This window comes from Aristolochia californica, unplaced genomic scaffold, assembly GCF_029961685.1.
Source record: "Aristolochia californica isolate CCGP_79_NKW_82.1479 unplaced genomic scaffold, dmAriCali1.0.hap1 SCAF_1, whole genome shotgun sequence".
Lineage (NCBI taxonomy): Eukaryota > Viridiplantae > Streptophyta > Magnoliopsida > Piperales > Aristolochiaceae > Aristolochia > Aristolochia californica.
Genome location: NW_027181770.1, coordinates 50381881 through 50453969, shown reverse-complemented (window position 1 = coordinate 50453969; position 72089 = coordinate 50381881). Strand labels below are relative to the sequence as shown.

At 38.0% G+C, this 72089-nt stretch overlaps 2 protein-coding genes across 4 annotated transcripts; both read right to left on the bottom strand.

Annotated features, from left to right (window-relative positions):
• Positions 1–22540: 22540 nt before the first annotated feature.
• Positions 22541–30315, bottom strand: LOC137959601 (phosphate transporter PHO1-like). The gene is made up of 15 exons (XM_068806961.1): positions 30010–30315; positions 29333–29407; positions 28963–29197; positions 28132–28471; positions 27907–27955; positions 27338–27409; positions 26235–26364; positions 25540–25660; positions 24432–24681; positions 24231–24335; positions 24090–24134; positions 23797–23949; positions 23286–23564; positions 23062–23198; positions 22541–22953 (listed from the first exon to the last, which is right to left on the bottom strand). Exons 1-15 carry the CDS (start codon positions 30241–30243, stop codon positions 22863–22865), a joined length of 2316 nt encoding a protein of 771 aa, XP_068663062.1. The 5' UTR covers positions 30244–30315; the 3' UTR covers positions 22541–22862.
• Positions 30316–37768: 7453 nt separating this feature from the next.
• LOC137950033 (uncharacterized) lies at positions 37769–65633 on the bottom strand. Of its 3 annotated transcripts, none has more exons than XM_068796379.1 (9): positions 65474–65633; positions 64674–65158; positions 63958–64250; positions 63564–63813; positions 63282–63447; positions 63104–63206; positions 47425–47553; positions 38362–38595; positions 37769–38285 (listed from the first exon to the last, which is right to left on the bottom strand). In XM_068796379.1, exons 2-9 carry the CDS (start codon positions 64897–64899, stop codon positions 38007–38009), a joined length of 1680 nt encoding a protein of 559 aa, XP_068652480.1. In that variant the 5' UTR covers positions 64900–65158; positions 65474–65633; the 3' UTR covers positions 37769–38006. The 3 variants fall into 3 exon arrangements, with proteins under 3 accessions (XP_068652480.1, XP_068652488.1, XP_068652497.1); XM_068796387.1 differs by having other exon boundaries at positions 63958–64247; XM_068796396.1 differs by having other exon boundaries at positions 38362–38577; positions 65474–65632.
• Between the last annotated feature and the right edge of the window lie 6456 nt (positions 65634–72089).

The window sequence follows — 72089 nt, the reverse complement described above, 5'->3', positions numbered from 1 at the left end:
CCAAGCAGCAAAGTGAGGATTTTTATCCTCAAATCTGAGCAAATTCTGGTGCAACGTGGGAGCTGATCATAGCATCAAAGAAGAGGTATTAATCTATCCCAAATTGTGTTTCAAGTTATTTAAGAAAGAAGGATTGCATTCTTAGCTAGAGCAACAACAAAGAGGGTCAAACCCTCTTTGCCGTGACCGAAAAATGAGAGCACCTTGCTCTAGCAAGGTCAGCATTGTTGTGGGATCTTCTACCTAGCAGCATTGTTGTGGAATCTTCTACCTAGCACAACAACTCGGTAGGACCCTCAAAAGAGGATCTTTCCTCCTGGCTAAGCACTGGTTAAGGAGAAATACTCATACACAGACCCTTGACGTGAAGTGAGTAAATTCTGAGTGTTGGATTCACAAATCCCACGCCGTGTTACTCGATCCATGACCCGGGACTGTAACATCAGACTGCTATGAATGGGTGGTATAGGGAGCAAGGAGGGTTCCTCAAAGACATGTAGTGGTTGTGCATGAATGTGTTTGAGGTAGAGAGGTTCAAGGTACTCTAAATTTGTACATTTTTTTAAATTAATTATTTTTATTAATGTCTATTTTTCTTTTGCAGAGACCTTCCTGAGTAAATGTTGAAATTGGTAGAAAGCAAAATGTTCAACTTGCCATGGGATCAAAGTCTTTATGTGTATCAAATAGAAGATGGTATGTAAGTTTAATTTGAGTATGTTTTTTATTTCAAATGTACTTTTATTCTAATATATTTACATTCATGTGTCCTTAGAAATATATATTGTACAAATTCCTCTACTATTAATCAATTTTGGCATACTCATCAATCCAATGAAGATGGTTGGACTGACGGATCTGAAGAAAAATATGTAAGTTTGTTTTTCCTATAAATATTGCATTTTATTTTATGCTTGAATAATTAAAATAAATTATCTCTTGTTATTTTTCACAGGAGGAGATGTTGGGTAGGTACAAGAGATACATGAGGTTGGTGAGGTAGTTGATGAGAGAGTCATTGTAAGATGGGTTCGTGGATATCGATCTGGCTACATTAAGGGGTTGGGTTGGTCTCAACCCCCTCTACCCAAGATGGCCTAACCATATTTGTTCTAGCCGCCTACATAGTTAAAGTAGTAGTTGTTAGAAACTCGTGAGGAGTTGAAAAATGTCGTGCTAAGGAGCAAGAGAGTAAGATGAAGAACTTCAGATTTAGATGTTGATTCTCTCAGCAAATGCAAACTTAGAGCTACCAGCCACTAGATTCTTCTTCCGTTGATGGACTTCAGTTTTGTTAAACTTTTGAATAATTTTTTAATTTTTTAAATAATTTTGTATATTTTGTGAATTTTATATTTGTAATAATATAGTTCTATACAAAAATAATATTTATTTACCCTTTTATTTTTTATTTTTATGAATTATTAAAATGGAATAAATAAAAATATATTTTTCGTAAATTAATTATTTTTACCGATGATATTAAAATTCACTAGTAGAAATTTCTACCAACAAATTTTGAATTTTGGAAGAAATGTTTGGTAGTGAAATTAAATTTTACTGGTAGACGTTTATGCCAACAAAAAATTTTCACTACCAAAAATTTTGTTGGCAAAATTTTTAATATAAAATATGTCACCAACGAAAAATAATTTCTCTGGCAAACAGCAAAAACAAAATTCTTAGTTTTTCGCTAGCAAGTCTTTCCCAACGAATTTTGATTTTCATTGGGAAAGGTTTATGCCAACAAAAATTAAAATTCGTTGGCAGAACCCTCTACCAATGAAAATTGGTGCACCAAGGAGAGGGAAAGGGGTACAAGCTCGACGTTATTTTGAGAGCCCTTTACCAATAGAATTGTAATGTTGTCAATAGAAGTGTTGATGAAAATAAAATTTTATTGATCAAACTTTTTCCAATAAACATTTTATAGGAAAACTAACAATTCCATCACTAAAAGAAATTTAAAAAACCTTGCATATTTATGAATTTATAAATTCATTGGGAAAAACTTAAGGAAAAAAGTTTTAATGACAAATGATTTTTCATCGTTAATAATACATTCATCATAAAAAAATTTCTTAGGATGTCAAATGTTCAAGCAAAATATCTTTCTCGATGAAATACAATTTTACAGAAAAAAATCATTTTCATTGGTAACGACTATACTCTATGATGACATCAATAGTAAAAATCTCTTTTAACTATGAAAATGAATTTGTCTTTAAAAAGTTCGTCATTTTTGTTGTAGTAGGGCTTAACGAGAATAAGTTACCATCATAGAACAAGGAGATCAACTTATTTCAAATATACAGCACAGTTAATATGAGTATTGTATATCACTAAATTGTCAGTTATTCTGTTGAAGAATAGATATGAGATAGTCTTACATGACACTTATAGCAAGAAGTCTTTTGGAGCCTAAATTAATATGGTGGAGTCTAAAACGAGTCACATGAGAAGTTTCACAGAAGAGTCTCAATTTAAATGTATTGTTGAACCTTTGGACATTGTCTCGATTTAATTCTAGAATTTTGGTGAACAACAGCTTTTGGAGTTGCTGAAATTCCAACTGAGTTGCTAAACCACTTGAATCCCTCTCAAATACTTCACCTCAAACCCGCTTCCGTCTGTAACTGGTTCTTCTCCTATCTGAAGAAGCTGGCGCGTTGCCTGGATGCAAGTTGAGGCAGATGAGATGTGTACCTTGGCCAACCTGGTTAAGGGTCTATCATCACAGTCGTCTGACTCCTAATCCCAATAGGACTTTCATTGTTCTGTTCTGTTCGATGTAGAGTTCATTGTTCCTAGGAGGAACCCTAGAGTCGACTGGAACTCTGGTCTCTAATTGGAGAGTTTTTAGGTCTCCTAGTTTCATTAAAACTAGTCTTCTTCCAGAAAGTGGATCTTGTAAGCAGCTGTTGTTGGTACCATATAGTCTACTTGCATCATTGTCTACCACTGTCAGTACTTTGTTTGCATCTGTCATTACTTGTTTGAGTGTCCTTCTAGGTTTTTTGTAGATACGCCCAGGCAATCTATAGAGCATCCCAGAAAATTTATTTCAAGAAGGCAACCAAATTCACTCAAATTCAAGATTAAACCAGGTATCTCGAAATGTTGATCATCATCCTGCCTTTTTTTCTTGTACACAACATAGAGACAACAAAGATTATTGCTTTCTATCAGAGTTCTGCAGAAGACCTTTATTACTTGTTTAAGAATTTCTGTGATCGTGTCTTTTTTCTTAGTTTCTGAATTATTAGTCTGTATTCTCTGTGTGCAAAGGCATGTTAGTGATTGATAAGTTCAGATTGTTTAGCAATCTAACAGCATCTTACTACTCTCGGGTTCAACACAGTCGAGACCTTGCATCTTGAATTTTTGAGTTCTTGAGTTGTTGAGCTCGTAAGTTCCAGAAATTTGAGCCTGCCATTGAATTTGCTGAAGCACATTGCTCTCTGAGAGGCTGGTGGTATTCTGCTGCTGATTTATTGATTCTTGCTTGTATTTGTTTGCATCCTCTTGGAGAAGATACAAGAAAGCTTCACCCAGATAGCTGGATGTGCATCTTCTTCTTTAATGTTCGACCTCTTGAGGCTCGTTGATATTATTGAAGTAGCATATCTCATATGCAGCAGCTATTGAAGGTGCACGTGATAAACCTTGTCACCTACCTACCTTGCATGAAGATGTTGAAGGAAGGATGAGTTGGCAGCAAGAGGCAACGGTGTTGGCAGCATGAGCTATTTTAGCATGAGACAGATGAGATCAGGTCTGTGAGAAGTTTAATCAGAATTCATGGAACTGTTTTATGGGTTCTTCATGGTCTCCAGACCATTAAAAAAAGGAAATAGAAGGTCAGATGGTAGTGATTTTGCAATGGATGAATTGAAGAAATCAGAGATGTTTTTCTAGAAGACGTTGAACATGTAAAAGTTGCACAAAATCTTCTAGCAGAATTGACCAAAATTGCATTGAGAATCCTGGTGAAGCTCAAAATTTGGCATAAATTGATAGTGTTGATGAGAGTTCTTTGCTCAAAGCTTGTGGTGGAGTGGGCGGTGATTAAAATTTAAATGCACAAGAATGTGTGGGTCACCAAGAACCATGTTCTAATTCCTCAAGACACCTCTCTTGGAATGGAATTGATATGACAAAAGAGGGTTACAGAGACAAGGTTGCTTTCTTCTTCTTGGGAAATTTTAAGGGACTGGAATAGAATTAGTTGGTCTACAAGTTGCTATGTTATTATTAATAATGTTATTATTTGGTTTTGAGGGGAGATGGCATGAGATGATGGAACTCGGGGTCTCTTCTCTAGTGTTGGCTTGCTTGTCTGATTGATTGCCTATCTTTCGTATTTTTTAACTCCGAAAATTTTTGGTCACCATTAGAAGTTCCCTTGAGGTCATACCTAGTCAAATTGGTTTATTAAGTTATTTTTACAATTCTACAGTTACAATATCCCCTTTTTTTTAAAAAAATGTCACATTCTAGATTCATTTGGAATTATGAGTGCTGCATAGTCATCTCTTTCCAATGTCAGTTATTTTCCTCTAGTATTTCTTCTATTTATCACCTTGTGTTTTCATCAATTTAGAATAATACTTAGATCCACTACCTAAATAATATAGGAGTGTACCCAACATCTAACTTGAGTCAAGTCTTTTTATTCTTCACCCAAGTAGTGTTTTTTTGTTTGAGTTACCCTTAAAAAGTGAGTAGTCCCTTTCTTGTGTTGTAAAATTGGGCCATTTTTTTGCCTTTGGTATTAAGTGGAGTATGTTTCAAACTAATCATTTTGACTAGTGTATGGAGCTTTGTTATAGGGCAAGGAGTGATTTTCTTCTCCAATATTGTATTTTGACCAATCAGGGTCTCTATGTCCTTTCTATCCCCAGCTTGAGGGGAAGAAGAAGAAATAAGTACAAGAACGAGGTATTTTATTCTACATATTATGGTAATTTTTCATGTGATCAAAATATTCAAGAAGTGGGGAAAACATAAGATGAAGAATTGACATCTACGAAAAAGTTTTAGCCAATGAAGATTAAAGACCAATAATCTTTTTCATTGCAAGCTGAAGTCATACACTCTAACTTGAGGGGGGTGTTGAAGAACAGGTACGAGAGAGTCTTACATGACTTTCACAACAAGAAGTCTCACAATGTCATAATTAATATGGTGGAGTCTAAAAGGAGTCTCAAGGAAACAAGGTTTCATAGAAGAGTCTTAATTCAAAGGTGTTTTAGTTATATTAGTCTTCTATTTATATTCAGTTGTTTAATTGTTCTATAACTTACGTTTTAGTGTTTGATTTTGAGTGTAATTGGGACAATGATAGTTTAATTATAATTTGATCTACTTTTTTCCTCTATTATAAATAGAGACTCATTGTACTCGGTTATAATCAAGTCAATAAATTATTTCTCTTTTTCAAACTTTAACATATTCATTTTGAAATCATCTCCTACTAGCATAGTGGTAGGAAGAGTACATTCTCATGAAGAATAATATAAAATAAAGGCATCGAATAAATTTTTGTGAAGAATTTATTTTGATAAGCTCAAATAGCCATACACAACCAAGAATCTTGTTGAATAATTGTTTTGAGGCAGGATAAAAGTGATATCTAGTTAGTCTTTTTCATGGCAGAATCAGCTAGCAAATGAATTTTCCAAGGCTTTAGCATAGGCTCCATTATCAACCATTTGATTATAGTAAGTTGTCACTATAATCTAAAATCTCCATCTTGAAGAATGTTGAAATGTGAAACATGAACAAGTAGAGGAACATCCTTATAAAAATAAATCTTTTAGATATGGAGCTCATCAAAATTGAAACTATTAGAGTTCTACTGTAAATAGGAAAGCACTATAGTTAATGTTTATAAATTCATGATATGGGGTCGGCAAGGATCAAGTTCGACCAACTATTTCTCTTCCAAAATCTCAGGGTCTCTTTTACTTCTTTTTTTCGTTAGACCTCTAACACATTTTATATTTGTAATTAGTAACTTAACATTGAGTAAAACCAAAATGATGAATTATTTCTATAATTTTTTATTTTGAATATTTTTCATAAATTATTCGATGTCCTTAATTACCATGGTAATGATAGTGTGTTCTTGTTTGCACTACGAGTATATTTTGAGGAAAAGCAAATTACCTGCAAAATCTGTGCATAGCCAAAGACGATTTCACTCAACCAATTCAACAAAAACCTAGTGGACAGCCATTGAAAATCAATTCAAATGAGGCAAACCAGCCAAGAACAAAGCACACATACAACACTTATTTTCAAGTTTTGCCTAAACTTGAGATTACAAAGTAATGGGAAAAGGAGCATTCAATTGCAAAGAATAAGGTTAATCAAACTTCATTAAGAAAACCCATTTACAAATAACATGTGAGATAATCAAAATAAAATATTCTATAGGCTGGAGATCACTGGACTTGCCAATTTCAGCAAAGAAGGATAAAGGACACTTCAATCTCTTCTCTTAACTTTGAAATCTTTATGAGAATTTCTCACTCTACGTTTTCCTTCTCTTTCTCCAATTTTCTTCTCTTTTCTTTTTTCTCCTCCTCTCCTCTTCTTTTTTGTTTTTTTTATTCTTTTCTACTTCTCTTTACCCCCAAATTTCTCTTTCTCGTTTTTTTCACTTTTGTTTCACTTCACTCCCCCTCTCTCACGTGAGAGATTGAGAGAGAGGATTAATTGGTAGGGTCCACATCATGGGTTGAACCGTACACAATACATACAAGAATCTCCCCCTCCAGACTATGTAGAGGGTTTACCAAATATTCCATGCTAGAAAGAATTGTGTTGAATTTATGGAAAATGAAATACTTCATTGACATCAATAACTTATTGTATTCAGAGTACATGAACCTCTATTTATAATAGAGGAAGGTAGTAGAGTCCAATTACAATAAAACTACCCTTGTCCCAATTACACCCAAACTCTAACACTTAAAGATAAGTCCTAACATAATTAAATAACTCAATATAGATAAAAGACAAACATAACTCAAACTAAAACTCTTCTTTGACGTGACCATAACATAAGATACTTTTGTGAGTCTTTCTTGATCTTCCAACTGATGTGATAAGGATGACAACTCATGGTAATCATTGTGGGTCATACTTCTTATGGGCTTGGGACCATCTTGTGGACCTTCCTTGGTCGTGTGGCCCATCTAATAATAATCTTAGATATGTGGGCCTTCCTTGGTCGTGTGGGCTCGAGCTTATCTTCCAATACTCCCCCTCAAGCTGGAGGTCAGAGAACAACATGAACTCCTAGCTTGCTGCAAATGATGTATATAATATTTTTGTATAAAATGACACATCTTCCAATATGCCTTCATCTTCCAACATTCCCCCTCTTGCTGTTGCATCCTTCCATGAGGCCCTGCTGGCATAATATAAGTGAGAGTAAAAATCACTCCTAGCCAGTAAGTCATTGCTTCATACTCCAGTCCTAATGCTGGATGTAGGGCACACTCCGTCTTCTATCGATAGTGTGTCCATCGGCATTGCTCTGAAGTGTCCACCACCTTGTCCCTCCACAAGACAACGACTCTCAAGTGGTAGGAGTCATAAAAGCCATTACAGGGGGGGTATAACATAGATGTAATAATAAGTTCCTCCGTCATGGTTTTCCAACCGCGATATTTTTTTGACAGGACCTATCATGGTTTCCCAACTATGATATTTTTTGACTGGGTATCCTCCGTCATGGTTTCCCAACTGTGATATTTTTTTGTTTTATAGGGCCCATCATGGTTTCCCAACCGTGATATTGTTTGATAGGGTATCCTCCATCATGGTTTCCCAACCGTGATATTTTTTTACGGGGTAAAATTAATGATGATATGAAGCCACCTCTTCTTCAATAATAATGTCCCCAAAGAGACATAATAGCAGCAGTTATATATAACACGACCGTCTTCCAACACATATAACACGAACCAAATAATAAACTTTGTAAAAGAACCCATGAAATAATCCGATATAAAAATTTCTTCTTAGATGCACAAGCTTCATCTTTTGTGCTCCCCCTTTCTTGAATATTTTGGTCACATAAACTTATTCACAACATATGAAATAAAATACCTCTTTCTTGTATTTCTTTTACTTCTCCCCCTCAAACTGGGAGGTATTGACAGTGATCCCATCTTGAATCAAATATCATAGATGTAGCAATAAGTCCAAATAATAGAGATGTATAAATAAGCCCTTAAACCAGGAAGAAGTGAGATATTTTCCTGATCTATCAACTCAAAAAGTGACACACAACAATTGGCTTAAATTTAGATTTTCAATGTAACAGAATACCAGCATGACCTTTGATTCTTCCATTACGAATATTTCTTTAAATATAGATCAGATTAACATGAAATTTTCTCATTATGAAAGTATACTTAAATAAATTTCATCCAAGTATAGCTTCTCTTCATAAAATATAATTATCAGAAGATAAATAGTCTGATAGATTTCGGTCTCTGTCATCTAACCGAACTAAGTATTGTTTCTCCTTTTTTTGAGAATGACCATCGACTCTTCCAAAAATAATTTCTCCTTATAAAAAACTCATACCGAGAATTGGTTGAATAGGTAAGAAAATATACTTACGTATATTTCTTTTGATATATAATTCTCTATATAAAGTCTCTTTCTTGATAGCATAAAATACCTCGTAAGTTGAGGCTTTCTGCTGCCGCTTGAACCTCTTTTTCAATCTGGCCTTTGCTTCTTCAAATATCGATTTCTCTTTGTAGATAACTAAGATAAAAAATTGGTTGAATAGGTAAAATAATAGACTTATAGATATTCTTTTGATTTATATTTAACCATATAAATTCTAGTTCTTGATAGCAAAAAATACCTCGAAATCTGAAGATTGCTACTGCTGCTTGAACCTTTTTGCAATCTGACTTTCGCTCATTCAAATATCAATATTTCTCTGTAGAAAACTCAGATTGGAACAAATCATTTTGATTTGGAAAGTAGACTCAAATATATTTTCATAAATATATAAATTGAAATATAAAAAAACTCATTATAGAGGTGAAGAAATGCAAAGAAAACTACGGGTGTAAGGGCTGAAAAAAATAACTACGAACCTAGACCTAGGGTTTAGGGTTTAAAGAAAATAATCACATTACCTCCGTGAGTTGACCAAGTCAACTCACAAAACCTGCTCTGATACCATGTTGAATTTATTGAAAAGTGAAACACTTCATTGACATCAATAACTTGTTGTAATCAGAGTACATGAACCTCTATTTATAATAGAGGAAGGTAGTAGAGTCCAATTACAATAAAACTACCCTTGTCCCAATTACACCAAAACTCTAGCACTTAAAGATAAGTCCTAAAATAATTAAATAACTCAATATAGATAAAAGACAAACATAACTCAAAATAAAACTCTTCTTTGACGTGACCATAAGATAAGATACTTTTGTGAGTCCTTCTTGATCTTCCAACTGATGTGATAAGGATGTCAGCTCATGGTAATCATTGTGGGTCATACTTCTTATGGGTTTGGGACCATCTTGTGGGTCTTCCTTGGTCGTGTGGTTCATCTTATAATAATCTTAGATATGTGGGCCTTCTTTGGTCATGTGGGCTTGAATTTATCTTCCAACAAATTGTACACTGCTCAAGTTTTGACCTTGACACAAGGGGTAACAAATCATTTTCTAACACATCTATAATCTAATGGTACCTCAAATCAATTTGTTTTATCTTATAGTGATAGGTAACCTTGTTACTCAAATCTAATGCACTTTAACTATAACAATGAAACACATAGTTCGTTCACTTGAAACCTAACTCATTAATAAACTTCTTTAACTACAACATATCTTTATTGGTCTTAGTTGCTACAACAGACTCAACATTTATTGTAGAAAGAGCAACACATTTTTGTAGCTTGGATGGCCAAGAAATAGCTCCTCCTACAAAAGTAAACAAGTAGCCTAAAGTGGACTTTCTTATATCCTTATAAAAGGGTCTACCTAAAAGGGTCTACTAGGTTTAAACCTTCAAAACACAAACACAACCTAATATACCCTTTTAGGTACATAAGGATCCACTTAATTGCAACCCAATATTCTTTGTAGGGATCTAACAACAAAGGCAATATAGGTCTACCAAAACCATTGCATGCATCCAACCATAAGCTATAGGGAATCTTCTCCTTTTCACTGGAAGGACATAGTTGAGTGCTTAACTTGAAATGATTTGCAATTAGTATACTTATTGACTTTGCATCTTTCAAATTTGAACCTTTTAAGCACTTTTTCAATGTAACTTTACTGTGACACCAGATCTTCTTAGTTTTTATATCATAGGAAATCCTCATCTCCAAAATTTGCTTGGTTAAACCTAAGTCCTTAATCAAAGGATTTGTCCAGATCCTTTCTCAACTTATCAATCAAATTCAAATTTTCCCCAATAATTAGGATATCATCAATATATAGCAAATGAATTATGAAAAATCCATTAGAAATTTTTGTAAAGGAACACTGATATATAGATGTTCTCTTATAACCTTGTCCTATTATGAAGGTGTCGAAGTTCTTATATCATTATCTTGGGACTTGTTTTAAATAATGTATTTTTCTTCAACTTACAAACTATATGTTCTTTCCCTTTTACTTTGAACTCCTCCAATTGCTCTATATATATTTTCTCTTCTAAATCACTATGTAGAAGCTTTGCTTTAACATCTTTATGTTAAACCTCTATTTGGAAGTATTATTAGAGTTTATTTAATTTACTTTGTTTTATGAGAAAATATTTTTCTATTGTATTAAGAGACACCCATGTGTTTAGGGGTGGCATGACTAGTAAATAAGGAGAACTTTCATAGAAATGGCATACAATTGTAATTGTGCAAGTTGTTGTATGTCCTCTTTTTTTTTTTCCTTTTGAAGCATGTAGCCCTAAGAGAATTATAGTCACTATAAACACATTCACATAACTATAAATACAACCTCAAGGAATGGGGTAGAGCATTCAATGCTCTTCCTCTTGGGTCAAATTCGTCCATACACTCTCTCTTTTCCTCTTCCTTCTCTCCCTTGGTTCTTCTCTCCTCTCTCCGAAGAGCTAGAATTCCTCTCTGCTCTCCTTCCCTTGAGATCTCTTATGTTTATGTCTTGTCCCTAGAAATCAACATGGTATCAGAGTAGGCAATGATCTGAGATGGGAAAGGAGAAGAAGATCGAGAATAAAGGGAGGAAGAAGAAGAATAAAAAGAAAAAGAAAAAAGAGGAGTTTCTCATTTTTCCTTTAGTCTTTCTTTCCCAATTCCTATTTTTATTAGATTTTTAACTCTCTTACCGTATGTTTCATAGACAAATTATATACCATTGAAAATATATTTGAGTCTAGTTTCCAACTCAAATAGTATCATTTAAATCAGATTTTTCTAGACAGAGAAATCAACATCTGAAGCAGCAAATGTCAAGTATCAGAAAAGTTTCGTGTAGTACCAAAAAGCCTCAACATCTGAAGCAGCAAATGTCAAGTATCAGAAAAGTTTCGTGTAGTACCAGAAAGCCTCAACTTCTTGAATGGTTTATACCAATACTACTAAGGATTTATATTAAGAAATATATCTCACAAGAAAGCCATGTGAGTCTACTTTATATCCTAATAAAATGATTCTCGTTCTAATCTTTCTAGAGATATTTATATCCATATTAGAATAATCAAAGGTCATGCTGGTATCTTGTTGCATGAAAAGATTCGAATTTAAGCCAAATTTTTTGCTTCACTGTTTTGAGTTGCTAATGTTGGTTAAGCTTCCTAATTGTTTTCAAATTTTAGTCATGATTTTACCAACTTGAGTGTTTTTCTTTCATTAAAAGGTTATTTTGTTTGATTTCATACTATATTGGTTTCTGTAAGAGAAGACATTCCTATTATGCGTTTAGTTTCATTTTTTGACAAAGTTTGAAGTTTTTGAATTAGAAAGTTTTGTTTGCTCATTCTAAAATCCAAATCATAGAGTCCTAAACCTCTCTCATTCCAGAAATTATCTCTTGAATATTTTCTTTGTAAATTGGTCAAGTTGTGTTAAAAAGTAATTACCTTATATGAGAAGTCTATGTTTAGAAAGTTTTCATTACTATGTTCCATCTCACAACTATCTTATTGGGGGGTTTTTTAAATTTTCTAAATCATCATGTTCATAAAGGAATTCTTTTTTATTTTCCTCTTGAGCCAAACTTGTTTACTTTTTATCCATCTATTAGTCTAAACGTGCTTCCTTCTTACTTGGAAGTATGAAAGGCTACATTGTTCTTCTTCTTCCATTTGAAGTATGAGACTTGTTATCTTTTTATTCATTCCCTTAATTCCTCAAAGTATTTTCTTCAATTTGTATTTGTTAAAATCACTTTAGAAGCCCCACTACCTAAAAGTATAGGAGTGTGTCCAATATCTAGCTTAAGTCAAGTCTTTTATTCTCATCCAAGAGGTGATTTTTGTTTGAGCTACCCTTAAAAAGTGAGTAGTCTCTTTTTTGTGCACTAAAGTTGGGCTATTTTCCGCATTTGAAATTGAGCAGAATAGTGTTTCAGCTTATGACCATTTTAACTGGTGTATCGAGCTTTGTCGTACGGTTAGGAGTGATTTTTCTTCTCTCACCATTATGTTACGCAAGTTGGGTCTCTTGGTAAAGAACAAGACTTGAGGGGGAGAAATAGAAGAAGAAGAACAAGACAAAGGTAACCAAAAATGAAGAATTCTACATATTGTGTGTTAGGAATTAGACGCCCTAATTCCAAACTAACGATAACAATAATAATAATAGCTGAAGAAGAAAAACAAGAATGAAAAATGACAACAAGATTTATACAGGTTCGCCTCAAGGTGAGACTACATCTTGTCTTCCGCCGCTGTAGTAATCCACTATGAAGATGAAATAGTTTACAAGAAAAATCGCACACACTTACAGGTGTTTTTCTCTAACCTCTCTCAGGCCACAACTCAAGATCTTTCTTCATGATGATCTTACTCCAGGTAATAGCAGCGCCCCCAAATATTAAGGAAAAATTAGGGCAACCGTAATACAACAGTGAAATCCTCAAATTGCCCTTAATAAAATAATAGTCAATATATTGTGGAGGTTGATCCGTGTACCGACTTAGCGTAAGGTGTTGATTAGGCTCCACAACTTAACAATATCCCACTTGGAGACTAATCCATCATCAATATCTCCTTTGCAGCGGCAACAACTTCTCAATCCTCATAAAGAAGTCCAACTGAAGTTACACACAACTTCAGTTTCTCAATTGTAATAGTCTTTGTCAACATATCAGTCGTATTTTGACTCCCTTGAATCTTCTCAAGTGCTAAGACTCCATCCTCTAGAACCGATCTGATGAAGTGATAACGCACCTATATGTGCTTTGTTCTAGCATGATAAACATGATTCTTTGCTAAATGAATAGCACTCTTACTGTCACAATACAACACATTCTTCCCATGTTTGAGAGCTAATTCTTCCAAGAAAGACTACAACCATACCATCTCTTTGATGGCTTCGATCATGGCGACATATTCTACCTCAATAGTGGAAAGAACAACTATCTTCTACAACTTAGAGACCCAGCTAACTGCTGTACCACCCAATGTGTATACATATCCAACGGTACTCTTCCTGCCATCAATGTCTCCAACCATGTCTGCATCTACATAACCCTATAATCCCAAGTCTGACTTTCTGAAATATAGGTTGAGTCTGCAGTGCCTCTCAAATACCTAAGAATCCATTCTCAACTCCCATTGCATGAGCTAAGTCTAGTCTGGAGCACACCATGGCATACATGAGACTACCAATAGTAGAAGCATAAGGCACATTGGCCATGTTGGCTCACTCCTTCTCTGTAGAAGGTGACTACTCCTTAGATTGCCTAAAGTGACTAGCCAAAGGAGTACTCACTAGTTTTGCATCATTCGTGTTGAATCTACTCAACACCTTTTTTCACATATTCTTCTTGTGATAGTTTCAAGACATCAGTATCCATAGTAATCCTCATCCCAAGGATTTGTTTTGCAGCACTCAAATCCTTCATTGCAAATTTCTTGGACAACTCCCTTTTCAACTTATCTATTACCTGTTTGCAAACACCTACTTTCAACATGTGATCAACATATAGCAGTAGAATGATGTAGGATTCATCAAACTTCTTCACATAACAGTAATGATCCGCCTGGCACCTCAAGAAACCAATACTACTCATGAAGATGTCAAACTTTTTATACCACTGTCTTGGAGCCTGTTTAAGACCATACAAGATCATTTGAAGTTTGCACTCCATTTTCTCTTTTCATTGTGCTTCGAAACCCTGTGGCTTCATCATGTAAATTTCTTCCTCCAAATCACCATGAAGGAAAGTCGTTTTTACATCCAACTACTCTAAGTGCAAGTCTTCATTTGCTACTAGTCCAAGCATTGTTCTAATAGTAGTCAATTTCACTACTGGACTATAGTCAATGTCTTTTTTTTTGTTGAAAGCCCTTTACTATCAGTCTTGCTTTGTACCGCTTGTTGCCATCATGTTCGTCTTTTATTTGGTAAAAGGTTTACCTCTTTGACACTCCAAACCTCTTCTGGTATTTTGCAATCCAATGGTGTTGAAGGACCTTTGTTGATCAAATAGGCAGTAGTGCTAATAACCTCAGATTAGAACATATTTGGCAATCCTGCATGTAATCTCATGCTCCTATCATGCTCTTTCAAAGTTCTGTTCATCCTTTCAGCCACATCATTTCGTAGAGGTTTTCTAGGAATGGTCTTCTTCATCTTGATTCCATTATCAATACAGTACCACTTGAAATTATCATATATGTATTCTCCCCCATTATCTAATTGCCGGCACTTCACCTTCAAATTCGTCTCATTCTCAACCATTGTTCTCCATCTCTTGACGATATAAAAAATATCAGATTTCTGTTTTAGGAAATAAACTCATACCTTTCTGCTTACATCATCAATAAATGTTACGTAATAGTTAGAACCACCAAGAGAAGTAACAGTTCAAGGCCCCCCACATCTATGTGAACCAACTCCAATTTTGTTGTCTTTTGCTCTTTTTCAACCTTAGAAAAGCTAACCCTTTTTTGCTTGCTAAAAATACAGCCTTCACACAAACTGTTGTTTATAGTTTTCAACCCTGGTAGTTTCCCTTTATATTGAAGCACTTTTATTCCCTTCTCACTCATGTGACTGAGCTTATAATGACACAAATCATAATAAAAAACAACATCAGCAACTGCAACCGTGTCTTTGCAACTGGAAGTGATATAAAGAGTTCCAGTTTTAACTCCTCGTGCAATAATCATGGCTCCCTTAGTGACTTTCCAGGTAGTACCATTAAAAGTCACATTATGACCTTCATCATCAAGCTACCCCACTGAGATCAGATTACGCATAAGTTTTGGCACATGTCTTACCTTGTGAATTTTCCACATTGTCCCGTTTGACATCCTCAAACTGACATTACCAATACCGACAATATCCAAAGTTTCTCCATCAAGAAGATATACCTTCTCGTAATCTCCAACAACATAATTCTCTATGATCTTGCAGTGTGCAATGGTGTGAAAAGGAGCTCCTAAGTCTAACACCCAAGAGTCAATAGGGCTATCAATTGACAAAAGTAAAGCATCTCGTACTTCTTCACTCATAACATTTGCAGCATTGTTTTTATTTTCATCTTCTTCGGTGCTCTGGCGTTTTTCTTTATGTGATAAGACTTGCCACAATTTTTGTATTCCATATTCCTTATGAATTTGGACTTGCTTCTTCCATTCATTGACTTCCCTCTACCATTGCCCTTGTTGGAATTTCCCTTGAAGTTCCTGCCTCTAGTATCAAAATTTAGGGCAAAATTAGATGTCAACGACTCTCCAAAGTCATTTCTACGAACTTCCTTCGCGAGAATGGTATCATGAACATCATTAAAGATCAACTTTTCATTGCCTACAGAGTTGCTCACCGCAGCCCTGATAGGCTTCCAACAATTTGGCAGAGACACCAAATGAATTAAAACACGAACCTCATCATCAAATTTAATCTGAACCGAGGTCAATTGATTGACAATTATGCTACACTCATTCAAATGCATTGGCACTGATGTATTTTCTGTCATCTTTAAATTGAAGAGTTTTTTCATGAGATGTACCTTATTATTTGTGGAAGGTTTCTTGTACATATCAGATAGAATCTACATCATCCCCGTTGTGGTTTTCTTCGTCGCCATGTTATGAGCGACGTTCTTCGATAGTGTTAATCGGATTACTCTCAACATATGTCTATCAAAGAGATTCCACTCATCATCTTTCATACCTTATGATTTCATATCCAGAAGTGGTGATTGCAGCTTTTTATTGTATAGATAATCTTCGATCTGCATCCTCTTGAACGCAAAATCCATACCATCAAACATGTTGATCCTTCTCCACCAGCCATTGCTCTCAATCACGAACCAAAACTCTTATACCACTTGTTAGGAATTAGACGGCCAAACTCCAAACTAATGAGAGCAATAATAATAATCGTGAAAGAAGAAAAAAAAGCACAAAGAAAGACAACAAGATTTATACAGGTTCACCTCAAGGTGAGACTACGTCCTGTCTTCTACCACTGCAGTAATCCACTATGAAGATGAAATAGTTTACAAGAGAAATCATACACACCTACAGGTGTTTTTCTCTAACCTCTCTCGAGCCGCAACTCAAGATCTTTCTTTGTGACGATCTTACTCCAGGTAATAGCGTCGCCCCCAAATATAAAGGAAAAATTAGGGCAGCTGCAATACAAGAGTGAAATTTCCAAACTACCCTTAGTGAAACACTAGTCAATATATCATGGAGGTTGATCCGTGTACCGACTTAGCATAAGGCATTGATTAGGCTCCATAACTTAACATTGTCGTAATCAAATTTTATGTGGCTAGAATATCCAAGTAAGGGGGGGACAAGATGAGAACAAGATGAAGATTACAAACAAGATGTGAACAAGAACAAGATGAGTCAAAGTAAGGCAATCAAAATTTCTTTTCAAGCACACAAGTTTCTTGACCAAGATTATTTTCATGTGAAGTTACAAACACCAACTTGAGGGAGAGTGTTAAGAGACACGCACGTGTGTAGGGGTGGCATAGCTAGTAAATAAGGAAAACTTTCATAAAAATGGCGTAGAATTATAATTATGCAAGTTGGTGTATACCCACTTATGTCTTTTTCCTTTTAAAGCATGTATTCCTAAGGGCATTATAGTCATTGTAAACACCTTCACACAACTATAAATACAACCTCAAGGCATGGGGTAGAGTGTTCAAGCATCTTCCTCTTGGCTCAAATTTGCCCATACACCTCTCTATCTTTTCATCTTCCTCCTCTCCCTTAGTTTCTTTTCTCCTGTCTCCCAAGACCTAGGTTTTCTCTCTTATCTCATTCCCTTGAGATCTCTTGTGTTTATGTCTTGCCTGTAAAAATCAACATGAAAGTAGTTTCCTAGGGTTTTTAAGCTGCAAACATGGATGTAAGTGTTGCCTATTAATTTTCATGAAATTAATTTTGATGATAAAAAATACTTAAAAACTAATTGTAAAATTTGGATGTGCAATTTTAACAGAAAAAGCTTTAGGTAGAAATTATTTTTTGTACTCATCCAATAGCGGAATGGTGAGGCAAATGAAAGATAAGAAGAGAAAAGACACTACCAAAGGTCGCTTGACCACCTAACAATTTCCAACCGAATTGGAGAGAGAAAATGTACAATTGACTCTAGTGATTGCGTTGTCTAAGGGTTGATCAAGACTTTTGTAGTTGTCAACTTATCAGTTGGACTTCTGAGCTATGACTATCAATTGGTTGCGGGCTGGCTCGTGATCATGGCTTTTGAACCTGTATCACCATTGGTCGATATGCTTTGACCTGTGGTTGACTTTTTGGTCAAAAAAAAAAGGCATTCAAGTCATTCTTGTTATGTTTCCATTTACTTACCCGATTACCAATTGTATTGATGATAAACAAATAAGTAAATGGTATCTAGAATTTATTCTACTTATCGATTATATGTATTTTATATATAAATGAAACAATATGCACAGAATAGTTTATTGTATCACATTCATATACCTTTTACACCCATCCTCTCACAGAATAGATTGAGAAAGATGAGTAAGTAGCTGAGGACACATCATGGACTGGATCCACAACAGGCTGATACTCAGTATTAGGGGTGGCATCGAGCCGAGCCGAGCCCAAACCTGCCTATGTTTGAGTCGAGATTGATTTAAATATTACGAACTCGAGCTCGAGCCAAGCCCAGTCTCGAGCCTGAAATTGTTATCGAGCTTGAGCCTAAAAATTTTAACCGAGCTCGAGCTTCAACATACATTTAAAATTTTTCAAAAAATATATATCAAATAAATTGTATATAAAATTATGCATACATTTTACATAAAATTGGGCATGACCTCTAAATAAAATTGGGCATAACCTATATATATAATACATGTATAAGATTGGAGATGACCTCTACTTAAAATTGGGCATAATCTATGTATATAATACCTATATAAAATTCGGCATGACCTCTACTTAAAATTAGGCATAATCTATATACATAATCCATGCATAAACACTCCATAAACATTCCATAAAATTGTCTATACATTCCATAAAGACTCCATAAAATTGTTTATACACCCCATACACTCCATAAAATAGTCTAAACACTCCATACACTGCATTACATTATGAATAAACTCCATACAATAATCAAACACAACAAAATTAAATAAAATATCACTATCAATTTAAAATCACCCAAATATCTATAAATCCATTATAAATTTACAAACTATAGTTGTTTCTCTTCATGCTAGAAAATAATATACATCCCTGCATGACCAAAATCTCCACTTATGACAAAAACAAAAAAATAAAATTAGTTATTGTCGAATAAAAAAATACTCTTCCACCACTAGTTACTTAATGTCGTTAAAAATATTAAAATTACTTCATTGTCAGGTGGCAAAGCAGTGACACGGGAGGTGGCTGGTGCTGATGAAATTTTATCGTCAGGTGGAAGAGCAGTTGCATTGGAGGTGGCTGGTGCGGACGGAATTTCATCGTCAGGTGGTAGAGCAACGGCACTGAAAACGGTTAGAGCGAACGGATTTGCCTCGTCCGGTGGAAGAGCAGTGGCACTAGAGGCGGCTGAAGCGGACGTAATTGCATCGTCCGAAGGAAGGGCAGCGGCTGGGGGCGGATAGGATGAAGAGTTTATTTTTTTTAATAAAAAAAAACTGCACTTGCGAAACTCACACGTGTGAAAGAAGTCCACATGCTTGTTCGCACACTGTGCACAGACGTGCGTGGGACGACGCATCCAAGGGGGTTTTCCCCCTTGAACTTAGTTTGTCTTGTTGTTGCCGAGACGAGCAACAAGGGTCTGCGAGGGGGGGGAGGGGGGGGGGGGGGGTTGCAGCGCCAGCAGACGGGAGCGGTCGACCCTGTGGCCAGAGGGGTGAACATAGGGGTGGCATCGAGCCGAGCCGAGCCCGAACCTGCCTATATTCGAGTCGAGCTTGATTTAAATATTTCGAGCCGAGCTTCGAGCCGAGCCTCGTCTCGAGCCTAAAATTGTTATCGAGCTCGAGCCCAACGAGTTCGAGCCGAGCTTCGAGTCGAGCTCAAGCCTCAACATACATTTCAAACTTTTCAAAAAATATATATCGAATAAAATGTATATAAAATTATGCATACATTTTATATAAAATTGGGCATAACTTATATATATATATATGTATAAGATTGGGCATAACCTCTACTTAAAATTGAGCATAATCTATATATATAATACTTGTATAAAATTCGGCATGACCTTTACTTAAAATTGGGCATAATCAATATACATAATACCTGCATAAACACTCCATAAACACTCCATAAAATTGTTTATACATTCCATAAACACTTCATAAAATTGTTTATACACTCCATAAAATAATCTAAACACTCCATACATTGCATAACATTATAAATAAACTCCATACAATAATCAAACACAACAAAATAAAATAAAATATCACTATCAATTTACAATCACCCAAATAAAAACTATAAATTCTTTAAATAAAATCATATTACTATTACATACTTACTAGAAAATTACAAGAAATATTTTAAATTTTTCTTAGGAAAATTAAATGGACCTCTTATTGCCTTTTCTAAGGAAATAAATAAAAATTAATAATTAATCTAATATATTATTATACTTATCGATAAAATTTTAATCACATAAAATGTCAAACACAAAATTACTATGAAAATTGCCTCATGCTCAAAGTATTATATCATCAACTGTCAAATACTTATTCAAAATTTTTTTATATGGTTTTCTTAACCATCTTGGCAAGAAAATCTTACTTGAAAAATTATAGGATTTTTTAAAAAGAATTTATAATTAAAAAAATATTTTGAAAAAATACGAGGCACTAATGGTCCCTATATTTCTATTAAAAATTTTTTTTCAACATTTATTGAAAAAACTAGTCTCTGGAAACGTATTTCTACTAAAATATCTTTTCAATTTATTTAAGAGCCATGAGGAAGGGACAAAGAGTTTTTTTTTTTCCTTGTTTATGATCTCGCACGTAGGGGTGGCTTTGAATAAATTATATATAAAATTATGCATGCATTTTTAAGAAATATAATGATAGGGGAGGTTCAGGATTGAATTTCAATAATGGATTAAAATGCACCAATATTAATAATTTTTACTCCAATTGTTGTCTAGCTTGTTTTGTAATTGTTGAATTTGGCCATAATTTATTATGGCCTCCTTAGTGCCCCTAGATAAAAATTTATATTCTAGGAAAAACTAAAAATATTTTTCCTATGATACATATTCCCAAAAAAACCTTTAAATAAAATCTTATTACTATTAGTGACTTATTAGAAAATTATATGAAATATTTTAAAATTTTCTTCGGAAAGTTAAATGGACCTTTTATTGTCTCTTCTAGGGAAATAAATAAAATTAATAATCAATCTAATATATTATTATACTTATCGATAAATTTTTAATTAAATAAAATATCAAACACAAAATTGCAATGAAAATTATTTCATGCTAAAAGTATTACAGCATCAACTGTTAAATACTTATTCAAAAATTTTCTATACAGTTTTCTACCCCATTTTGGTACAAAAAATCTTACTTTAAAAATTATATGATTTTTAATAAAAAATTTCAATTAGAAAAGTGTTTAAAAAAACATGAGACACTAATAGTTTATAGAAAATTATTTCTATAAAATTTATTTTTAATTTTTCCAGAGGAAAAAGTTTTTTTTTATTTTATGATCTCGCACGTGCGAAATCGCACGTGCGAGATAATCTTCTCGCGAGGAAGGGGGAGATTATTTCTCCCCTGTTCTGGTTTTCCGCCGAGACGACCCCGAGGGAAGGGGCTTACGGCACCGGGGAGGATTTATCGTCGGAGATGACGGCCACGACGGAGTCGGCGGCGACGGAATCGGCGGTGACGGAAGCGGCGGCGACGGAAACAGAGGCGACGGCGAGGAGAGGAAGAAATCGAACGGACGGACACAGAGGCGGCCGGCGAGCAGCTGCGACGGCGGTATAGACGCCGGAGAACAGCTACGACGGCGGTAGAGGCGGCGACAACAACCGATGGGAGGGGTCGGCGGTGACGAGGGGGGGGGGGGGGAATTTCCCCCCCTCGCTCTCGCTCCCGCTCCCGCTCGCTCGCGATCCCGCACCGATTCATGCCGATCCGACTCATTTCGAGTCGGCTCGCGAGCCAACGAACCGAACCTAGCTTCGGTCGGGCTCGGCTCGTTAAGGTAAACGAGCCGATTTCGGTGTTCGAGCTCGGCTCGAGCTCGAAAAATGACGAATCGAACCGAGCCGAACCGAGCCGGCTCGCGAACCGGCTCAGCTCGAAGCCACCCCTAGGCGAACAGTAGCAGGCGGCAGCGGGGTCGATCGATTTCGACGATAAATCGGCGACAAGATAAGAGAGAAGGAATATCGGGGAATTCTGTGCGGCGCCAACTGGCTGGGGGCGGTCACCGTTATGGCCGGAGGGGCGAACGGGGCCGCCGCCCCCCCTCCCCCTCTCTTCCGGTCCCGAGACAGACTCCCAAAAATTTTCCAAATACCCCCGATTCTCGAATCGCCGCTCGTTAAATTAATGAGCCGATGAGCCGAACCTAGCTCTGGTCAAGCTCGGCTCATTAATTTAAACGAGCCGATTTCTGATCTCGAACTCGAGAGATAACAAATCGAACCGAACCGGCACTGAGCCGAACTCAAGCCGCTCACGAGCCGGCTTGGTTCGAAGCCACCCCTACTCATTATTGTCCCTATATTCTGAAAATACCTCCCCATGAGAAGTTGTTTTTCTCTCGAAATGTTATCTGGATTCGTATACAAATCAAAATATTACATTAACATTTCTCTATGGTTAATAGGCTTGACAGTAAAATAAATTAGGCACTTACAAGAAATTAGGTTACTGAGGGAAAATATATTGGACATTAGAGTTTCGTACACCGGTAGAGAATATTGCTCCGGAACTTTTTTCTTTCCAATAAAAAAACACAAAGATTGTACTTGGACTTAATTTGCTTCACCGGGAACCTTGCGGCCCACTCTGAATCAGATCCTCAACAATCAGCAGTGACATCTACAGTTGTTTATACTGATCTGTCTTGTTTACTCCAGTCGGAGAGTCACGAGGCGGCCTTTCCATGTCCCAATCTGTTCCACCCAGTTTCTGTCAGCCTTCAATCATCGGAATCCATCCCACGAAATGGTAACGGAACCGCCTTCACTGCCCTGAACTCACCTACATTGTTCAAGTGTTCGTTCTCCAGTCTGTTTCAAGGTCCGTTTCATTAGTATCGGACATCAATTCTAAACTGAGTTTTCAATCCCATTTGTGTTTCCGACATCGTTAATTGTAGTTGTACGTTGAACAATTACCTGTAGAAGTTCCAATGCCCGCGTCGAATTATCTCTAGCGATGCCAAGAAAAAGTCGAGCAATCGATAGTCCATCTTCCCGATGTTTAGGTGCAGTACAGTTTCGACCCAAGCGAGTCTTAGGACGAAATTAAATCCCTGCAATCCATCTATGATTAAACCTTTTTGGTTGAGAGGAGAAAGCCGATTGCAATGATCAAATTGCTTCCAGAAGTAATTACTTACAATTGAAAAGTAGTATATGCTGTTGCGCTTTAGGATAAGGTCATCTCTGAGCCACCGGTTCTTTGATTTTGGGTTTAGAAGGCCCCAGTCCTTGACAAAATCCCAGTATAACTGATACACGGTCGCTCCCGAGGAAGTTGCTATGACCATGCCCAGCCATAGTGGTGAGGGATGCATGGCGTACGTTAACCGAGCCCCAGCAGCAAGCATGGCGGAAACATACTTCCCCAAATTGGCGATATGGTTGATGTCTCCTTCGTCGAACCATCTCCTCGCACACTTCATCAAAACGACCAATTTAGAGTGTCATTGACTCATTTTAGAGCATTTCAGAACACTATAATAGCGAATTTCAATAAGTATCCGAATTTGTTTGCTTTTGTCATTTCAGGGCATTTCAACACTATAATAGTATTCTTCTTTAATTATATCTCAAAGCCTGTTTTCTATGTCTATTGCAATTAATTCTTATGTGAGCTGCCAAAAGCAGGCAAGTGAAGCGCGAGTTTACCTGCATAGCGCGCCAGTAGTAAGGCAGGAAGGAGATGACATAAGCAAGCTCCTTGTATAGCTTGCTAGAAGTGCAGGTGTCGTATTGGTGAGTCTTGAAGCTCCCTGCAAGAAAATAGCAGGTTGTGAACTCCATGTGCCTCAGCAAAGGAATCTGAAAAAAACAAACAAGGAGCCATACCAGGTCAGCAACTGCCTTTCAGATGTTAATGTTGAAGGGCATTTATTAAACCGGCCAAAAACATTTATTAGACAAAAAAAACACTAAAATTAAATATTCATTAGAATGCTCACCTGGCTGGTTAGCTGATCAGCCATGAAGAAATCCACCATCAATACCTGAGATGTTCCACAATTAAAGTCAGCCAGAGTTAGGTTAACCGGATTTTTATATGTTAACAGAAGCCACAACAAAGAAGGGTCTTAGGAAATTGCCTTGTAGAATGGCGAGCAAATGATGTTACGCACAATACGCATGAAGCAATACCGACTCGAGCGGTAAAAAATATTGAAGGGACATATCAGCAATCCTGTGAAGAACTGAAAAAAAAAAAAAAGATTGTTCTTCCAATTACCCTTCACTGAAATGATCGGTGTAATTAAAATAGAGCAAGAAAACAATGTCAGATTCCTTACCAAGAGGAGAATTCCGGGAATGGCATCTACATGACGGGGTGAGAAACCGTTTGACCTTAAGAGAAGGTGGACGACCATGGCTCCGACCACCATGGTCATAAATGAGGTGCATATTAAGAAGACATCCCTGTACTTCAGAGAAGTGCTGGGAGAGAACTCGAAGATGAAGTTGTAGTTTATTCTGGTGCTCTTCCACATGAACAGGTTGCACCCGTACAAAAATATGTGTAGACTGAGCAGAGCAAACATGCTGCACATTACAAAGGCATCCTTTAAGCTTCTTGTTACTCACCCGACGAAATAAGTCTCTTGGTGTTTAGCAGATGACCATAGAGAACAAAATATTTACAAAGCTAACGTATTTGTTAGTGAAAGAAACAGAAATTACTTTTTATACCTTTTGTAAGAAAAAGACAGAAATCAAATGTTGGGAAGCAAATAAATTAGTTATTAGTAATTAGTGTGGGACATTTTAACAGATTTTGTTCAGTTTCTCGGTAATTATCTTATGCTACCAAACGCGTTACACAATGGAGTTGTCAAACTTAGTTTATGACTTGACTCATTGGAGACCATTTGACACGAATCCGTAAGAACCCTTTAGTAGGAGACATTTGGCCGGTGCTCTCTTTATACGAGTTGCCGGCATTGTAATTGGATCTTTCAGACATACTTGCAATCAGTTTTGGTGCTTGAAATATTCCCATCAAACTTCATGCTGTAAATTAGTGGACACAGAATCTTGGTTGAAAAAAAAAACAGGATATAGTTAGTTATTCACTACTACTTCACCTCTGTCCCCCATTTCCCTACTACGCAGGATATGATGAGAAAGGCAACATTTGAGCCAGCTCACCCTTTTCACACGCAAATGGAGTTTGGAATGTGGATTGGATGTCACATCCACCTCCACTTTTAATCGAATAGAAGGGCATCTGTGCCACAGTATGTTTAGGGTATATATCATAATATTTAGGGTTGTTTATGTATTACTAAATTCTAGCAAGACAAAAAGAAAAAGCTGGAAAACTAAATCTGCTATCTACTGAATGTCTAGAAGAGTGTAAATAAAGGGAAGAATGTGAGGTATGAGGTAGGGCCATTCTACCTGAAAATGGGGTAAACGGTTTCCACATAACCTGCTTCTGTTGTAGCAGAGAACATGCCAGACAAATGAGCCAAGATGGCGTATATGCTGAATAACGTTACAAAGCAACCGGTGAACAGACCTGCAACAGAAAAACCATCGAGAAAGAGAACAGTGCGAGACGTGAGAAAGAATACTCTTTTCACTTTTTTTCTTTTCGGGTAGAAAATAACTCTATCACTTCATCTACTTCATAGAAGAAAAATGAAAAGTTGAACCGGAAAGAATTGTAGCTAGTCAGTAAATATTAAATAGTAGTAAATCGACGTTTTTTAGTTTTCTTTTACAGAATCCATGATTCAAGGAAAAAATATGTAAATTTTTTGGAGTTTCCGAGTGTGTATATTGTTTAATAATCATTTACAGGGAGCCAGAGCAGAATAAAAAAGCTCATGCGCCCACCATCTATGTCACCCGCAGACACTGGTATAGTTGTTTCAATGCCGAAATCAGCTCCAAGCAAACCCGTTCTCGGTGTTTGTGTTTACAATTGAAAAACGAAACGGCCATGAAATGATATGTGTGCTTCTGCGTGTAAAAGGAGAGGTCCAGAGCGTGTGTGGGAGACGAAGAAAAAAAAAAAAACAAGAGGAAGACGTGCTTGGAATTTTGTTCTAGTTTTGTTTTTTCTCTGGAACTTCAGATAGTCTACGTACCTACTAAAAAGGTGATCATGTGAGATTCTTTGTGCTGCTGTGGTCTGAGATACTTCATCGCTTTTTTCCTGTCATTGTTGGCGAAATGCTTTGTGAAGATGGATTCCACCTCGTCCGCAAGTCTAACCACCTGAAACAGAATCCATTTAAATTAATCGATAAACGAAACCACCTGGACTCCGACGGAGATGGGCAAGTGCTCCAAGGTAATTTGTTATGGAAAGCTACCGCTTCAAGAGAAACGAAAATCAACACGAGTATGTCCTATCTGAATTTCTCACTTCACATTGTGCATGGTACATATCTTTTCCGCCAACCATTTGGCATAACTAGGCGATGCAGCATGATCACTTTCTATTTCAACCATGCGTGTTTGCAGTGTACCAAGAGATCCTCTCTATCACGATGCAGAAGAGAAACCTTCTTGTACTACAAAGATTGTCATCTTTTCATGTGCTATAAAGATTGTGCTTGTACCTCTGTTCTAAATATACCAATCTGGACATGAGTCGGTAATTAGCTATAGCCTCCAGGCTTTGGACAGTAACATTCAGATGCCTGTTAGTGTTACCCAGCTTCTACGCGTAAGTGGACGAATTATGGCTGAAATTGTAATTGAAATAGTTGCCCGAGGTGCTTAAGCTTCCCTTGTTAGGGTATTCCACTCATTAAATGCATACTTATCCTTGCTATAAACAGCTGAAACCAAAAAAGAACCTGAAGTGAAGAGAATTCCAATTTCCATATGTGCACTGAAGCTTTCCTCTGAATTTGATAAATTAAATGCTTCACGTTACTAAGTTAAGGTAGCGTAGTGGACGAATCTTTGGGACTAGTGGATACTGGGTAGGCATCAGTCTGCAAATTCGTTTGCCTCAGTACGAATAAAAAACTCGAGAGACAAGAAAACAAACGGTGGACCCCAGAAGAAGAAGAAGAAGAAGCCTTTCGAAAGGCATGGCTTCTTCTTCTCTTCAGGTGGATCCGAGCACCTGAGTGCGCGCGCATCTATGCGTTGTGTACGGTGCCGCTGAAAAAGTAAAGTGAGAGCAGCCACTAAAATGAGAGCATGAACAGAACATTATGGTTCTCCAGTACCGTACCTTATCGGAGCTGATGAAATGCGATCTCTTCACCACTTTCAGATACGTCCCCGATGCTTGCTGGTTAGCTACCTGCACATGCCGGACCGCATCTCAAAATTCAAATCCAAACTTCATTATTTCATTGGAAAATATCTAATATGTTGCTTTCTGTGGCTTTCTTTTACAGCTCTTCTGTTGGTATGGTTGAACTAACAAGAGACCAAAACGAAGACAGATAACTGAATTTCAGTCTAAACATGTGAAATCCCCATTCGTCAAAATGAACAAAGCAGAAGTTGGGCAAAGGGAGTTCTCAATTTCCTAGCCATGCCAGTCTCAAGCCAAGCAAGCATTTCGTAGTAAAAATTAGTATACATACACGATCTAATTAAGCCAAAATGCATTTTAATTTATCATTCTAACATACCATTATTAAGTAATTAATTTAGTTTTCTTCATCAGATGGCAACGTGATTGGTGGACTCGTATACAAATTTCCAAAGCATCTTTAAAAATTAAAGCAATACAGTCTATAAAGGAGAGATTAGATGGTTCCCTTTGGGCAAGAAAAGCAACTAAAAAATCACCTTGTCGAACTTCTTTAGGATCTTCGTGAAGGCCACCATATTCAAGGAGCTGCAGGTAATTACCGCCCGCCATTAGAATAAGAAGCATTTCAGGGGACGAGTAGCTCTAAAAAGCAGAAATTATGAAGCAGTTTCTTGAAACTAGAATTCTCCCTTCTCTCTTAATGCTCGTAACCCGTTAAAACCAGTATATACAACATGTAATGTAACTCTCGCGTCTCTTACCTGTAAGTTTTTAACAAGCCGAGACCCCGATAAAGCTCTACAAAAGCACCTTTAATCATCTTTTCGGCGCACTGGATTTTTTTCCGATTAATAAAGTCACCTCGGATTTCTTTCTTGGGATTGTTAACGAGATCTTCCCAGAGCATCGCGGTGACTGCTGTGATTGTCCGAGTCGGTGTCGTCGCCGGGATGTCAATCCTCATCCCCACTTTCTGATTTCCTTTCTTCGTTTTATGCCGACCTGACCCGATTACATTCAGCCCATTCCTTTCAAGAGCAGCGATGACGTCGTCAACCGCCGAGCCCTCGGATTGCGGCTCCTCTGACTCCGCTGGGCTCTCTGCAACAACAACACAGGTTCGCCGCTTCAGTAAATTTTCACCTCCCGATTCCCAGCAATACATAAAGAGTAACAAAAGTCCTCGAATAGTAATTTAAACAGTGTCCATTGAAATACAGGAGAAGTGCGCCGCCCCGTCTTTTTGTCATGAGCAGATGATTTCTGGGACGATGAATGTGTTATTATCGTTTGTCTTCGTAATTAAATAATAAAATTGAAGCCAACGTTCGTAAAATCTGGGGTAGTCTATTTGTACTGGCACGTTTGGGACTTTAATTTAACGAGCTGTATCACACCTGTTTCATGTTCCACGCTAAAAGACCATTTTCCAACTCTGTAGAGTGTAGTGAAAGGCCACCACTAATATGGGCAATATGCCGAAATAATGCTTGAAAATCGAAAGGAACAAGGAGCACAGAAGCAACGACAGGAAAAAGGTTTTACGTGCTCGACAAGGACCTACGGTCGACGGCGGCAAGGAGAAAACCTACCAGAATACTCAGAACCTCTCACAGACGAGGAGTTGGATCGTGGAAGAGAGCCTAGGTCCGATCTTGACGGGAAACTTTTCCGGCGTCGGTCATGGAGGACTTGCTTGAGGTCAAGCAGGATCTGGAGCTGCTTATTTAAAATTTCTCCTCTTTCTAGAAATTCTCTCTCTTTAGTTTTGTAAAATTGATCGACTTTATTCAGCTCCTCGTCCAAGCTCTGGAAAAACTCTTTGATCTGTTACAGTCACAAACAAATACCATAAATAACACCGGAAAATCAACTAAATGAGCCAAAAAAATTATAAAAAAAAAAAAAAAAAAAAAAAGATACAGAGAAAGGAATTTAAGGAACACTCTTTGACAGTCTTACCTCGCCTCTTTCAGAATATAACTGATCAAGATCGGTTTCGTATAGAGCTTCCTCGTCTCCTCCATGCCCCCGCACCTGATTCAAAAACGTGATACGATCAATATCTCGTACTATGTCAGGCGATAAAATCAGAGATTAGTCAATTAGTTAGAAACTCGATCGGGCAGACAAAAATAAATCACGAGGTTGTCGTGAATAGAAGTTTGAGCTGTTTCGGCTTGGGCGTGGGAATTAAGAACAAAAATGTCTTCCTTCGGAAACAAATGACGAGGCATCCTCTTACGGAACTGACGTTCGAATTCACGGCAATGAACATCAATTTCATTCAATCAAGCACAGGTTCTGAAACCCAAAACTATAACCTATTGGACTCACTTTATTCGCGACATTGGAAACCTGCAAGAATGCGAAAACATTAAACAGCCGGTCTTTGGTTGCTCCGAGGCAGAAGCGACTTCCCGGGAAATGAGATACTTTCGGGCGAAGCGATCCGCAAATTGGCTTTCTATATAGTAACTAATCTCTTCCGCTGTCTAACACCGACAAAGCAAACCAAAAAGAAAGTAAACAGGGGAAAGAGGATCTGAAAAGGCTCAACAGTTTAAACTCGGGAAACGTTTTTTATTGTTTATGAATCATGGCTAACGCTGTCGCTTCTTGTTTAGCAGTACTGGTACCTGAATAATTTCTCGTTTCTCCCCCCCGCCCGTAACTACGGAGGAGATCTTCCGTCCGATATTGCTAACGCGATCAAGAAAAGAAATGCGGAAATCGACTCTGTCATCGAGTTGCGGAGCTCTTTGGCTGAGTTTGATCTTCTTAATGTTTTTCTTCAATTGCCAGTAATTGACGAACGCTTCTTTCCACTCAGGAATCAGCTGAGCTTGAAGCTCTTTGGAGAACTTCACCATTTCTATAATGTTTCTCGCCGGAAACAGGACAATGTAATTACCGGCTGATAGGAGACACCCGTAAGAAGAGACGACGAGAGAAGAGCATGGGAGCAGAAGAACGTGAATGTCTAGCAGAGCTTCATCTTATATAGAACAGGAACATGCGAGGGAGAGGGCTTTTTTATTTCTTGTCTGATAATTATTAAGCTTTCAATTCATAATCATTTTCTGAGCCCACAGATTTCAACCGTTAACAGAGAGGAGGCAGAGGGAGCCTGAGAGCACCATATTCAGATCTTCTGGAAGTTTGAAATGACGGTAATATCCCTATGCGGCGAGTCTGTCTAATCTCCGGCCCACCCAACCCAACCCGATCACGTCGTACAAACTACAAATCACCCGTACATTTCGTGCTCCCGGAGTCGGACTTTCACCTGTCGGGCGGACTTTGAGATTCTGGGAAGAACCAATTGTGTCCTAGAAGTATTAAATTAGGTGTGTTTTCTGCATCCTGTGTAGTACTGCCATGTAAATTCTTATTTACCTCTGACCAACATCAAATGTTATTGCTTATTAATTAAATAAATATTATTGATGAAGGTGTTTGACCCATTATTAGGTAGCTTGGGTGTTCTCAATGAACGGGACTTTGGATATGCTAAGACAATTTTTTGGAAATTCATGAAATTTGACTGTCATGACTAGAGGTATGCATCTTGGGCTTCCATTTTTTAGTTTTATGAATTTTATACTTGCTTTAAAAATTTTGGTTTTCCATTATATATTAATATACTTCATTGCAAAGTCTTGTTTACGGTTCAATAAACTCGAGTTTGAACTCATTTACCATTTTTTTAGGTTGAACTCGAGTTCAATTTAAAATTCGAGCTTAATGGTGTTGAAGGTGAAGCCAAAATCCAACAAGGGTTCGAGTTTGACGACCCACTTAAACGAGTTGCGAGCCCATACGAGATATAAAAAATCGATTTAAGCGGGTCCGATCAATGATGAGGTTACGTACAGTCGCCACATGCACGGGATTGGGAGAGGGGAACGTTGTAGCAACGTCTCGGTCATGACGTGGCCGCTCATAAACTCGGAGCCATTGCGCCACGTGGATCTTTCGTGGCGCCAGCGGATGCCCCCTGTTTTAGCACGCCACCCTCTGGGGAAGCGGCGACGCAAAGTCCCCTCAGCCACGAGAGAATTTCAGGCGGGAAAGAATCATATAAACTCCTTTTTTCTAATTAATGGATCTCTATCCTTCTGATTTATATATAGTTAGTTGTAAGAAACTTGGATTCGTCTTTCAAGAATTAATTAGCCGAAAAGTGATGACTGTGTTCTCTATGAAACATTATCAAATAGGTGATCTTCAACAGGAAAAAGGTTAAGCCGGAGACGGTATCTTCTTCGATCTTCATTTTGGCTGCCATCGACATCCGATTCAACCTCCATTGCTTTCAGACTTTACAGGGCTTCTTAAATAACCCCTTTGCTCGAGCTAGTAAATGGGGAAAGAGGGGGATGATTCGTTAAGACCAGTTTTGGGATGGAATGAGATCTGAGAATGTCAATCGACCCTCCTTTCCGAAGCGAAATCTGGAGAATCTAATCGCACGAACTTGGGAGCACTCACTGTACGATAATAAAAATATAAAACACAGAATCTTAGATGGCCTAGTTGGTGTTTTGATAGTGTTTGAGAGAAGATGAATTGTCTTTTTAGGTTGGACTTAGGTTTTTTTATCCTTGGGTTTGTCTTTCAACTATTTTTATCTCACCAAAAGAGAAAGAGCTCGTTTCAACGTTTTGAGTCCGCCCCAGATTCGATCGAGCCAGTGAAACTCATCTAATGCTTTTGTTTTCCCACTTATAAAACTAAAAAAGGCATCTGGATTCATTTTTTTAAAACAACCATCCATTTTTCTGCTTTACAAGAAGACTGAGAATGGACGGAACCACGGCGCAATCTTCTGTAAAACATGCTAGATTGCAGACTAGACGATACATAAATGTGAAGAAAAGGAAAAAAAAGTGTTTGATAAATGACATAAAAGTTAGTGGTTCTTACCTTGTGCTATATGCACTCTTTCACAATTTATTAAAACTTGAGTGGGAATCCTTTTCTTGCAAAAGGTTCATGCATTTCCTCCTGTTGAAAGGAATGGAACGCATTAATCATGTAAAAAAAGGGTAAGTGGGTAAGAAATGTCCGTCATCAGCTCGATCACTGCCCACGTCTTTAACAACTACAACTTGCATCCTCCCACTCATAAATACAGCTTGTGAAAGCCTTCTTCCACTAAGTAAATGTCTCCTCAAAGAAGATCCATCGAAAAGAAGTTAAACGGGAGTCTGGAGAGTTTCTGCTTAAAACAGTTCTTCCACTCTGTAAAGATGTCTCCTCAAAGAAGTTAAACGGGAGTCTGGAGAGTTTCTGCTTAAAAGAGTTCTTCCACTCTGTAAATATGTCTCCTCAAAGAAGATGTATTGAAAAGAAGTTAAACGAGGGTCTCTAATCTAACTTTTTTATATTTTTTTATTATGGGTCTCTCTCTTCCTCTCTCTTCTTCCTTTTTACCATCTGGAAGTCACTCACTCGGGAAATGGGAGATCCACGCTCTGAAAAGCAATATAGAGATCTGCAATGGGGGAAAGAATATAGAGAAGAGCTCCAAATAGGACGGTAGAGGATCAGTCACGAGTAAGAGTATCTTCAACTGTGGTTTAGTAGCTTTATACAGTAAGGGAAACCAAACAAAGAGGATTAGTGGGATTTGCTGATGTTAGAAGATGGGTGCTGGCTCCCCACTAGAGAAAACCCTAGAAAAAGCTATTTCTCAAATGGGAACCCTTTTGGCCTGAACAAGACAAATTAGGTTCTGTTGATATAGAAATCCAGCCAAAGTACAGAACTAATGTTGCTCTTACACGAATGTCCACTTCTCCCATATTTGAAACCTTTTTTTTTTTTTTTTCCTTTTTATTTAGAAAAGCTGTACGTTTATCTGGTCACCTTCCCACTACCCCATGAGTTATTTTCATCAAAAGCCAGTGTGCATCTTCATGTTGGACCTCAATCAATCTGGTTTGCTATTTTAATCCACACAAATTCTCAAAAATTAACTGATATCTTGCTTGTTACTCTATATATGGAGCTACTTCACTGTATTTCATGCTTAATGCATAGTGTTCACCACCATAGAATCACAAGTGAGAATCGGTATATGGTGGGTGGGACCTTATCTTTCCAGGGAAGTGATGGTCCCAATCAAGTAGGCTCCCCGGACGTGGCGAAATCCCATTGGGACAAGTGGTGATCAGCTGGACCAAGTATTCGAAAGTAGAGAGAGGGACCTTAGAATGGAGAGCAGGAAGCCTTTTTCTTCTTGCCTATTCATTCTGATTCTTGTGGTTATAGTTGTAGACACACTGAGTAGTCTATTGCCAGACATGACAAATTTCTATCACCAAATCCGCTTTCTCCCAGTGAGGAAACAGTTTAAGCTAGCCTCCATGTATTCCTCTTACAGTAAGAGTGGGTTTGTTGGAATAGCATTTGTGCTACAGAGGAGACAAATTTGAATTTGTAAACTCCATTATTAATCTCTCGTTGATTAATCTAAACTCAAACCAGTCATGTTCACGTATTCCTTATCCTAATTATGCCCACCTTTCCTCTTAAGAGACGATGAATCTCTCTCGAATCCTCATTCCTGTTTGTTTAAATTAAACAAGTGTTTTAACATGTTAATCTCATACGACTGCTGACTAATCAAAATACCATCACCTCTTTGATTCCTCTATTGCTTATCCAAGTCACTAATTCATGTGAGTGATGATTGTATTTGACTTAATTTATGGAGTAAAGAAGCATGAGATAACCACTATATCCATTAAGACCATTTTAAATTGCTGTATCTCCACATGAATCTTCTCTCGAAAGTGGAAGCTGATGCATCTTGCTGCTGTAAAACTCATGGTATCAACATAAGCAATGAATTATAAAACTCATCATCCTTTCATGCATTATAAATAGCCTGTATATCCATTAAGAGCTAATGAATAACTTGAGATAATTAATTAAGTATTTACTTAAAAATAGAGAATCCATGCATCACACCTGCTATTTCCCTCCTTGTCTCCATTGATTAAGAAATGGCAACCCATAATGCGTGCATTATCTATTTTAATGCACAAAAAAGTTGGTCGGTCTTTTGGAACCCCTAGACAAGAAAATGAGAATTTAACCGTTATTATTCTAAAAAATAGTTAATGAAAATGAGATAATAATGATCAAATTCTTTTTTTCACTAACTATCTTTTGGAATAATAATGATCAAATTCTTATTTTCTTTTTTTTCTAAGGGTTCCAAACAGACCATAAATGTTGTAAGCAAAATTCAGATCTTCATGAAATGGTTAGTGGAAGAAGAGGAGATAGGTGAGAGGGTCCCATAAGCTGATCCTGGTGACATCATCAGAGGGAAAAATTGGAATAATTGTTTGGGGATTAGACTTTTAGTCAATGTGATGAAAACCACTGGAGGCCAATCAAATGGCTTAAATTAGCCTCATGTCATCGTGACCCACTTGAGTTAGCTAAAGTTTTTAGACTCTAAACAGCACTTTAAGCACAATATTATTAGTGGACAAGAGTCGACAGAATTGCGACAAAATTTAAAGCCCATCCACTTAGGTTTGGCCAATTAGAACGACTTTTAACTCAATGATTGCCGTCGTGATTTTCCCTTCGATAATGGCAGGACATGTCACATTTACGTTAAGCAAATCATTTAATCGGATCAGACAAAGAGGTGTTTCTTTACGCTTAGTGGGAAGAAAGTACTCCCCACCAAGCTTGCATTAGCGCCATGAGATATCATCTTTGACTCTCTTGAGAAGCATTGAAGGGGTAGTCTCTAGGGGTGGTCTCTTCTTTTTCTACTCAACAAGGGCATCGTTACGGAAAATCCTGCAAAAAGACGAGTCTAATCAGCCTCTTCATATTCGATTCATTAATGTCTTTACTTCTGCTTGCGAACGAAGGTGTCTCGAGTATTCTTTCCCTTCTTTCAAACGAAGGGCCTGAACCAGAAGACAACACAGGCATAGCAATGGTTGCCGAGTTGAAACGGAACTACAGAAGAGGACCGTGCAAGCATCTTTCACAGAATGTGATAAGACCATCAGAAAGGTGAGGATCCTCTTCAACGGTAATGACTGTCTACACGGAGCATTTCATCAACTACATGAAGTGCACCAGTTGAAGACGTAATAACATTACTCTGACTCGAAAAAGACCCTCAACAGTCTTCATTGATGGGATACAGAATGCTACTTCCTTACATTTCGTTCCCATTTCTTAGAAGAGAAAGAGAAGAGCACAGTGTGATCCACTCAAATTTGGATGACATCAGAAGAACCCACTCAAAAAAGGATTGCACAAGAAAACCCATGTAACCCCTTCATCTTCTATCTGCTAATCTTGCACTCCAAACACATACCAAGATTAATAAATTGAAAGCTTGGGAAGCTGGACCCTTGAAGATCCTCAAAGGCTAACCCAAAGCCTGGGAAAGAGAATGAGAACTCCCCAGAGTGTCTTATAAGTAGTGCTAAAGCCATCATAGCTGTTGTCATGAATGTATGTTCTTCTTCTTAGATGAAGGGCTGGAAGCCACAGTTTTCAGTGGAGTGCATGTTGAAATGCAGTATCAACATAAAACTAATAATAAAGAAAAAGGTATACTGACCCGTCTATGGTATCTTAGTGGGAACTTTATTAACCATAGATGTGGACATAACCTTTCTTCAGTGGGTAGGATAATAGCTCTGACTCTTTTGTTTTTTTTTTCCTTTTTGGCCATGGTGGGTCTGTGGTAACACAACCTCACAACCATTCTTTCCCTCAATACTCCACAAGCATTCATTACGTAACACCAGTTTAGAGCACTGAAAGAGAATTAAAGCTAATACTTTCTTGGTGGGTCATTCACCTCTGTTTCTCCCCAGAATTTTCTTCTGCATTGGTTACAAATTGTTCATCTTTACTGTAGCCAAGAGCTAATTCACAAGTAAATGAATCTTCATGGAGCTCAAAAACAGAGCATGGGCAGCTGTGTAGACATGAAAGCTGGTTCCAAGATTCGAATCTTAATATTACCAAATATAGATTGCGTGATGCAGCTCATGAAGCCAAAAAAGATTCAGGCTTTGTTCAGTCAGAAGGAATGTATCAAATATTCATCAATGGGCATATGAGCCAAATTTGGACAAAGTGATTGTTTTCTAAAGATCATGTTCCATACCAACACATTTAAAGTACAGAGGTTCAGTCCCAGAGGCCAGGATAGCAGTCAAGCTTTTGTCCCCGGTTGCCAGCAATACAATCAGGGGTGAGACAAGTCTCAATCACCTTTCTTCTTTTCTCTTTGCTCTGGATCCAACAAAAACTCCAACAGTCGACCATGAAGAAAACTTCTAACCCCTTGTTTTGAGGACACTAATGTGAGTTTCGCTTTTCTTTAAAAGAACTCTTTTTTAGCAACTTTCTAGTTTATGTTAAAGAAGCATCATAACAATTATGTTTCATAATCGAGCCTTCTCTCTTCAAACAAACTCTGCTTACTTGAGTTGCCAAGAATTGGCAGCAACCCAACTCTACACAACTAGCCCTCTGGAGAACTTCCTGTGCCTTAGCTTGCTTTTTTATTTTATCTGCTCGGTTTTGTTTATGTTGAATGGACATCTAATGCACTCATTCACTTGCGATTGGTTTGTCTACTGTTCCGGTTTCGTTTTGCTGTTGCTGCTCTATTGCAACAATGCGGGCCTTATATTGCTATACACTAACCTGGTGTAATATGAGATCCAACACCAGCACTTGTAATCTTTGTCCTGGAATTCTCTGTCTTGTTCCTAGAAATTACTCAGTTCAGTCTCTCATTTGGTTCCAGAAACTTATATAATTTCCTAGTATCTCAGAGGGTGTCATGCCAAGCTCATGTTTTTCCTTTGGTTCCAAGTTACTTCCTCTAACAAAATTTCAGAAGCCATGAAAGAAATCTAATCTGTAAAGACTGGTCATTCTCTTTGGTCAGCAAACTTGAATCATGATATTTATATCACTTCTGTTGTTTATTTTGTCTACCTTTCATCCCCCCTTAACTTTTTTATTTTGTTTTTTTTTTCTCCTACCATCTCGTTTTATTGTAAACTCTCTCATAATTTTTAAGACCAATCCCTTGTTGGTTCTCTCGGGTTGGTTATCTTTTTTGCTACATATGGGTGGTTGTTAGTTAATTGTGACTAATATTACTACTACTGCTGCTGTCAACCTTTGAGTAATAGACATTACCCTGCTTACTATCGCTATATTGTGTTTGAAATCCATTGTATTGGTTTTGATTCCTCTTATTTAAATATCACCCATATTTTCTATCATTTACCTTTGTTAAAGTTCATGTCCACTTTAGTACTTATTCTTAGGACACAAGATGATCTATTATGAAGGAGATGGAGGAAATAATTACCAGTCTTTTTTTTTTTTATTCATCACACATGCCCAGGTCTGAAAATTATATATATACAATGAATTACATGCTCAAACTTCTAAAAGAAATTCAAAAGAAATTACTACTCGTAGAGGATGTTTCTCTCTTGCCCTGTTTATATTACATTGCACGTATCAAAGGAGGGCAATGAACAAGAATACACACTATACCAAAATTTATACTATATTTGACTGTACATATTTTCACGAAAGCAGGGATGCTTCACCAGAAACGGTCCTTGTTAACACTAAGGTATCCAGACATCACTTTCCCTCCAGTATTTCTCATACCATCAATGAGAAAGCACCAAGTGGATCCTAATGCACCAATGAAGAAATCAGCCTCTGTGGCCATCAAAAAATTTGTGAGGGGATAATTTGTGCTTGTTTCCCTGCCAAGACTAGCCTCATAAGCAGCCATTCTCATGTTTCCAACTTGACGTGCCACATTTGTATAATAGAAGTTCCAATGGGGATAGAGCTTTGTTTGATCTATCACTCCCTGCTTGAAAGGTCCCATTTCGTGTTGAGTTTGCAGATCCTCTGTAATAAATTGTGTCTTAAAGTAGAAGATTTACCTGCATTTCTGTAGACAGCCAGATGGTGTTGAGGTTTGGAAACCGCTTGCGGACACGCTCAGCAAGAACCATGTATTCTTCAAAACCAACCACCTTCATCTCAGATGCCTTATCACCCATCCTTACATGCATGCTTACAATTGGTCTAGGTATCCAACGTTTGTGAGTAGACCATATAAAACGCTCAAGATCAGCTTCGGACTTGCTTATAGGTGCCTGTACTGAAGAGGACAACTTAAGGACACAGAAATTTGTAAGTTTAACTAACAAATTTCTTACATAGTCCAGAAAAGGAAGAGACTGGTATTCTAGAGCAAAATAATAACGCTTTAAACACTGAGGCAAGTAGTCTATGGCCTAGCAAGTAGGACTGATGTTCTCCCAGTCATTTGTTCTACCATTCAATGCTTCCATTAATACATGCATAACAAGATCCTCACTCATTAGGGTAAAATTGTGAATAGATACTGCTTATTAAATGAAGTGCAAATGGATAAAGGTCATTTACCTGGATACAGCCAAGGGTAGTTTTGCTACTTTATCCCCTCCATATGTAAGTGAGACCCATCCTTGAGTAATGGATGACTTAATTTTCAAAGAGTGTTCAACTAAAGATAATTTAATTATATATTTAAAATCATTTTTTACATGTTTTATTGTTTTTGCTATTATCTTAAAGGTCTGCTGCTATTGTTTTTATGATTTCATATCATATCTTTTTTTAGACCTTTACGACCATTTATTTACCTGTTTACACACAGGTGATCGGTTATATAATCAGGTAATGAAACAGCTGTTAGGAAATAAGTATCGTGGACTCAGAACTGTTACACATTCTAAGCCTTCAACCATTTACAGCCCTAGTATGAAGGTTAAGAAGTACAGTAAACTTTTCAGTACTATTTTCCATCGGAAACAATTACAACGCAAACCCAACTTGACCAGAACATGCCAAATGGATACTCACTTCAGATCTTATAAAATCTTCTATCACATGACAGCCTAAAATACGAGAATGGAGGGTTATGTTAGGTCGGTTGGCAGTAACCGAAGTCAACAAAATCAATTAGCCCTAGGATAAAATCGATTCTTTTATTGTCTTGCTTCTTTCCTTTTTACTTTTTCCTGGCTGATTTACTGAGCCTGGTCCTATCCTCTAGCAAAACATCCATTTTGCAGTAGCTTGGTACTAGCAGAAAATTCAACAGACCAACTTGCAGTATTCAAGAAAACCATATTCCTCAAAGGGTCTTATTTCATAAAATTAAAAAAAAATCTGCTGATTTCTACAACAAAATAATCAGTTCAAGGATAACTAACCATGATTTCAATTAATTCGTCAGATTTATGTTGTGCTCACAAATAATTCAACCTGAAGTTTGTGAACCTGATGAGTACCATGCAATCTGTAAAAATGTGCATTACTGAAAACCCTTTTGAAACCCACCTACTCACTCGAATCTAAGGATTCAAGACAAAAGACTCTGACAGCATCTTCAATGATGTTTTTATAGTTAAAGAATTTTTTTAGCAAATACTAACATGGCTAGGGGGTCTCTTCACACACCTGCTCAATTGAGGGACTCAGATGATACATCTTTGAAAAAAAATAGAATCTGGTTCAGAATCAAGTCAAGACCGAGAGTCGGACTTCTTTGATTTACCTCAACCAATATCTATAGTTTTTTTATGAAATGTGAATTTATTAAGAGAACAGAAGGAGCTAACTCCTGACAACAAGAGATTGCAAGGAGGCTCCTTGCTTGGCTAGGGCATCAACCACAGAATTTGTTGATCTCGGAATGAGAAACCATAAACAATTAAAGAGATTTACATTATCCAAAATTTAAAAAAAAGGCATCCCAATGGCGCCACGGAGGAGTAGAGGCATTCTAGCACCAACCGATCACCACCTTAGAGTCTCCCTCGATCAGGATAGGTCCGGAGCAATGATCGCGAAAAACACGAAGCCCATTGAGAAGGCTTTGAAGCTCAGCCGTCGTGTAGTTTGCAACACCAAGCGGCCTAGAGAACGAGACGATCTGATTCCCAAGAGAATCACGGATCATGCCACCAAAGCCAGCTAAGCCAGGGTTACCAAGAGAAGAGCCGTCAAAATTCAGCTTAAGGACTCCGGCAGGAGGCGGGGTCCATTCGCAGATGACAGGAGGCTTCGAGGAGAGGTGAAGCTGAGCTAGGCTTCTCCAATTATTCCTGATGGATGATCCAGAGAAAGGGGAGAAGGCCTTTCTAGGATGAAGCCAAGTTGTAATATTGCCTGAGATGGTTTCAATAACTCTATCTTGAGTGCTGAGTTTGGCATTGAATCTTCGTTGATTTCGCTCTAGCCAAAGTCCCCAAGGGATGAATGTGGATAAAGTATATATCATCAATTTCCCAAGACCGGGGATAGGGATCCCAACGAGCATACGACAGGTGGCTGTCAAGTCCTCAAGGAAGCAGAGTTGGAGACCAATTTTGCTAAGAATCGACGTCCAAATCTCCCAAGAGAAAGGGACCTTGGATTATGTAGGAAAGAGGTTGAGTACTTTGATGAGGTTTTTAGGCCTTATGCCAGCCTTTTGTAGGGTCATCTTGGCATATACCCAAATCTTGTCAAAGTACATTATACAAACCTTGAATTAGAAGAGCTTGAAAATGGAGAGCTCAAGTTCACTACCTATGTTTAGAGTATTTCTATATCCCTCACATTATGTGAGCTTAATGAGCTTTTGGTCACTCCCAAGGATGGACACAACATATATGTCAAGGAGAGTTCGCCTACCAACCTTGGAGACGTGTGTCCACAATCACTCACCGACACTATTAGCCTTGTGTTTGGGTAGACAATAGGAAGCTCTTTTGAGATCAAGATAAAGGATTTGAGTATAGGAGCATCGACTCTTCTTGGAGATAGTCACTCGCATCCCCAATTCTAGAAAATGAATTTTCTCTTGATTGACGACCTCTAGCATCTTTTAGTAATGGGTTTTGACCCTATTGAAGAGAAGATATGGAAGCCTCTTACATGACTCTCACGGTAAGCAATCTCACAGAGCCGGAATTTATATGGTGGAGTCTTACAAGAGTCTCACAGAAGAGTCTCAATTTAAAGGTGTTTTAGTTGTGCTAGTCTTCTATTTATGTTGAGTTATTTAATTATCCTATGACTTATATTTAAGTGTTAGAGTTTGGGTGTAATTGGGACAAGGGTAGTTTAATTGTAATTGGACTCTACTACTTTCCTCTATTATAAAATAGGGGTTCACGTACTCTGATTACATGAAGTGAATGAAATTTTTCTCTTTTCCATAAAGTCAACATGGTATCAGAGCATGTTTTGTGAGTTGATTCAGTCAACCCATAGAGATAATGTGATTCTTTTATGAACTATTATCACTAGCAGTTTAGGTTCGTATCTATTTTTTTTTTTTTAGACTCTATACCCGTTGTTTGCTTTACGTTTTCATATCTATACTAAGGTTTTAATATTGCATATTATATATTGACAGAGTTTTATTCTGAGAATCATCTTCTTCTCTATTTTGTTTACTGTTGCTCGGTAGATGACTACTTGGTGGATGATCAACATGATTATCAATCTATCATATCTTTTACTCTATCTTTGTTGCCCTGGCGTTTTGGTTTATGGATTTGGTTTCCACTAACTTTATGTATTTTGAATTTAATATGTTGGAAAGAGAGTTTCTATTTTTCCACGTCAGTTACTGTTTTTAATCCAAGTTCTTTGCTATCTTCCGACTGTTATCTTTTGAAGATAGAATTGTATCTTCCTGTTCAGGTGGCTAACAATTTCTTCCTCTGCATGGCAGAAAGGGCATATGGGGTTAACTCCGAGGTGGCCACGAATTCTGAGGTTGTCAACAGAGAGAATCTTATTACGGCAAACACTCCACATGAAGAATTTTACTTTTGGTGGGGCACTAAGGCGCCAAGTGAATTCTACTGTATGCTTGGGGCCCCGAGTGATCTCTCCTCGAATAGCAAGAGAAGCAGAGAAGATAGAGAAAGAGCCACTTTTATCTGGCCACCAGATCAATTTGTTTGTATTGTTAGCTTGGAATCTGGTTGGCTGCAGAGCGTCCAACAGTCGACTGGCTTCAAGACTTTCTGACTCAGATAGGCCATGACGAGGCTGAATATTCCATCCCCCATTATTAGCGACTTCAGCAATGGTACTATTCCTCAATGTTGAAATTCTAAAGAGGCTCGGAAAAGTGTTTTGAAGAGGCATATCACCCAACCACCAATCTTTCCAGAATCTGATATGATGGCCATCTCCCACATAGAATCGGATTGCAGCAGAGAAAGTAGGAGTTAGGAGATAGAGCGACCGCCAAATAGGAGATAAATTCCTTCTGTTTCCCCCATCTGTCCACCACTTAGAGGAGATGTCGAGCTTTGAAAACACCATATTTTTTCAGAGGTTTGGAGGAGCTGAATTGAGTCTCCAAATCCATTTAAGGAGCAAGGCCTTATTCATGTCTTTGGAAAGCCAGATTCCGAGACCTCCAAAATTCTTCGAGAGGCAAACTTCCTCCCAGTTGACCAAATGGTACTTGAAATCAGGGTTGTTCCCTCTCCAAAGAAAACGCTTCTTCATTTTATCAAGTTGCTGACAAACAGAGGCAGGGCAAGGCATGAAGGAAAGATAGTGGTTTGGAATACCAGTGATACATGATTTCAAAAGAGTCAACCTTCCTGCTTTTCTAAGCAAACAACCCTTCCATGATGCAAGCCGTATTTCCATCTTCTCTATGACTGGGTTCCAAAGATCTTTGCAAATACGACCAGTGAATAGAGGAAGGCCAAGGTAAGTGCAAGGAGTGGATGAGATTCCGCAACCAAGCACCTCCGCCATTTCTGAGAGATATTTTGGGTAAATATTGAACCCAATCAAAGAAATTTTCCTTCATTTGACTTTTTGACCTGAGCAGATTTCAAAGAGCCCCAAAACTGCCTTGACTTTTTTTATGTTATCCAACGTTCTAGCTCCAAAAATCAAAGTGTCGTCTGCATATTGTAGCACCGGAATGTTGAAAGCAGAGGAGCTGCTGGTTGGATGTAACAGTCCACATTTTTTGGCCGAAACAAGCATGGCAGAAAGGAATTCAGCCACAATGTTGAAGAGAAGAAGGGAAAGGGGATCACCCGTCTTAATCCTCTTGATCCATTAAAGCGACCACAAAATGTTCCATTTAAGATAAGAGAGTACGAGGCGGAGGACAAGCAGCTCTGAAATCAATATCTCCAACGATCTCCAAAGCCCATCCTACGCATGATGTCATCCAAGAGACTCCAATTTACCCGATCAAAAGCCTTTTCTAAATCCAACTTAAGCATAGAAGTTGGATCCTTCGAGCGAGAAAATTTATCGATCAGCTCGTGCGCCGCCATAGCCGAGTCCAAGATGTTTCTGCCCTTCAAGAAAGCACTCTGGCCATGGCTGATGACAAGGGGGAGAACTGTTTTGAGCCTGTTTGCAAGGAGTCTAGCAATCTTGTATGAACTTGAAATCAGGCTGATAGGGCGAGAATCACCAGGGGTCTCAACATTTCTGTTCTTGGGAATAAGTGAGATAAAAGAAGCTCCCATGCTGAGGAAGGAGATGTCATGAAAAAACCTTCAACCATCTTATAAATATCTCCCTTGATAATTGGCCAAGCACGATGATAAAATTCACCATTAAAACCATCAAGTCCCGGGGCACGATCACAAGCCATGCCCAAGACTGCCTTCTCAATTTCCTTATGAGAGAAAGGAGCTTCAAGGATAGATGATGCAGAGATGGGAAGCTGCCCAAAATGAAGCTGTTGGACCTTGGGCCGATTAATAAAATCATCAGTGTATAAATCTATAAAAAAACTGAGCAGCTCGTTAGTAATTTGGATCCTATTCGACGTTACCTCATTATTGATGCATAAAGAGGTAATTCGGTTGGATCTCTTCCTCGTCGAAGTGAGGGAGTGGAAAATTTTTGTATTGGCATCTCCTTCCGTTAGCCATTTAAAATGGGCTCTTTGCTTCCAACTGATTCTTTCCTGAACTAGGAGAGCTTGCAATTCCCTTTGAAGAGAAAGGCGAGAGGAAAATTCAAATGGAGATAGGTACCTTTGTTCTTCCGAAGAGTCAACTCAGTGATACGGGAGAGGAGAGAGGATTTCTTTTCTTTGGAAGATTTGCGACGCTGGAAGGACCAATCCTTAAGATTCTTTTTAAGGAGTTTGAGCTTTATCGGAAGAGACCACTTTGGTCGACCCCAAGCTAGAAGATTGGACCACCAATTTTTCAAGAGCGCATCAAAATCAGGATCCGAGAGCCAGGTGTTTTCAAATCTGAATGGGGGAGGACCCCATCGTCCACAAGAAGTGGATACGAGAATTCCTACCCGATTGAGGACTTTCCCAGAGACATCTTCATAAAGATACAGAAAATTTGAGTCTGCCAAGAAACAGTCTAATTTTGAAAGGATAGTTGTTGCCCGTTAGACCAAGTGAATGTTTTCCCGGAGAGGGTGATTTCTTCAAGATCACTACTACCGATGAAATCAACAAAGCCCCTCATAGAAGATGAGATGTGTGTAGCTGGAGGTTGCTTCTCGTCACAGAAACGGATTGCATTGATGTCTCCCGCAAAACACCACGGGAGAGACCACTGAAGATGAAGGTTAGAAAGCTCCTCCCAGAAGTTCCTCCTTTCACGATATCGATTGGGGCCATAAACTCCAGTAAGACACCACTGAGAATCAGAGCATCGATCTCGAAAATGAATCTCCACCGAGTAAGTTCCGTGCCTGATGTTAACAACGTCGAAAAGAGAGCTATCCCACAGAATCATGATTCCACCGGAGAGGCTAATGGAGTTTACAGTCAACCATTGCAGCGAGGGGCAGTTCCAAAGGTCTTGAGCGAGGCTGTCGCTTGGATTTTGACATTTAGTTTCTTGGAGCACCACAATGGAGGGGTTGTATTGTGATAGGAGGCGACAGATTAATGCTCGCTTCCGTGAAGATCCTACTCCCTAGACATTCCAAGAGGCCAAGATCATTTAGAATTGAGTTGATGAACTCCCAAATCTGGTGTCCGTCTTGGTTTCCGTCCTGGAGTCTGACCATGAAAAGCCACGTCCAAGAGGCGAGCCAGATTCATCATGTTTTGCCAAGTTTCCTCATCATATCGACTTCGTTCAGCTAGAAGCTCTGCTGCCATCCTTCATTTGGAGGGAGGGGAGACTTGAGGTGGTCAGATAGGGGGGTGCTGTTGGCCAAACCAGTCCCTGATTGGCAACGGGCGAGACCACTCTTTTCCCTTTGGTGATAGGTGGCCAGAATTGGAGGAGCAGGAAGATCCGGTTCCGCATGGTGTTAGGATTGGGCTCGGGTAGTTAAGTTTAGATTTCTTAATTATGGTTGGAAGATGCATTTACTGTCACCAACTTTTTCATCACCCTAGTTAACAAAAATTAGGTGGCATCAGCTACCTATATACATTGCTAAGCAACCCAATGAGGGTCTTCAGAAGTCAATCAAGTGTCAAGTGGCCCTTCTGATCCTTACTGTAATAAGTTTAGCTTGAGCACAAGCTTTCCTATTGAATCTGTTTTGTAAATCAGCTAAACTCTAGCAGACAATGATTTGTAGGGGCTTCTGAATAAATGATTATTTAAATTATTTTCTGATAAAGTAGATTGGTAGCATTATTACTATAATATCATTTTGATATATTATCCACATGATTTAAAATAGGCAGAGTGCCAAATGACAGAAAGTTCTATATTTTATTTCATGTTCAGTATATTATATAATTGTGGTGCAGGTTTTATAAAGCTTGGTTTGAACCTTCTTGTTGTATATGTTGTCAAACCAAGTGAAGAGCTTAGGCAAGCATGTGCAGCAGTCAATAAGCTGAATTATGAAGAATATTTGCAGTGGCAGGTTTCATTGTTAAGAATAGTCTCATATGGGTCTAGGGTTAGAAGAGTCTTGTGTTTATTACTTGGAAAGAGATGTCCTTACTTCAACTATCACTTCGGGATAAACCTGGGCCCAACCTCAATATGGTACTAGAGGTGGTTCCTGTAAATCGACGTCCACCCAAATTGTCTACATGTAGAGCCATAAAGAGGGCTTCACATGAGAGGAAGCAATTCATAAATACATGAAGGGAAGAAATCCTGTACTCAGTACTGGAAAAGAGGCCTCCTAACTTCAGATAATCAATTAGAGATGGACCTGGACCTAACATTAACAAGTATGTTGTGAAACTTATGCAATCTGATCATATTAAGATTTAAATTTAATATACGGTTCTAAACACATTTATTTGGTTAGGCTTGGGTCAAGACCAACTCATGCTCTAGACAACCCCAAGAAAACAGCCTCAACATTGATAAGCTTGAATCAATTGCCCAGTGTTGAAAATCACCTTTAAAGAGAACTGAAAACCAGGGCCTTGAGCTTGAATCAAGCTTAATCTGCAATTGAACAGTAACAAGCCTATTTTCTTAAATCCAGTCAAGCTAACTTGAAACGCAGCTTGTTTAATGGGTAAAGTCCCCACCATGCTGATCTTAAGATTGATGGTTTAAGATGAAATCCAAGTCATGATCAGGATAAGAAGCCAAGTTCAAGTATGACCACCACTAGTAGGCACAGCACCTTTACATCCTACCCTTGCATTGAGTAGGATCAAATTTCCAAGGATACATGTACATTAACCAAATTTGCAACAATGATCTAATGAACACTAGGTTAATATGGTTATTTTGTATGGGATTAAGCTGCCAGTCACAGAGAACTAAGCGCCCATACAACAAGCTGGTTGAATGGCTGTTATCTTTGCTAGCTACATGGTGCCCTAGCAGACTAACAACCTGATCAATGAGAACTAATGGGACTTCTTGCCATTATTATTCATGCTATTGACAAGCTTAAAAAAGCATCTCATTATGGTAAAAAACAAATAGTTTATCTAGTAATTAAAATAATTATAAATGGCTTTTGGATTTGAGAATATTTCAAAATGTTATTCATCAGCGACAGACCTCTGGCCATTCTTCACGAAGACTTGTTAGTACCATCTTTGCAGCTTTCTTTCCAAATGCTTCATGTCGAGCAATATTTAGCAGACCACAAGTGTACAGACTTTGGAATCTCATCAGATAGCGCACAGCCTATAATAGGAGAAATGCTCTTAGTATAACCTAAATAACATTGTACAGCAGTCAACAATATCTGAAGCACAGCTAGATAAACATGAGTAAACTGAAAATATGCTTGTATTGTCAAGAAACATCCCCTAAAAACTTCTCCAAGTTATCTAATATTTCGGATGCCTTAAAAATTGAAAAGATCTCCACAGAAAGGCACAAAGTGCCGCAAATTTTTACTTACAGAAGAAGGGTAGCTTTCTGGGGAGAGCATCATAGGTTTGTGAAATAACATATTGGTTGCCAAATACTTGGCACAAATAATAAACATACTCACGAAGATAAAAAGAGCATATACGGATCAGTATGGCTTAATGTAGCTGACTACAAATAACACCATATGATGAGAAAATAGAAGAAACCACATAGAAGTTTCATAGCCAGATCTATATGCTCATATTAGTAATATATGACTTTGACTGATTTATCACTCCATAGGTCTGACGGAAGGAGGCTACAACCCTAATATAAAGCAGTTAGTTACTTAGGTTGGCCCTTCTGTGATAAGAATTCTTAGCAATACATAGATGATGTAATGTTTGATTGGGTGGTGTGTGCATGTGTACTTGTCATGCAAAAAAACAAAAAAATGATGATAACACAATTAATGAGCTAATACCTGAATTTTATACTGCATTCTACATCTGGAATAATTGGTCATGCTTCAAGGATCTCAGAAACCATCTAGTGAAAAAAAATGCAATTTCATACTCTTTGCCGTCTCAAAATGGGAAAATCACTAACTACAAAACACATGACTCGCCAAAAATTTCTCTGGAGGATAATATCTTAGGCTGATGATAATGATCTTTGTGAAATATGGTCCACTAAAGGGACAAACAACATGAATACAACGAGAGAAACAAACAATTTTCTATTTTATCTATTGAATAACAAAAACAGGGGCATTTTGGTTATTTTACCTTATCGTTATTTATACTTCTTGATGTAATCTTATTCTACATGTCAAACTATGTCTATGAACCAAATTTCATGTGAAGAGGACATGTAGAATAGGAGATATAGAGAATTAGGGTCTTCACTTAAAGTAGGAGCAATGTTGTAAATTATACTCAACCCACTCAACCCTAAGCTATAAATAGAAGTTGGGGGACATCCAGTTCCCCCATCTCAGTTTCTTTCTAAATTTTCTCTTCTCCACTTTCTCTCCCTCTCTTTCTCTCTCTTCAACCTTCTTTCTTCTTATTCTTTTCATTATCATTTTTTTTTTGTCCACCATCCTATCATCTTCAATACTGAAAAAAAAATTTCTAATGCCTTTATAAAATCTTATATTATGACATCAGTCATTCTAGTCATCAGAACACCACAAGGAAAACCCTGCCGAAGTAACTCTCTATGTTTATCAAAATTAAGTTAAATGCTTTGCTTGATTAGATATACGAAATATTAGTGTTAGAACACAAATGTAGGGGTATTTTGGTCTTTTCATCATCTCATATAGGCCCATATGGTTATAGCAAGTTGGACTGCTTATTAGGACTTAATATTTCATGTTTCATTTAATTCTGATATGTACTTCTTAAGTTATAAGTCTTTTTGTACCAAGGGGCAGATTTGTTCTTTCATGTTAAACTCACTTAAGTGAATGGATAAGAGGAAGGGATTGATTCTTTTTTGAGCCCCGGATTCACGCAGCTCTTTAATGCATCTTTTCCATCTTCATCTTCTCTCTCTATTCTCCTCCTTTCTTCCCTTCTAATCCTCTAAACCTTGCAATTTCACATGGTATCAGAGCAATAGAAAACGATCCTGTGCAGTTCCTCTACAGCTCTTGAGCTCTCTTCCCCTTTGTTTATCCCTATGGAAGGTTCTTCAAAAAAATTCTCTAATGGTAGGTAAACTTTAGAGTTTTTCCCTTTTTTATTTACATAACCATTTGGTTGATGGCCACTACTGCTACTTGAGCAGTTATCATACCCTACTGTCCTTAAAGGGTTTCCAATTGAAGCTTTTTGCTTTCTCCCTGCCTGTGCAACCCTTACTATGCTTGCATCATCAGTTCTCTGCCTATGTCCTCATGATTGTTGGTGTTTAAACTGCATGTTATGGTACTTAATGACTGAATCAGGGATTGTGTGTTATTGCTTCCTGTGGTGTTGTGTTTGTGCCCTAATTTTTGTTTTCTGGGGTTCACTTGTCTTTCATTGGGTGGATTTGCGTTGTTGATTCTTTGGATTAAGAACATCTTCTTGCGTCCAATTGTCATGTAATCCAAGGACTAAAAGGCAGATTGAAAACATGTTGTTGTCCTTAAGCCCCTTGAGAGTTCAGACAGTAAAGACTCTCATTCCATCCAGATTAATAAGCTGAATGGGTCCAATTATGTGGATTCGTTCCAATCTATTCTTATGTTTTTAAAAGCAAAAGGGAAGGCAAAATACATTAGGGATGATCTCCTAGTCCCATAATGAAGGTTGGGAGACCAAAAACAATCAGATTATGACTCGGTTAGTAAACAACATAGAGTCCCAATTTAGTGATCAGATCTTGAGTTGTGGGACTGCCTAGAAAATGTGGACTACACTGCTTCAATTTTGTCATAGGAGAGCAATTTGCCTCGCATACATGAATTTTATGTTCGATATTTCAATATGCAGAGGGGTGACAGATCACTCACTGATTACTTTACCAGGATGAAGGTTGTTCTACAAGAAATCAGCACCTTCCATTCTTTTACTATGAATGTTGATGACATTGGAAAGGAGAAAAACCAAATTCAGATACAGATGGTCTGGAATCTGAATATGATGCTATACAGGTACAATTGTCAGCTAATGATGATGTGAGTATACTTGAGCAAGCCTTCAACCGAGTCATCCCAGTAGAAGGCGTAGTAGCAAGTAAAAGTGAGAAGGATACAACTCTTTGATGCAACTGCTCCGAGGCTCGAGGCTATGGGAGCAGTAGTAGAGATCGTGGTGGAGATTCCTCTAGTTGTAGTGATAAAGGGGATAGGAAGTGGCCGAATAAACCACTTCTCTGATAAACGTTGGGAGAAATTTGGCAAACCAACATGAGTGAACTCCACTATGACTGCCAGTCTTCTTATTTTGATCCTCATAAGGAGATTCAATAGTTACATCAGAGGCTTGGTCAATTGATCATCATACCTACCACTCCTACTACCATTGAGCAGATACTTCTTCCTTAGCATGGGCCACATTGGCAAGTACATGTATGCCTGTAGTGAATGTGTCTCATTCTCCTTCCTAGATCATCGATTTAAGAGCATCCACCCACATGCCAAGTATGGCTTCTTTGTTTCAGTCTATTAACTCTTATTAGTCCTATCATCATGTTACTTTAACTGATGAGTCTACCTCCCCGCTTCAGGGGGAGGGTACTGTACATACCACACCTCAGATATTGAGGAGTTCTCTTCTCTTTGTTCCAAACTTTCCTTTCAACTTTTTGTCTGTGAGTCATATAACTAAATCTCTTAATTGTTCTATAAACTTTTTTTTGGCTTTTGTGTCTTTTAGGACTTTTAGACGAAGAGGATAGCTGGTTCAAGACATGAGAAGGGCAGGCTCTATTTGCTAGATGCTATATCTATTTCAAAGGCTGTGGCACTTACTACTAAAGAATCTTTATACCTATGATACTTGCGTTGTGATATCATCAATAGCTAAACTCCGTTTGTCCTTTCCATCTTTGCTAACTGATATTTCCTTTGATTGTGAGTCGTCTCAACTAGGTAAACATTGCTAGACAACTTCCCCTATTAATTGTAGTCGTAGCACTTGAGTTTTTGAACTAATACATTCAAATGTATAGGGTCCATGTAGAGTGCCTAGTCCATTTGGTTTTAAATACTTTGTATCTTATGTAGATGATTTTAGTAGAATCACTTGGGTATATCTCCTACGAGAGAAATCAGATGTCTTTGATGTATTTGTGACATTTTTCAATGAAATAAAGAATCAGTTTGGTGCCCGTCTTCATATTTTTCATACTAATAATGGACTTCAGTGTGAAAAGTATGAAAATTCTAGAGAGAGAGAGAGAAAGAAGAGAGAAAAGAGGCACAAGCTCTGAATGAGCTGTGTTGGGGGTTGTGCATGACCTTCAATGCTATTTATTTGGTTTTAAGTAAAAAATTACAGAAATGATAAAAATGCCCCTCTTACATAGAAAACACTTATTCCTTTATAACTCTCATTCTACTCTTCCTATGAATATAAAAATTTGTACGCTGACTAAATCAAATATGCTGAACAAGATAGTGCCATAATATAAAATATCCAATCATGTAAAGCGACCAAAATACCCTTGAGCTGATTTTCTCACACTCCCCTTCAAGTTGGAGCATATATATCCATGAGGCCTAGCTTGTCATAGAAGCTTATAAATTTACACTTTCCTAATGCCTTGGTGAAGACATCTCTAGGTTGATTAGCCGAACGAACATAGAGGGTGATCACATATTTCTTCATCACAACATCTCTAACAAAATGATAATCCACTTCTATGTGTTTTGTTTTCTCATGAAAAACAGGATTGCTGACAATAAATATAGCGGCCTGGTTATCACAAAACATAGTCATGGCTTCATTCAGATGGAAGCTTAACTCCCTAGAGACCGATCTTACCCACATGAACTCATTAATAGTATGTGTCATAACCCTATATTCCACTTTTGCATTGGATCTAGCTACAACATTTTGTTTCTTGTTTTTCCAACTGATTAAGTTGCCACCCAAAAAGACATAGCTAGCCCATACTTGATTTTTTGTCTAGCTTTGACCCAGCATATTCTGCATCAAAGGGCCTCAATTTTCAAGTGGTCATTATTTCTAAAGAAAAGACTTTCCCTGGTTGTCTTTTGAGACATCTCAAAATCCTTTGAGCTGCTTCAAGATGAATCTTCCTAGGGTGTTCCATAAACTGGCTTACCACACTTACTGCAAAAGAGATATTTGGGCGCGTAACTGTGGCATATAAGAGTTTCCCAGCCAGCCTCCTATACAATGTTTTATCATTCAATTCTACAATTTGGTCATCCTGTAGATAGAGTCCAACTTCCATCAGAGTATCTACTGGTTTAACTCCTAATAATTCATACTCATGTAGCATATCAATTATATACTTTCTTTGAGATAGCCAATCCTTCTTCGCTTTTTGCAACTTCAACCCCTAAGAAGTATTTCAATGCTCCCAAGTCTTTGATCTAGAAGTGAGTAGCAAGTAGTTTTTTAACTTCAATTTCTGGGGTACCTCTGCCAAACAATATAATATCATCCACATACAAGTAAAACTATGATCCCTGAAGGTTTTTTCATGACAAACAGCAAATGATCGCAGTGGCTCCTAGAACCTCCCATACACATCACTACTCGACTAAAATTTTCAAACCAAGCACGAGGGTTTTGTTTCAGCTCATAGATTATTTTCTTAAGTATGCATACCTTGTGCATCTCCCCCTGAGCAACATACCTTGTAAGTTGCTCCATATAGACCTCTTATTCTAGGTAACCATACAGAAAAATATTTTTTGTCTAACTAGCATAAGGACCAACCCTGAGTAACAACAATAGATACTAGTACTAAAGATAATCAAGCAACTAGAGAAAAAGTTTCACACACATCTACACCATAAGTTTGTGTATATCTTTTGACCACCAAACGAGTTTTATACCTCTCAACCGAATTTTTAACTGAATACACCCATCTATAGCCAACCACTATAGGACTTGTAGGAGACTCACATAACTAACTGGTTCCTCACTATAACAGAACAACCATCTCTGCATCCATGGCTTGCTTCCATTATGGAAAGGACAACATTCTACACTGAAGAAGGAATAGTGCAAGTAGAGATAGACAATGCAAACTTTCTGTAGTTCTCAGACAAATGATCATATGACACAAAATGAGACAACGGATGACAAGTACCTTTCCAAACACCTTTCTTTACAGCAATGGGTAGTGCATCACTTACTTAAGGATCCTAAAACGAAGATGAGTCATGGTCCTGCAGGGGAGAGGAAGTCGTTGGTTGAGAGGGAAGCACCTATCGACGCTGATATACCTGCAAGGGTTTCTCAATAGTGGTATTTTTGTGTGGGTTCAAGAAAAACATCAACCGGAAGGGAATGACTGACTCAAAAACTAAGGAAGAAGATGGTACTTCAATGGGAGTAGTAAACTCAAAAAAGGGAGTATCTTAAAAAAAATGTGATATCTACGGATACAAATGTTTTCTAGTAGATGGACAAAAACACTTGTACCCCTTTTGTGTACGAGAGTACCCAAGACAAATACACTTAATTGCACAAGAAGATAACTTATCTTTGGATGATCCCATAACATGAGAACAACAAACACGTCCAAAGACACGAGGTGAAACTGAGAACAATGGAGTTGAAGGCAACAAAATTTGAATAAGAATTTTACTTTCTAGAAGAGATGAGGCATCTTATTGATCAAGTAGCAATCATTAAGCATTGCATCACCCCAAAAGTACTTAGGAACCTTCATATGTAACATCATAGTGCAAACTACTTCTAGTAGATGACGATTTTAACACTGCGAGTCCATTTTGTTGTGGAGTAAACACACTTGAGGTTTGATGAATGATCCCTTGATTTTGAGGAAAACTATCAAACTTATTATTCATAAATTCAAGACCATTGTCAGTACGCAAAATACGGATAGAAGCTGAAAACTGATTCTTTATTTCATTGTAAAAGAGTGAATACATCGAAAGCTTCAGACTTCTCTTGAAAGAGATAGACCCAAGTACACTCTCTAAAATCATCAATAAATGAGATAAAGGACCTAAAGCCAAACAAACTTGTTACAAGACAAGGACCCTAAATATCATAATGAATAACCTCAAATAGTTGACTTGTCTTATGATGTGAGGTTGGAAAGGAGCTCCTGTAATGCTTGCCCAACTGACATGAACTGAAGTGTAAGATTGGAAGGAAATTCTGGAAAAACTTGAATCAGTTTTTTTCCGATGAAGGATGACCTAATCGCAAATGCCACTGGAATGGGGTAGCAGATGTATGAAGTGCATGTAGTGTATTAACTAGCAAGTGGCTCTCCAAATAATACAAACCACCTCTCTCACGTGTGGAACCAATTGTCTTCTTCTTCGCAAGGTCCTAAAATAAATAATGAGTAGGATAAAAAGTCAGAGAATAATTCATAGACTTAGTTAATTGGCCCAAGAGACACGAACAATGCAGAGATAATAGTACTAACACCCTGGACTGAGGAAACAGAACAATCAACTAAATTTACTTTCTTTATATGTGATGACTCTTTCATTTTAGAAAACAAGGATAACATACCTGACATGTGAACAGTAGCTCTAGAATCAATAACCCAAGTAGAAGAAGAGGATACATGAGGAGCAGACATACCTGAAGTAGCCAGAGTAGCAATAGGAGTAGGAGCATGAACCAAAAGTGTTGAGGATGAGCCAACTGATAACTGGGCTAGACGCTGCATAATCTATTGTTGTTGTATCTGATCAGCTTCCCCTGATGCGACAAAATCAACAACCTCTAAGATTATTCCACTATTCTTGTTGAATTTAGGACCCCATGATTGAAACCTCAACCAAGGTGAGAAAGGGAGAAGAAAAAGAGCAAAGAGAGAGAGAGAGCTCAGGTAGAGAGGAGAGAAAAGAAAAGGGAGCAAAAGAGTTTAGGCTAGAGAGAGATTCTTCACGAGTTGAGAAGTGGAGAGTTTGATTGAACCCTTCAACCAAGACCCCTATTTATACTATTTTCATTACATATTTAGACATAAGATAGAATCCCAAATATCCCTAATTACATCAATCATGATTATCCAAATCTACATAAATCAAGGGAAGATAAATCGATTACATTAATCAAGGAAGATTGCCAAATCTTCCAACTCATATGATAAGGATGCCAACTCGTGTGATGACTCATCATGCCACCTCACATGATCATGATGGGTCCCATCAGCTCGTGTGATCATGGTAGGTCCCACCTTATAACACTCCCCCTCAAGCTGGGGGTGAGAAAACATTGTAAATGCTCAGTTTGCTGCAGATGGTGGACAAGATCTTATGAGTGACTGGTTTGGTGAGAATGTCTGTAACTTGCCCTTGTGAGGAGATATATTTGAGAGATAATATGTCGGCTTGGAATTTCTCTCGTATGAAATGGCAGTCTACTTCAATGTGTTTTGTTCTCTCATGGAAGACCAGATTTGAGGTGATATGTATTGCCGCCTGATTATTGCAATGTAGATCCATACCCTTCTTTATAGAATCCCAGTTCAGCGAGAAGGGATCTGATCCATAGAAGCTCACTAATTGTGTGTCATGGCCCTGTATTCTGCTCCTGCACTAGACCTTGCAACTATATTCTGCTTCTTGCTTCTCCATGTAACCAAGTTTTTTTTTAACCACTGTACAATATCCCGAAGTAGATTTTCTATCATCCGAGGATCCGGCCCAATCTGCATCTGAGAACCCTTCTATGTTGAAGTGACCATGGTTCTTATAGAGAAACCCTCTTCTTGGAGCTTCTTTCAAATATCGCAATATTCTTTCTAGTGCTTGCCAGTGAGTAAGTTGTGGTTTATGCATGTATTGACTCACAACACTTACTGCATATGATATATCCGGCCTTGTTACACAGAGATAAATGAGTTTCCCCATAAGTTTTTGATATTTTCCGATATCCACATCTCCTCCAGTGCCTGCAGATAATTTTGTATTGGTATCCATAGGGGTTTTTGCTGGTCTACACCCCATTATTCTTGTCTCCTCTAGTAGATAAAGGACATACTTCCTTTGAGATAATAAAATCCCATGTTTGGACGGTATTACTTCAATACCTAGAAAGTATTTTAGTCCAAGATCTTTTGTCTTGAATTCTTCACATATCTTTTCCTTGGTTTCCTAAATGCCCTTGGGATCACTACCGGTTAAGATAATATCATCAACATATACGGCCAAAATTACTTTGTCTTTAGGTGTGTCTTTAAGAACTATAGAGTGATCTACGGAACATCTATGAAATTTGGCATGTATGAGTGTTTGGCTAAATTTATCAAACCATGCACGAGGAGACTGTTTCAGACCATAAAGGGATTTCTTCAATCGACATACCGACTCTCCCTCAACCACCAATCCAGTTGGTTGTTGCATATAAATTTCTTCATCCCCATTGAGAAAAACATTTTTCACATCAAGCTGATAGACCGGCTAGGAAGAATTAGCAGCAAGAGATAATAAAATACGTACCGAGTTCATTTTGGCCACCGGAGAAAATGTTTCCTCATAATTGATCCCTTAACGCTACGTATAGCCTTTAGCAACGAGGCAGACCTTAAGGCTAGCAACTAACCCATCCGGATTGTGTTTAACAGTAAAAACCCACTTACAGCTGACAAGTTTTTTATCTGATGGAAGATGAACTAGAGCCCATGTTTGACTCTCATAGAGTGCCTGCATTTCTTTATCCTGTTATGCACCTAGTCAATACTACCCAAAAGACCGGCCTGTCAGGAGCGGAAAACATAGGTACATAACATCACACCCACGCTCGCGAGAGCCAACGTCCACGGCGGCCCAGTTGCGACGGCCTACTCTAGCGACAACCCATGGTGCGGGAACACACTCAGGTCGCCCCTTCCACTTATAATGGTGGCCCATTGGTACGGGAAGCACACTTTGGTCGCCCCTTCCGCTAGGTCGCCCCCTCCACACCCTCCAAGATTCGAAGTCGCGACGTAGGGCTAGCTTTGATAGCAAATGTTATGCACCTAGCCAATACTACCCAAAAAACCGGCCTGTCAGGAGCGGAAGACATAGGTACATAACCCAGGACCATAACACATCCATTGCCGCCTTCCACCCTAGATGTTTTAGAGCCTCTTGATAGGACTATGGGATTGAAATGGAGGAGATAGACATAAGAAATTGACAACATGAAGAGGATAAACGATGGTGAGACACAAAATTGGATATTGGGTGAGAAGTAGAGGGCCTAGTGCAAGTTCTGGGTTCTTTTCTTAAGGCAATGGGTCGAGTATCATATTGTGGTCCAAAAGGAACAAGAAAAGATGGACTTACCTCAATGGGATCCGCAAACTCCGCAAGTGTCGTGTCAGCCAGCGCTTCAGGGGGTTGAACAATTTTCATAGCACAGGGCACAACCGGTCGAGGAGAGGCTGGTACAGAAGAGAGACCTGGAGGAGCATTGTCAGATTAGTATGAAGAGTCTTCAAAAAAAGTTACATCCCTGGATACAAGTAATCTTTGGAGAGTGGGATTGTAGCAAATATAACCCTTCTGCGTGCGAAAGTATACTAAGAAGATACACTTGACAGATTTTGGATCAAGTTTACTATATTGTGGGGAGGTAATATGAACAAAGCATGTACAACCGAAGACTTTTAAGGGAAGCGAAAAGGGATCACCATATGGAAACAATAAGGAAATGGGGATTTATGACCGAGAACGAGAATGGAAGAGGGTAACCTATTTATAAGAAAGCATGCAGTAAGGATGATATGCGGCCAATAAAAGTATGAGACTTTCATGGTATACAATAAGTTGCAAGCTACCTAAAGAAGGTGACGGTTCTTCCGTTCTGCTACACCATTCTGTTGGGGGCTGTAGGCACAAGATGTTTGATGGATAATGTCATTCTCTTGACAAAAACAATCAACATCTCTGGAAGTATATTCTTTGGCATTATCAAACTAAAGTACTTTGATTTTCTAACCAAATTGAGTGACAACCATAGCATAAAAGGATTTAGATATGGATGGTATTTCACATCGCTCTTTAAAAAGAAACTCTTTAAAATGAAATAGTCGTGTAGTATGAGTAAAATCATCAATAAAGGTAATAAAGTACTTGAATCGGGAAATGTTTGAGACGCTCAAGCTGTGTGGATCAATGAAAAAGGAGCGACACTTTTAAGTTTTGGACAAGGTGAGTATGTGTGTTATGGTCCTGGGGTTAAGTACTTATACCTTCCGCTCCTAACAGGCCAATTTTTTGGGTAGTATTGGTTAGGTACTTAACATCTGGTATCAGAGCTGGCACTACATCACGAGTTCGAATCCCTGAGGGGAGTCCTGGCGTGGGCGGCCGCGAATCCCAGATGCGGGCTCCGTAAGGGAGTATGGGCTCCTGACTTGGACCCCGTCACTAAGTGTTAAGCCGCCATGGACATCGGCTTGTGAAGGTGGGTGTACTGTTATGGTCCTGGGGTTAAGTACCTATGCCTTCCACTCCTAACAGGCCGGTCTTTTGGGTAGTATTGGCTAGGTACTTAACAATGTGGTCCTCTGGTGTTTGCTTAGTTGACATACTTTTCAATTTAAATTTGACCTATCCTTAAAGGTAGGGAAAAGAAAATGAAGAGATTGTGCGGATGGATGTCCCAACTGATTGTGCCATAGACTTGTCTCAGTTTCTTAGTTGAGACAGCATTTATTTGAGGCACGTCCAAGTAGTAAAGCCCCCCTTATTCACGGGTTCCAGCAATCACCTGCTTCATTATAAGATCCTAAAACACACAAGAAGTGGGTGAGAAGGTAATTGAGCAATTAAAATGTTATGTTAGCTGACTAACAGATAAAAGATTCAAGGGAAAGGTAGGAAAAAAAATATCTGTGAGTGGAAGTGATGGTGTAACAGAGGTAGATCCTTTCCGAAGAACTTTAGTTTAGAAGCCGTCAGCTATGGTAACAAGTTTATTCGAGAGACAAGGAGAAACTGAGTGGAGTAGATTTTTGTTTCCTGTGAGATGCTTGGAAGTGGCAGAGAGCACACCTGAAGCGGTGGTGGCAGTAGCAGTTGAGGAGAGACCATCAGTGTTTTCATTTTCTGGAATAAGTCATACTCATCATCGGTAAGGGTTTTCTTTTCTATTAATGGGCTAGACTAGTCCTCCTTTGTATCACTTACTGAGGCTTGATTAGCCTTAACCCAATCCGATATGCCATGGATTTTAACACACTGATCTATAGTGTAACCATGGTGAATTCTCTGTCGTCTATTCCGACAAACCATTCCTTCCACCTCTTCTTCGTCCTCCTCTATAATTTCTTCCACGGCCTCAGCCGCGGTCGGTTGATGATCCCCTATGCCAGGAGTACATAGCGGATGACACTTCCCTAGGAGAAGGAGAAGAAGAGTCTGGAATGCGGAGTAATGTGACACATACATCATCAAAAGTGGGAATAGCAAAGGCTCTAAATGTTTGCTAGGCAAATGGCAGGCTTCCTTCTGCTTGTCTTGGACAGAGACATCGGTGGAGGTAGGCTGAGCTAGCTTCCATTCTTGAAAAAGCTTCTAAAACGAGCCAAATATTCATGGATACTTTCTCCTTGTTTAGTGTTGAACATTCTTTGGAGTATATCATATGGCCTGTGTAAGTTGTCAGAGCTAGAGTACAACTTAACACATGTCTCCCAAATTTGTTTGGAGGTGTCAAGATGAATAACATTGATGGAGACAGGTTCTTCCATGTTGTTGATGAGCCAACTAATTACCAAGTGTCATTTTTTAACCACTTAACATAAGCAATATCTGCTTCATCAATGGGTGGCCCAAATTTGGTGAAGTGACCAAGTAGATCCCATGTTATAAGGAATTGTCGAACCGATGTGGACCAGCTCAAGAAATTTGATATCCCTCGCAAAGGTAGGGTAGTAATCTTAAGAATATCATTCTTGTTACTCATGTATTCTTAAGCCATAAGAGGCAATTCAAGGGTAATAATGTACTCAAATTTGAAGTAGCCTAAGTAAGTTGCTTGGAGATTCAAGACTAGCCAAGGCTAGCTCAGGTAGATGGGAGGAGAACCCGACCTTATCAAGTCTTTAGGCAAGGAGGGAACCCTCTTAAGCCAATCAACTTGCTGGCCAAAAATTTATATAATTAATTCTCTAGTCTTCATTGTAGAGAATAACAAAAATTAATCAATAAGCATGAGATCAAGTAAGGTAAGGTTGCAATTCCGAATTAGATCTTTCCAAGATCATTCCAAAATATATTTGACTCCAGCTTGGGATAAACCAATATATATTTAGTTCCTCATGAATTAGGCAAAATATAATTGATAAAAAATCAAACAAAATCAGGCCTAATCAAGAAGATATTGTAAGATCTTCAAAAACAACAATCTTTCTTCAAATGGATTGGCGTCAACTAGACACTTCCTTTCTTATTTTGTGTTGGTTTTCTTTTATGTAAAACACAATATTCCATGTTTGATTTTCCAAGAACAATCAGCCACCCACAAAATTATAACCTTTTATGCAGAAAATCTCAACATAAACCGATTTTCAGCCAAGAACTTGCAAACCGACAAAACTGCCTTGGTAAACTTCTTCTAATCCGAGATGCATAAATCTCGATAATTTCATAAGATAAAGACAACAATAAAATCATTTTTGAACCATCTTCTAAAGATCCAAAAACCAAGAGCATGAAGTAATAATAACAAGAATGAAAAACTTATCTCACAAGCTTCAATCTTGCTTCACAAAGAGCCTTCTATGAGTAGCTTTGATCATAACTTCTTAGAGCATTCTTTTGATGTAGGGATCCTAAATTTGATGCTCTGATACCATATTGAATTTAGGATCCCATGATTGAAACCTCGAGCAAGATGAGAGAGGGAGAAAAAAAAGAGCAAAGAGAGAGAGAGAGAGCTCGAGTAGAGAGGAGAGAAGAGAAAAGGGAGAAAAAAAGTTTAGGCTAGAGAGAGATTCTTCACGAGTTGAGAAGTGGAGAGCTTGATTGAATCCTTCAACCAAGACCCCTATTATACTATTTTCATTACATATTTAGAGATAAGATATGATCCCTAATATCCCTAATTACATCAATCATGATTATCCAAATCTATATAAATCAAGGGAAGATAAATCGATTACATTAATCAAGGAAGATTGCAAAATCTTCCAACTCATGTGATAAGGATGCCAACTTGTGTGATGACTCATCATGCCACCTCACGTGATCATGGTGGGTCCCAACAACTCGTGTGATCATGGTGAGTCCCACCTTGTAACAATTCTCATGGCTGCTAGCCCAGGCAGGTTTCCAAATTTTATCCAGCATCTATTAAAGTAAAGGTTATTTTGTCCACAATGGACACATTTCCTCTCGGACTTTACCATCACCTCAATCTCGACCTTTGCTTGAATTGTCACTACCTCTAAGGGAACGACAATGGCGAGCTATCAGCGTCGAGAGCAACAACAGGGAGGTCGAACTGTGATAGTTTTGTCTTGGATGTTTGAAGATGATGATCTATAAACAAAAAAAGACAATATACTATTGATTAATTGGCAAACTCATATATGCCACAATGACTGGTCCTAACATATCTTTCATTGTCAATGTTGTTAGTAAGTTTATGGATTGCCTCACAAGGTTCACCTAGAGGTTGCACAGAGAATATAAGATATTTAAATGGGTCACCTAGAAAGGGGTTATTCTTTAAACCTTTGATCATTTAAGAATAGAAGATTTCGCGGATGCAAATTATGTTGGGTCCAAACTTGACAGAAATTCTATCATGGTCAGAATATTGTAGGGAATCTGATATTTAATGAAAGAACTAAACATATTGAAGTTAAATTGACATTTCATTCGAGATGCAATGATGAAGAAGGAATTGTCACTCTTACGTTCGATCTAGTGATCAAGTTGGAGATTTATTTACTAGATCTTTGGGTAAACATGAATTTGGATATATTCTGTAACAAGTTAGGACTTGTAGATATATATGCTCCAGCTTAAAGGAGAGTGTTAGAAAAATAGTTGAAGAGTAGTTTTATGTTTTTACAATACCTGTAACCTCTTGAGTAGATATTTATATTGTTCTATATGTTTAGATCTATCTCTAGTTCATGTTTGATGTAATTTGAGTATGTATATAGAGAGATGTAAGGGGTTAATTAAGTTTTAAATGTAGGAGGGTAAACCCGTAACTATCCCTAAACTTAAGTTATTAAAGAAAATGGGGGTCGAGCAGGACCCCAAAGAGAGTTTTTTTCTAAACTCTCTTCTATCATCTCTCTCCCACCTTCTTCCTTTTATTTCTTCTCTCTATACTCTTCAATCTTACGCTTTTTCAGTATTAAATTGCACTTCACATAGGAGTACGATGTGGTTGATCAAGTCCTGTTTCAAGTAGTCTCTATTTGCAGTCTATGTATACATGGTTAAAATTTTCCAACCAGATGTTTTTAAGCAGGATTTTTTGAGAGAGAAATCGGACACTAAAAGGTTAAAAAAATTCATTGGATTTAAACTTTTCTAACCTAATATTTACTGGTCTTCAAATAACTGGGAATTAAAAACAAACTTGAGATGCCTCTGCATGAGCTCCCTATTATTATCCCACGTCTAAAACAGCTGTCAGTTTCACATCAGTAGTTCATTTTCAGGGAAGAAGTTAAAAAATATTAGTATTCTTAAACTATTAAATATGAGAATAACCTTAACTGGTAATCTTGTTTGTACCTGTGCTCTCCACCACCTCCTGTCCATTTTGCGGTGATTCATCACCAAATTCCCATCTATATCAGTAGTTGGTTGCAAGTAACTCCATGGACTTCCCCAAACTCTACAACACATTTAAGATGTGGTATAATCTCCACTGTAAAACTCTGTAAGAACCAGTTCAATGTGACAACTATACCTTGGTATCCTTCCTGCCCATATCTCTTTAGAGGTGTAATTCTCTTTCCGAGTCACAATGCCTTTAACCCAAGCCTCCTGTCTTGTTACAAGTTCTAACGCCCGATCTTGACATTCTTTAGATGTTTCAGGAAAGAAATAGCAAGACCACCGGGATCGAGAAGGACCTGTCAATCATTTCCTTCAGTACAAAAAAATAGTCTCTACTGATTACACACAAAAAATATACCCAACCTCGAAAGGCACCAAATCAAAATAATTTGGGGTATATGTTGTGATATACCTTTGCAAGCACTGTGGTCAGCCCGATTGAAGTGCCTTGTAACAAGAACACGATTTTCATTAATAGCGATTGCAAGTAGCCCACACATCCCAGCAATTTGAGCTCCAATTCCAAAACCTGTCAGCATCTCCCAGTCAGCAATAAGAAACCGTATCTTTGGATTGCTGCAGTTTGGGGGGTGCTGATGCAGCCAAATGTCACGTTGCACTGTCCTTGTTAATGGGAAATTATCTTCATCTGATCCCAAAACCTACAAAAAATCAGTACTATTTCGGATGTCAGACTTTTGCAGGAATGAGGATGTTGAATTTGTTCATACTGAAAGCACAAACATCGTAAGCTTTAGCCAGTAACACAAGAGACCAGATCTGTTCATGCCAACATCCTCACTTACCCAAGGAGGATAAGCCCCTTCTGATTTAGGGGAGACTCCCGAGCTCCTCTGTTCTTTATCTGTTCCAGGAGTTTTCTGTAACAATTTTAAGCCTAACTGCCCCTTCCATAACGTCCAAGGAGGAAACGTTCCATTTTCCTCAAGACTATCAAGCCGTTGATTCAGCGATGCAATCAGTTCGCAATCCTCCAGATGAGGAGCATCGGGCACATTTGATTTGTTCATTTGGTTTTCTGATGCATTCAACTTGGCACTCCAAGCAGAATATAAGAAAGAGACTCTCCAATCATCTTCTGAACCAAAAGCGCATTAACAAAAAGCATGATCAACAACTATTTACATTTACTTCAACTGCATTAGTTAAATTGCAAAACATAGGAATTGATTGACAAGCTACTTCCAAAACAAGATAGCTTGTGATGCATACTGAGCCGGGGAATTCATTACCAAGAACAGGACATACTTCAGGTAATGAAAGAAAGAAAAAAAAAACTATGAAGCAAGCAGGAAAGAAAACAAAGAAATATCTCGAAATCAAAACAGAAAGAAAAGAAGACAAAAACACTCCAGAATCAAAAGAATAGATTCTCAGACCCAGAAAATAGTAAAACATTGATTACAACGGGATGTTTGATTTCAATAGGCTGTCTTTTGCACCATCATACAATACATCAGAAATCAGAGGAAACAACAAAAGACCGTAATTTGTCTCTTACCAGTATCAATTGTTGCCGAATTATCTGAATATGGTACCGCTGGGGCAGAGTAAACGGCCCCTAGCTCCACCGTTTTGAAGGAACCAAGAGCAGCCAGAGAGAAATACGTCACGCAGACACCACAAAAGAAACCCAAGACGTAAATTTGACAGGGAAGAGAACTACTCATTTGGATGGCTCTCTGAGAAATAACTCTCTCGAGAGTCTTCCGAGGAGATGCTTCCATTTTTCCGCTTAGGCTGCTCCAGTCACATGCAAATACGATCAAAATTTGCAGATGAAAATCACTGCGACCAGTCCTTTCCCTTCAACCATGCCCTAACAGCAAGCGGCAATCAAATTCGAGGTAGACTCTGTATTTGTTTGCAAGTGTACTTCTCGGTTGTGCTTCTTCTCGTTCTAAAATGATAGAGCTCATTGTCAAGTACGCAGGAGCCCACTTTCAAGACGCATTTCTAGCAGTTGACCGCCACATCTCTTCCCAACTGTAAATTACAAAAATCACATGAAATGGAGCTCAGATCATAAAAATAAAGCTGAGTCTAGTGAGTGACGCCATTTGTAAATTCAGAATGCATCAAAAGTTTCTCTGGCTTTAATATTTCACTAGTTTAAGTAAGATACATGGTGATGATGATCAACTTCCTACATCCGCACCTAAATTTAACTACCGCAAGTAGTATCACCAGTAAGCCTTTTTTTAAAAGGTAAGAATCACATGAACACAGAGCAACCATTTATTCCGGCCTTGAAAAGAAAACAATTATTACTGAACTACTTCTTCAGAATGAAAAACTCACATTCACATGTAGTAAAATGACATGGCGAAGAGCAGACTCCTTAAAACCTCATCAGCGAACGGAGAAAAGTCTCGAAATTAAAAACCACAAAAAGAAAACATCAAATTGACAAAATGGGTTCCGATCAAAGCTTCAAATGGAACACACAGAGTCCATTTGTCTCCAAGCGGGAGCAAAAAAATGGAGACAAGCACACACTCCAAGCCAAAAACTGATAGTTGTACTGAAGTTGACGGCAGTGGAGTGGTCATGTCACCCTTATCTATTTATTTTAACCGGAATATTCATATAAGAAACGTTGGAAAACAGAAAACGACATTTTTAACGCAAAAAAGCAGGCTGCTGTGTTGGGATTCAGTCGTCAGTGGTGAAGCGTATCTGCAACTTTTTGGGGTTCTGGGTGGCAGAATTTATTCTTCGCTTGATTGTCTCTTCCTTGACTATCTATCTAGATGTCAGGTGCCCGCCGTGTTAATCCTGTACTTATTGTGGAGTAGGTAAGTGATGATTACCAGCGAGTGATTAACTAAACCTCCTGAGTGATGTGAAAGTAAAGAAATCAATTTTTCTTTTTTCTTTTTGGGCAACAAAAAGGATGTTCGGAAGTGATTAGATGTGATTATAAGCTGACGAACTGTAGCTGGCCCCGAATAATTTAGCTGCCACTGGTCCTCCTGCTTCTGATACAAACAAACCGATCGTGATCAGCTTTTATATTGCACGAACTTTTACGCTAAACTAATTTAATCATTAAAACGATGGCAAAATGGAGGAGCGAAGGTAGATTCGATGTGTGGCATCGAAGGAATCTCATTACAATCCACTCGATTGAGAACAACCCTGTAGGGGGACCGAACCAGTTCCCTCTAGTTAATGACTGCTAATTTGAAGCAGCTACCTTTACTTTAATCCTAAGTAAGGAGAAGAGATGATTACGAGTACACTCGCATTAGTTTTAGGCTCTTAGCAATATACAAACAACAATGAGTACCTCATGTTCTGATAAAATAAATTTTAATCCAAAGAAGGATTACGAATAGATAATTTAATAATGTAGTAAACGCAATGGGGATTAGAGCGTCCTCTGATTATCTGGGATCAGTTGCATACCTGGAAACATTTGATTCCTTATCAACTAACTCCGTTAAAGAAAAGAATTCGCTTTAATTTAAGATCGACTAGGCGGGGAATCATTTTCAGTCTTCAAACTGCGCGAAAGCGATGTAAGCTGCGAAAAAGAGATGTAGCTGAAGAGACAAAAGTGGAACAGTAAGGAAGATTTGTAAATTGTAGCCGTTAAAGATTTTTATATCATATTGCCGATTTTGAATTTTTATAATTTTATGTATGATTTTATGTAGTTTTAATTACCCATTTATTTACTCGTTTATCCCATTAAAAATAAGGAAATAAATAAATAAACAAAGAATTGATAGAGATAAAGATAAATATAGTGATAGATATAAAGATAATGATAGAGATAATCATTAAGTATCTTTATATCTATTATTATCTTTATATCTATCACTATGTTCATCTTTATCTCTATCATGAACCATTGATCTAAGTAAAATGAGACAAATAACGGGTTTTAGAATAAAAGTAAGTTGGAGAGTTCTTTTGTTTTTCTTATGTAGCGAGATAAAAAAATTATAAAACTACTTGTACCTTTATTCGAGTGATTAAGTATTAATAAGAAATTATATTAATTTATTTAATTTGTTTCAATTTAATAAATGGAATGCAAATCAATTTCTTATATAAGTATTTTGTGAGTAAAAAAATTTGTTCCGTCTCATTTATAAACAAATCAATAGAACTAAAAATTATTGGTAAGTTTACCCTTTATAAAGCCATTAGAGCCACACAGAATATGGCTGTGAAATGGTGTAAGTGTGCAACACTACAATGCTAAATAAGTTATTACCATATTATTAAAATATATTAGTGTGATCTATTGACAAATATTTTGTTACTCGACAAGTACCTATTTGTTGTTGCAGTGCTTTGCTCTTTTGTCATTTCAAGAAATTTTAGGTTATATAAACGCCCTAGTAATCCATACCTTGTGAGGCGACCTATTCAAAGCAACATGCATAAGAACGGTCCCTTAGTAATGTTAAAAAAATTTAAAATATGATATATTTCAAGAATTATCCAAAACAAATCATGAAGACTCTCTCCATGAGTACTTTGCCAGGCTCCATGGCTTACTTCAAGAGTGGATCATAGTTCAACCTTATTGAACCGATATTGCTACCCAAGCTAAGTAAAGGGAAGACTTTATTTCAGCAATATATCTTGCAAATGACAACCTTATTTAGAGGTTGCAAAGACTCATGTATTGAGCTCCTCCACTAGACCCTCCTTTAATGATGTAGAGTACTTTCCCAGGCTCCATGGCTTACTTCAAGAGTGGATCATAGTTCAACCTTATTGAACCGATATTGCTACCCAAGTTAAGTAAAGGGAAAACTTTATTTCGGCAATATATCTTGCAAATGACAACCTTATTTAGAGGTTGCAAAGAGGCATGTATTAAGCTCCTCCACTAGACCCTCCTTTAATGATGTATGTGTAGCAATGTTATGAGCACTGTTAAGGCATCTCCCTCACAACAAGAACAAACTGAAATTTCTGCTACATACACCAATGGAAGGGGGAGTAATAATCAAGGAAGAGGCCGAGGTAGAATGCCACTAATACCTCTGATACGTTCTCCATACTCTCAAGGTCTAGTAGTAGTTCTTCATCTTGGATAATTGATTTAGGTACCTCTAAACATCTCACTAGTCACTCACATAACCTATCAAATGCGTCACCATGTACCATAAATTGGTTTGTATCCATTGTAGATGGATCTCAAACAAAAATTCAAGGCACAGACACTTCCACCTTATCCTCCTCTCTCTCACTCACTGATGTTTTATTTTTACTACAATTTCCTCTTAGTCTTATGTTTCTTAGTCAATTAACCAAAATATTCAATTGTTTTGTTGCCTTATTTTCATCTTATTATGTATTTTAGGATATCAAAATGAAACAGGTGATTGGTGGAGGCCGTGAGAGATGGGGTCTTTACTACTTACATACTACAAATGTGGTGTTTAAGAGCAGATATGGAAGAGCGTTACATGACTCTCACAATAAGAAGTCTTATAAAGCCAAAATTAATATAGAACGAGGTCTCACAGAAGAGTTTCAATTAAAAAAGTGTTTTAGTTATATTATGTAGAAGTTAGGATATCATGAGAATGACTCTAGGTTAACATGGAAGAAGAAGAAGAGCAGAGAGAGAAGAGGGAGAAAGGAGAATGACATTAGAGAGGAGAGTTTGGATTAAGGGAAGGAAAGAATGCTTCAAGGGAGAAGAGAGGGTGGCTGGACGATTTCTCAAAGAGAGGAGAAGACTTGAATGCCTTACCTCTTAGCCAATGCTCTTATTTATAGTGTTACAAATCCCTTAGGGTTACAACTCAATAGATTAAAAGACATACTAAGACAATGTATTTACATTTTCATGCCATCCTTATGAAACATACCATAAATAACCACTTTGCCACTCCTTTGACGTGTTGGCTTTTAGGCTTGAGCTTGTGGGCTTGAGCCCATCTTCCAACTCTCCCCCTCAAGCTAGAGGAGAAAATACAACATAAATACCTAGCTTGCCACCTATATATGATAGAATTTTGGATGTAACCGGTTTGGTGAAGATATCAGCTAATTGCTCTTGAGATGAAACATACTTTAGAGAAATTATTTTTGCTTGAAACTTTCATGTATAAAATGACAATCCACTTTAATATGTTCAGTTCTTTCATGGAAGACTGGATTTGATGTAATACGAATAGCTGCTTGATGATCACAATGTAGGCCCACAGAGTCTCCTTTATAAAATCCCAATTCGGTAAGAAGAGTCTTTATCCATTAAAGTTAACTTATAGTGTGAGCCTGTTGTGGACTCAATAGCACACCGAGTCACACAACGAAGGAGGCAACAACAACTCACTCAATAGGATTTATTTCTTATATTACTTTGAGTATAATTTATTTCTTATATTGTTTTAAGTAGGAGTTATTTCTAATTACTTTTATACGTAGGGGCATTATGGGGAATTATTGTAACCCTAACCCTAAAACTCCATGACATGATCTATTTAAGGGAAAGGAATGAATGAAATAGGTAAGCTTTGAGATTTTAGAATAACCTAGTGTAAACAGGCTGAGATCACCTCTTGATTTCGAGTTTAGGGTTTACTCCAAAAATCCAACCTTTCCTTCACCCTCCATTGCCATCCATCTTCATCCACCTTCATCCACCATCATCCATAGTTGGAAGAGGAGCTTCCTGCCCCTTTTTCGAGCCCAAAGAGAGGGTTTTCCCTCCTCCTCAGTGTCAACAACAAGTAGGGGTTCATTCCCTCTTGACAAGCATAAAAAGGAAGAGTTTCTGGTTCTTCCACGTGAAGGACTAGTGCAACTCCTCTTGTTGGGGAATCATCACGAAAACAGAGCAGGAACAACCATCAACGTGAGACAAGGCTGCCCCCTAAGCTAGGCCTTCAATCCTAGCACGAGCTACAACCAAACTAGGGTTGAAACCCTGATTTACATGAGCAAGAAAAGGTATTTCTTCCATTATCTCTCCACCTGAATTATTTCCATTCTAGATATAACTTTAGCACTAGAGTGGGTTCATAAAAAGGGAGATTGATCACTGGTGGAAGAGTAGCCAAAGAAGGGATCTTTAACCCTCCTTACCGAGTCCAACAACTCAGTACCAGTGCTGGATTCACAAATTCCACGCAGTGGTACTCGATCCATGACCCGAGACCGTAACAACTTGGTATCAGAGCAAGGTAACATGGGGGATACTCTCAGCAATGAAGAAATCCAAATCAAGATACAAAAGATAGAAGATAGCCTTGAAACAGCACAACCAATGTTGGGGAAGGTTTGTGGTTTGGAAGAAGAGATGAGCCGAGTCATCAACATGCTAACGGAGTTGAGGGCAGAGAGACATCAGAGTCTAGAGGTGAGAGAGGTTGCTCAACCATATCACAGAAGAGGGGAGCATTGGCTTGGGTACTGCTGTCCAAGGACCCTAGCATGGAGGCACAGTTCCAAGGTACACTAAGTTAGAGTTTCCCTCTTTCAATGGTTCAGTTGATCCCTTAATTTGGTTGCACAAATGTAAATTTTTTTTTTTTGAACCAAGGGACAACTGAATGGGATAAGGTGCAACTAGCCTATTTCCATATGACAGATGAAGCCATGTTATGGGATACTCAAATAGAGAAAGAGAGACCAGGGATGACTTGGGGAGAATTTAAAAATCTATGCACAATTAGATTTGGCCCTCCCGCCACCCTGGGGGAGTTAGTCCTATTGTGACAAACTGGTTCAGTGGAACAATATCAAAAATTGTTCCAGGAAAAGTTGGCTCATGCTGGTGAGAGGGTATTGGTTGACCAATAGGTCTCCCTATTCACAACAGGTCTCAATGAGTATCTACGTGACCATAAGATAAGATACTTTTGTAAGTTCTTCTTGATCTTCCAACTGATGTGATAAGGATGCCAACTCATGGTAATCATTGTGGGTCCTACTTCTTATGGGCTTGGGCCTATCTTATAATAATCTTAGATATGTGGGCCTTCCTTGGTCGTGTGGGCTTGAGCATATCTTCCAACACTCCCCCTCATCGTTGAGGGTGAAAGAACAACATGAACTCCCAGCTTGCTGCAAATGATATATAAAATATTTTTGTATAAAATGGCACATCTTCCAATATGCCTTCATCTTCCAACATTCCCCCTCACGCTGTTGCGTCCTTCCATGAGGCCCTGCTGGCATAATATGAGTGAGAGTAAAAATCACTCGTAGTCGGTAAGCCATTGCTTCATACTCTAGTCCTAATGTTAGATGTAGGGCACACTCCGTCTTCTATCGGTAGTGTGTCTATCGGAATTGCTCTGAAGTGTCCACCACAGTGTCCCTCCATAGGACAATGACTCAAGTGGTAGGAGTCATAAAAGCCATTACAGGGGGGGATAACATAGATGTAATAATAAGTTCCTCCGTCATGGTTTCCCAACCGTGATATTTTTTTACAAGGTATTTTCCTTCATGGTTTCCCAACCATGAATTTTTTTTTTTTTTTGATAGGGCCAATCATGGTTTCCTAACTGTGATATTTTTTTATATGGTATCCTTTGTCATGGTTTCCCAACCATGATATTTTTTTACGAGGTAAAACAAATGATGATATGATGCCACATCTTCTTCAATAATAATGTCCCCAAAGAGACATAATAGTTGCAGTTGAATATAACATGACCTTCTTCCAACTCATATAACACGAACCAAAATAATAAACCTTGTAGAAGGACCCATGAAATAATCATAATCCGATATAAATATTTTTTTAGATGCAAAAGTTTCATCTTTTGTGCTCCCCTGTTCTTGAATATTTTGGTCACATAAACTTATCCACAATATATGGAATAAAATACCTCTTTCTTGTACTTCTTTTACTTATCCCACTCAAGCTGGGAGGTAATGGCAGTGATCCTCGCTTGAACCAAGTATCATAGATGTAGCCATAAACCCAAAT

What these genes read in the sequence shown, in the direction of transcription:
- LOC137959601 (XM_068806961.1), bottom strand. Translation starts at nt 30,243, where the DNA reads ATGGTGAAGTTCTCCAAAGAGCTTCAAGCTCAGCTGATTCCTGAGTGG. An exon ending in GGCTTGTTAAAAACTTACAG is followed by an intron (nt 27,956 to 28,131) that starts GTAAGAGACGCG and finishes AATTACCTGCAG; the next exon opens with CTCCTTGAATATGGTGGCCT. An exon ending in TTCCCGGAATTCTCCTCTTG is followed by an intron (nt 24,336 to 24,431) that starts GTAAGGAATCTG and finishes TTTTTTTTTCAG; the next exon opens with TTCTTCACAGGATTGCTGAT.
- LOC137950033 (XM_068796379.1), bottom strand. Translation starts at nt 64,899, where the DNA reads ATGGAAGCATCTCCTCGGAAGACTCTCGAGAGAGTTATTTCTCAGAGA. An exon ending in AAGGGGCTTATCCTCCTTGG is followed by an intron (nt 63,814 to 63,957) that starts GTAAGTGAGGAT and finishes GATTTTTTGTAG; the next exon opens with GTTTTGGGATCAGATGAAGA. An exon ending in TTCGTGAAGAATGGCCAGAG is followed by an intron (nt 38,596 to 47,424) that starts GTCTGTCGCTGA and finishes TGTGTCCTTAAG; the next exon opens with TTGTCCTCTTCAGTACAGGC.